Source organism: Myotis myotis, unplaced genomic scaffold, assembly GCF_014108235.1.
Source record: "Myotis myotis isolate mMyoMyo1 unplaced genomic scaffold, mMyoMyo1.p scaffold_m19_p_44, whole genome shotgun sequence".
Lineage (NCBI taxonomy): Eukaryota > Metazoa > Chordata > Mammalia > Chiroptera > Vespertilionidae > Myotis > Myotis myotis.
In genome coordinates, this window is record NW_023416351.1 from 1443580 (window position 1) to 1511470 (window position 67891).

At 61.0% G+C, this 67891-nt stretch overlaps 3 protein-coding genes across 4 annotated transcripts in view; all 3 read right to left on the minus strand.

Moving 5' to 3' along the window:
- Positions 1-4148: 4148 nt before the first annotated feature.
- LHX3 (LIM homeobox 3) lies at positions 4149-12347 on the minus strand. 2 transcript variants are annotated; one of them, XM_036306978.1, is made up of 6 exons: positions 12263-12347; positions 8216-8387; positions 7441-7643; positions 6705-6856; positions 6330-6501; positions 4149-5544 (listed from the first exon to the last, which is right to left on the minus strand). In XM_036306978.1, exons 1-6 carry the CDS (start codon positions 12345-12347, stop codon positions 5120-5122), a joined length of 1209 nt encoding a protein of 402 aa, XP_036162871.1. In that variant the 3' UTR covers positions 4149-5119. The 2 variants fall into 2 exon arrangements, with proteins under 2 accessions (XP_036162871.1, XP_036162870.1); XM_036306977.1 differs by lacking the exon at positions 12263-12347 and adding an exon at positions 10399-10492.
- A 1341-nt stretch (positions 12348-13688) lies between these two features.
- Positions 13689-36872, minus strand: QSOX2 (quiescin sulfhydryl oxidase 2). Its single transcript, XM_036306933.1, has 12 exons — positions 36545-36872; positions 28206-28306; positions 26702-26750; positions 25501-25606; positions 25264-25354; positions 24456-24601; positions 23425-23559; positions 23124-23253; positions 21781-21903; positions 21138-21288; positions 17250-17438; positions 13689-16056 (listed from the first exon to the last, which is right to left on the minus strand). The coding sequence occupies exons 1-12, from the start codon at positions 36870-36872 to the stop codon at positions 15551-15553; spliced, it is 2055 nt and encodes a 684-aa protein (XP_036162826.1). The 3' UTR covers positions 13689-15550.
- A 5366-nt stretch (positions 36873-42238) lies between these two features.
- Positions 42239-67891, minus strand: part of CCDC187 (coiled-coil domain containing 187) — a 31788-nt gene continuing 6135 nt past the window's right edge. The window contains exons 5-22 of the mRNA XM_036306859.1: positions 62743-63734; positions 62403-62497; positions 60578-61185; positions 59999-60086; positions 56682-56794; positions 53587-53669; positions 53115-53228; positions 52338-52502; positions 52170-52254; positions 50688-50773; positions 50022-50122; positions 49196-49280; positions 48174-48320; positions 47276-47439; positions 46237-46325; positions 45472-45587; positions 44998-45159; positions 42239-43975 (exon numbers count right to left, since the gene is read on the minus strand). Of these exons, the coding sequence (XP_036162752.1) occupies positions 42239-43975; positions 44998-45159; positions 45472-45587; positions 46237-46325; positions 47276-47439; positions 48174-48320; positions 49196-49280; positions 50022-50122; positions 50688-50773; positions 52170-52254; positions 52338-52502; positions 53115-53228; positions 53587-53669; positions 56682-56794; positions 59999-60086; positions 60578-61185; positions 62403-62497; positions 62743-63734 (5030 nt within the window). The remainder of the gene's footprint in view (positions 43976-44997; positions 45160-45471; positions 45588-46236; positions 46326-47275; positions 47440-48173; positions 48321-49195; positions 49281-50021; positions 50123-50687; positions 50774-52169; positions 52255-52337; positions 52503-53114; positions 53229-53586; positions 53670-56681; positions 56795-59998; positions 60087-60577; positions 61186-62402; positions 62498-62742; positions 63735-67891) is intronic.

Sequence of the window (67891 nt, forward strand, 5' to 3'; positions counted from 1 at the left end):
GGTCCTCCGTGCTGCTGTGGGTCCGTGAGTCACTCGGTTTTATGGCTGAGTGACCACCTGGGAAGTGGGCGGCCACGTTTTTAATTCAGTTATTTATTGTGGGCATTGGGGCCGTTTCCGCGTTTGGCTCTCGCCCATGGTGCTTCTGTGAACATGGCGTGAGTCTCGCTTGACCTCCTTTGGGTGCACGTCTGGGAGTGGAATTGCCATGCGGTAACTCCGTCGGCATCTACAGCAGTGCACAGGGGTCCGGCGTCCCACACCTCCAGCCCCTGTTCCCGCCTGTGGCTTCTGTTATTATTATTGTAGCCACGGGGGGTGTGGGGGTGAGGGGGCCTTTGCTGTGGCTCTGACTCGGTTTCCCTGATGACTAGAGTGCGTGGGGCCCTCTGGGCTTGTTGACTAGGATGAGGAAACCAGAGATGCTGCCTGACGCCGGCCCCACAGCTGGGGCCTCTGTGTGCCCTCCTGGCCCTCAGGACAGGCCTCCCACAGGTCCCCCTCCTGCTGCTGGTCCCTGCCCGGCCTCTGCTGAACCACCCACCGCGGGGCAGGCACTGGGCAGAGCAGGGCAGAGGGACAGGAGCAGCTTGGACTCGGGCTGGGCTCCCCACCAGGCGCCCGGGTTAGAGGAGACGGCAGAAGCAGCAGCCCCGGGACCTCAGCACCAAGGGGGTTTCCCTACAAGTTAGGAAGGGCACCCTGGGCTCAGCCTGCCTCCCCACCTCAGGGGGCACATCGAGCTCACCTACCCATGGCGGGAGCCGAGGGGCACGTGGGACTCTGTTACAATGGACAGGAGGTGCCCCGTGAGGACCCTCCCCGCCAGCGTAGTTCCCTCGTACCCTTCCCTTGGAGAGTGCACGTGAGTGGCAGCTGTGTGTGCATGCGACGTGTGGGAGTGGTGAGCGTGCACACGTGAGAGCATGTCCTTATGTGCACACGTGCCCGCACTCAGGAAGGTGGCTCAGACGCTGCCCCGGGTTCGACAAGCCCCCCCCTCCCCCGCCCATCTGTGCCTACTCCCCTTTCCCTCCTCGAGCCTCACGGGACCTTGGAAGGAAGGTGTGCTCCCCGTTGGAGTGGGGGAGCGACTGGCCTGGGCCCAGGCTGCAGGGAGCCAAAGCACAGCCCTCAGCTCAGCCAGGTCCTCAGGGACAGACGGCCAGACTCAGCAGGGAGCCCAGGGTGCCCCCCAGCCCTTGTCTCAGGCTCCGGACCCAGCAGCCCAGCCGGGACCATCCGATTCGTCACACTCAGCAACCCGATGAACCCGCTCACCTGGACGGTCTCTCAGGGCACATGGGACGGAGGGGTGAAGGCTGTGTGTGTGCACGGGGCTGTCACCTGCAGGGTGACCTCCAGGCCTGCTGTACACACTCACACAGCCTGGCGCCCACGCCCACTCCCACCGCGTCCCTGACTCTCCCAGGCTTGGCCTTGGGCTCCATCCTTGCGGGGAGGGGGGGCGGGGGGCGGGGCTGGGAGGGGGGCTGATGGCTGCTTCTCACCTCATGTCTGGCCTTGAACACCGGGAGGGGCTCGCTGGTCAGGAGGGAATATTTTTATGGTAAAAAATGAACCTCGCTCCGGGAGGAATGGGTGCCCTTCCCGCTGTGGCCAGGCAGAGTGATGACAATTCTGCATATGAAGTCGCTGCTTCCCCATTAATTAGGGAGGAGGGGGCGCTCCCACTCTGAGCACCTCACCTCGGCCAAAAGCTTGTCAACATCTCCCACGAAGAATGAAAATGTAAATCAGTTTCAGATTCTTCAATGTCACCAGGTATGGAAAAGGCCGGAATGCGGTGCCATTTATCTCGGGGGGGAGGGGGGATTTAAAGAGCCTTTTTTCTATTAAATTTCTTAAAATTAATGCTTTATGTTGCTCAGAGTAATTCGAACAATTATGGGCTTAAAGAATTGATCGTTACAGCCCCTGGGGTTTAGTCTCCAGGCCGATTCCTCTGGAAACCCAGGGACTTAGGTCCTGCTGCTCTACCCCACAAGTCCCGGGCCAGACCCCACCTCCTGTCCTGTGTGGGGGGACAGTCTCCAGACAAGCCCTGCAGTTCTGCGTCAGATGGTGAGGAGGGAGGTGAGGCTGAGGGGAGGAGTGACCCCTGGTCTCAGGAGAGAGGGGGTGTCCCCTGCCATCAGGGAGAGAGCTGTCTCTGATTTGGGAGGGTCCTTTGAGCCTTCACTCGAGTGCAGATTTTATTTAAAAGAAAAAAGGTCTTTGTAGAGTTAAAAGGAAGTGGAAGTCGTTGTTTGTATTATCCAGGCATTGATGTTGATCGTGTGATACAATCTCCAGGGTCAGAAGTTAACAAGCCCTAAGGTCCTGGCCACAGGCCAGAGGTTAACAAGCAGGGGGTCCTGGTCTGTCAGCTGCCCCCCACAGTGCCCCTCTGCTCCCCCTCCCACCTGAACAGCGGGAACAAAAGGCACCACATGCCTCGCCCCCCTGGCCCCGGGCTTTGAGCTGGGTGCTCCCCTCTGCCTGGTTACCTTGGAAGACAGGGTCCTGGGAACCTCGTGTTCTCTGGGACACCACACGTGCCTAGACGCTCCGCCAGCTCATGGGGGAAAGGGTGTTTTCCAGGTGACCCCTCCAGGAAGGGCCAGACGCTGGGCCTTGACCTTCAGGAACCATAGCGCCTGGTCCGAGGTCCTCTCTGCCGGGGTCTGCCTCCTGCCCTGCGTTCAGCCTGTCAGATCCAGGTCACTGGGCTGTGTGGGACCGGGGCTGAGCCTGCGTGTCTGCCCAGGGAGCCACAGCTTCCTGAGATGGGGAACTAAGGCTGGCCATTTGCAGTGGGGTGATCAGTTGGTGGGTGTGGCCCGAGAGCCCCATCTGCAGGTGCTGGGAGTGCGGGGACTGGGCGCAGACGCCCAGATGGGTCAGCCACGTTATTAACCTGCCAGCGCTCACAGGTCCCTGTGGCGGGGGGGGGGGGGGGGGGGGGGTTGGCGGGACACCCTGAGTTATAATCCCCCCCCCCCGGGGCTGCCCCCTGCCGCCTGAACCCTCTACAGCCCGAGTCCTACCCAGGCGCCTCCGATTTCCCCTCAGAGAACAAGGTCACCCCCTCAGGACCAGGCCCAGACCGCTGCTCCCCTCAGCCCTGGACACCTCGCCTCACAATGGGCACCTTTGTCCTCAACGTCCATGCTGTGCCCCGAATGGCCACCAGCACCCTGTCTCCCACCCCCACATCTCCCCCCAACCCCCTCAGGCACCCCATCCCAAGGCTGCCCGGAGCACCCCAGTCCCAGGTTCCAAGGTTCCTCCTGGACTCGGGGGATCTGGTGACATCCCCCTCAGCACTGTGTTCCAGGTCCTGGGGGCAGCTGGCCTGGGGGTGGGTGGGGCTGGGGGCCACTTGACCAGGCGTCCCGCTGGGCTGTCTGGCCCAGGGGACGTCCAGGGAGCACTTGCTCCTCCCAGTATGGGGGCCCAGGCTACCCCTATCCTCTGCTCTGACTTGGCACCTGCTCCCCTCCCTGGACCAGGGGCCTGTTCTCCCAACAACGTCAGTGCCCAGCTTTCTTGGGGGTCTCTGGGGAGCACTCACTGCAGGACGAGGTGGAGCCCCAGGTCACCGGCTCTCCTCTCGTGTCCCCCACTTCCTGGGGCTGCCACCACTGTCTCCATGGGAGGAAAGGGACTCAGAGGGGCCAGGCCACTTGTCCAGGGTCACACAGCAAGTGTGCAAGCAGATGGCGGGGACTGGAATCCAAGTTGGAGAGACCCCCGTGAGCATGTGCCCACATCTCCTGACCAGCTGACCCCTCAATGGTGCCGGCTCCAAGCCATGAGCTGTGCTGTCATCTTCGTATGCCCCAGCCCCTGCCTCTCCCAGGGACCCAGGCCAAGGCTCCAGCCCGTCCCACGGATGGTACAGTCCGTTCCACACCTCCTGACAGCGCTCGGAAAGTTAGCCAAGACCCAGGGGCCAAGGGTCCCAAGTCACCAGGTGCCATCTCTGCAAGGAGCCAGCAGCACTCCAACGTGGGCCCCCCCCCCACCCCTGCTTTCAAAGAACCCCTCCACCTTTGCCCCAGCCTCACTAAGGATGCTGACGTTCCAAGGACGGCAACTGAAAAATTTAATGATGTTTGGAAAAAGCCGATGTTCAGAGAATAAATAAAAGACCAGACTTTCACAGAACCAACGGTAGCAGGACACAGGTTCACAGGTATGACTGGGACTCCCTTGAGGCAGCCCTTGTGTCTGAAGGTGGCAGGAGAAGTTCAGAGGGAGGAGGCAGCGGGGCAGAGCAGCCCCGCCCTCAGCTTCTCCAGCTGATGTCCAGCCCCGGCAGTTAGAGGAAGCTGGGGGAGGGGGGTCAGGGCTGTTTGGCAACGGAAATGGGTGGGCTGGGCGTGGCCGGACGCTGAGGCTGGTTGGCTGGGCTGGGGGCGGGGAGGGAGCTCCCGTGGACAGAGGGCTGGGCCGACCAGGGCCCCCCAGGGAGTTGTCAACTCCAGCGGGGAGTGGAGTCCAGTGAGAACGGAGGAACCCCGAGCCCTGTGCCCTAGGGCAGGGGGTGATGGGCTCCTGGGGAAAGGGGTTTGGTGGCAGGGAGGTCCCCAGAGGGAGCCGAAAGGACACAGAGGTGCCCTCCCCCCACTGCCACCTTCAGCCCGGAAAGGTGAGGCCGGTCCCTGTCCTAATGCGGGCTCAGAGAGATGGGCCTGGGAGTGAAAGCAGGACCAGCAGAATTTTCCAGTTTGGGGAATGAACGCATCTCCCAGCCGGGCTGGGCCAGGGAGAGCCCCGGGAGGGCCTAGTGGGAGCCACCTCATGTCTAGAATCAGCCCCGCCCTCGGTTGGCTGGTCCATAAAGGGAGAAGTCTGCGTACAGAACAGGCTTCTGGGCGCCCACAGTGGGCCAGCCCTGGTCGGAGGAGGAGAGGCAGACAGTCCTGCTTGAGAGTGGGGGTGCGGGCAGGGTGCTCCCTCCGCTGGCTCCTCATCTTCATCCTGTCCCCAGTGGCACCCGTGGCAGCACCCCACGACTCAAGGTCCAGGCTCCGGGAAAGGAGGGCGCAGCGCCAGGACACCCCCCCACCCCTCCTTCAAGTCCAGTGCTCAGTGGAGCTGGGGGCCTCGGTCAGAACTGGGCGTGGTCCACCTCATCCAGCCAGGAGGCGGGGCTGGCGGGGAAGTCTGGGTAGCCCCCACTGCTCCCCGTGGACAGGTCAGAGCTGGGTCCGTTCCCAGCCAGCACTCGCATGGGCGGGGGTCCCCCTGGGGCCCCCGTGGGTACGAGGCCCAGGCCAGCATCGGGGTACACCAGGCTGGAGAGGAGGGGCTGGGGGCCCGGGAGGCTCTGCAGGGCCGCAGGGGAAGGGGGGACACCGTAGGGGCTGCCGGGGCGCAGCTCCCGGAACTGCTCCGGGCCTGGGCCAGCCAGGCCTCTGTGCTCCAGTGGGAAGCTGCCGGGGGCTCCTGAGGGCCGGCCCAAGGCTGGGGTGGGCTCCACCAGGCTGTTGTAGAGGCCGTTGGCGGGGCCCATCTCGGCCATGGCTGGCTCTTCTGCAACGGAAGCAGAGGGCGGTGGTGGGTGCCCGTCTCTTGCACCTCAGGCCCTCCCAGCCCCTCTACCGGGTGACCGGCCGTCTCTTCTGCTCTTATGCCCCCCCTGCACCCCTCCACCCGTCCACCCCTGCTTTTGTTCTGTCAGTCCCGCCTGGTGTCTAAGGAAAGGGGGTTCCCTGGTGGGACGGTGCTGGAAACAGTCCAGTCGGACCCAGGTTCCAGGACGATCCCCATGCTGCCCTGGTGGGGGGGGGGGGCACAGAGACCACCACCCCCACTCGGCAGACAAGTTACTTGAGGCCCAGAGAGGCACGGCCTAGGCTCACAATCAGCCAAAAAGAAAGCGTCTGGACGGACATTGAGGGAGAGTGAGCTCCTGGGTCCCAGGAGGGAGGTGGGCACTCCCCACCAGCAGCGGGGTTTTTCATCACTGACTCCCCACTGTGCTGCCCACTTCCCTAAAAGTCACGGCAGGCCAGGGCCCAGCCCAGAGCGCTGGGCCCTCCCGGCTAGGACCGCCTGCTAGGGACGGGGTCAGGGTGCTCCCCCCAGGGGAGGGCAGTGGTTCTGAGCGGCCAACCCACAGGGCTTGGGGGTGGGGGGCGAAGATCTACGGATAAATGTTTGAAGTTGGGCTAAGAGGCCACTGGCTTGGAAACTCAGGTTTCTAGTCTCCCTGTAACCATCAGCCCCTGGTTCTTCCGACCGGGGCTGCGCTCTCCGGGCTGCGGGAGAGCCGGAGGGAGCCGGGGTGGCCCGCGGGGGTGGCCCCCGGCGCTTACCCGTGAAGGAGACCTCAGCGTCGCTGTCCGGCCCCTCCTCCTGGACGCTGTCCTTGTCCGACTTGGGGGCGCCGCGGGCGCGCTTCATGCTGCGGAAATACTGGCCCCATCGCTGCCGGCCCGCGTCTTTCTTGAGCCTCTTTTCCTTGGCCCGGCGGTTCTGGAACCACACCTGCGGGAGGGCGCGTGAGCGGCCCCGGGCAGGGAGGGCGCGGTGAGTGTCCCGGGCCAGCGGGGAGGGCGCGGTGAGTGCTCCGGGCCGGCGGGGAGGGCGCGGTGAGCGGCCCCGGGCGGGCGGGGAGGGCGCGGTGAGTGCCCCGGGCCGGCGGGGAGGGCACGGTGAGTGGCCTCGGGCGTGGGAGTCGGGGCTCTGACCTGCACGACGCGCATGTCCAGGCCCGTCTCCGACGACAGCTGCTCCCGCACGTGGCGCGCCGGCTTGGGCGACGTGTTGTAGGCGCTCTTGAGCGTCTCCAGCTGCTTGGCCGTGATGGTCGTTCGCGGCCGCTTGGCCGTGGCCTCGGCCTCTGCACCGTGGGGAGCCGTGAGGCCGGGCCTGCTCCTCCCACCGCCCAACGCCCCCACCCCCTCCGCGCGTGAGAACGTCGGGGCCCCTCATGCGCACCCCGCGTGGCTGCGGGGTCCGGGGAGTTTCGGGGGAGAAGGGGGAAATGGGGTGGGGCGTCGCCAGGGCGGAGGGGCGGCTTCGGCCTCTATGAGGGACTCGCAGGCGGCCGCCCACGGGCAACACCCGCTCCCCCCTCCTCTTTGTTCTAAGCGCGCGGGTAGGGCCGGTTTCCAGGTCGAGGATTTGGGAAGATAAATCAGAGGAGGGGTGATCATTCGCAGTCAGATCAGCCCCGCTGCGCTCCGGGCGAGACGGCTGCAGGGAGTCCAGACCCGCTTCCCCAGAGGGTCTGCGACCCGCCCCGTCCGGCCCTGGGTGGGGTGCCCTCGCTACCCAGCCGAAGGGAAGGCGCTCGGATTCGCGCCGGAGAGAGCGCTGCGGCGGTGCGGAGGCGGGGGTCCCTGCGCGCCCCACCGACTGGCCTTCACCCCGTTTGCAGATGAGTAAGGGGCGCCGGGACCCAGCCCGGGTCCTCCCACTGACCTCGCTGCTTGGCTGCCTCGTAGTCCGCCTTGCACACGAGCCGGCTGTCCTCCATGAGGTAGAATTCGTCGCCCGTGGCCAGCTGCCGCTTGCACACCACGCAGGCGAAGCAGTGCAGGTGGTACACGAAGTCCTGGGCGCGGCGCACCACCTGCGTGGGCGGGATGCCCAGCTGGCACGCAGCGCACTTGGTCCCGAAGCGCCTGGGGGATGCACGGGGCGGGTGCGGCTCAGCGCTACTCAGTCGGCGCCTTCGCCCAGAGCGGGAGCGAGAGCCGCATCGCGCCGCGCAGGGCGGTTTCAGTTCCCCGAGGGCGGGCGGCTGGTGGGCCCTCCCGCAGCCCCAGCAGAGCCGCAGGGAGCATTGAGAGGCGACCCCGGGTCCTGGGGAGCACGGCGCCCCAGGATGGTGTCAGGAAGGGGAAGGTGTGTCCCTTGGAGGCCTTGCCTGGAAAGCAACCCTCACCCTCAGTGTTAAGAAAAACAAGACCAAAACTAAGGGAGGAAGCCCAACAGAGTCCTGCAAACGTGGGATTACCTTTTTAACGACTGCTTCCACGTTTACAAAATTACGTAAAAACAAAATGTGTTGAAGTGCTAGCCCTGCCCAGCGGCCCTTGGAGAGGCCTGCGGTGCCCAGGCTGGGTGATGGGGCTCAGGGTTTCCCGGGGTGGTTGTTGCTGGGAGTCCAGTCCCTGGTCCTGGCACCTCAGCCCCCAGCCCCCTCCCCCTCCCCAGCAGCAGCGGGCAGCGGGGCAGCGGGCAGCGGGCTCACTTGAAGAAGTCGTCCTTGCAGTACACGCTCTCCCCGCGGCTGAAGCAGCGCTCAGCCAGTGGTGTGTGGCAGTCGCTGCACTTGAGACACTTGCTGTGCCAGTGGCGGTCCAAGGCCTTGAGGATGAAGCGGTCCAGGATATGCTGGTCACAGCCAGCGCACAGAGGGATCTCTGCAAGGCAGGGGGCGGGTCAGGGGTCAGGAGCGCCCCCAGAATGGGAGGGAGTCGGTCACGCTCCCATCCTGGCCCTAGGACCCAAGACCCCCTTCCCTGCACACTCTCTTACCAGCTGCCCCCGAGGGCAGGGAGCCCACAGCCCAGCCTGCAGTTACAAATTAATGAAACCGAAATAGGTTTAGACGTGTGCCCATGAGCAAGCAGGTGCGCAGGCCAGTCCCTCAGGCAAGAAACTGTTCATTACAAAATGGTCCCCGAGCGAAGGGAGGTGCACACTGAGCTCAAAGGGAAACCTGCCCCAGGAGCACTCAGAGGCAGGGCTGGACAAGAGTCCCCTCACCTGGGGGCCAGGCATGTGTGAGTCCTGGGGCACCTACCACCCAGTCGCGCTCATTATTCTGCACAATTAAGCATCCTGGCAGAGAGAAAGAGACTCCTGTCCTGTGCCGTCAGCCCCAAGGCCCTGCCTGCAGCCACCAAGGCGAAAGCCGATGCCCTTCCATGTCTGGGCAGCTGAGGGTACTCGTGAGTGGACTGGACAAATGGATCTGCTATCCCCATGCTCAAGCTTGGAAGCCTGAGCACACAGTAGGCGGTTTGCCCTCCCTCACAGCCATAGCCACTTCAACAGTAGGTTCCCTGGGACTGCAGCCCCCCAGAAATCAGGCAGGGGAACCCTGGGTCCCCAAGGGACTTTTCAGGGTGCTCATGGGTGAGGGTTCCCTGCTCCTTCAGGAAAGATCTCCGGGAGAGGAGAGAGCCGCGCACAGCAGCTGAACCCACACAAACACTGCATCCCCTCACCACCTTCACCTGGTTGCCCCGACCCCTCCGGCTCCAGGCTGGGGGCAGAGAGGGGGGACAGAGCCTCACTGGGCGCCAGAGCCAAACCAACCTCCCTCCCGCAGTCGCGGAAACCTGCGAAGGACGCGGTCCCGCGTCGGGCAAAACCGCGCCCCAGGTGTGGAGCCCGGGGGACCCGCGGGGCCCGGGCCTCGCTGTGGGCGACGCAGGCAGAGCGAGGACGCGGCGCAGCCCTGGAGGCTGGGCAGACCCTCCGCGCGCGTTTCAGCACCCGCGGCCCGGACAGCGCCGGCCGGACCTTCCCTACGATCCGCGTCCTGTAAAAGCCTCTCCCGCCGCCCCTCGCGCCCCGCAGACTCTCGACCCGGGCCTTACGCTGCATGGCGGCTCCGGTCGGCGGGTCTCCTGCCCTCGGCTCCTGTGGGCCCGGCACCACCTCACGCCCGCCGTCGCCGCTCCCCGCCAGCTCTCCGAGCGGCTCCTGCGCGCCCGCCTCCCCCCTCCCTCTCCCTCCGCCCTCCCGCCCCTTCCTCACAGCCCTGCAGCCAACCCCTCCCAAGATCCGCCGGGAAATAAATAAATAAGTAGGGAGGGATGAGACCCCACAGCCTGGATGTCACCCCCTTTGCCACCGCCCCGTGCGGCCGGTCCCCACCGCCCAGACGGCCTCCGCCTCCATTCCGGTCCTGCCCGCAGAAGCCGGGGAGAAAGGTCCCAACTCCCCGGAGCCAAGCGCTGGGGGCGAGGCTGAGACCCCAGAAAGTTGGGGGCTCTGCTGCAAGAGGATCCAGAGGACCCGCCAGAGCGACCAGCGGAACAGGTGCCTGTGGGTGCAGAAGCCAGACTCCAACGGGGAGCGATCTTCGGCTGGGGTCCCTTGCGCCCTGGCCTGCATCTCTCTGCCCAGGAGAGCGTGGGGGGTCTGGAGGGGGCTGTCTTCTCAGGAACCTCCTGCCCCTGGTTACCGGGACCCCAGGTGGCTCTCCGCACTCTCCCGCCCAGAACCACACGCCCAACAGTCCAGCGCCCAGGCCCGTTGCAAACTTGCTGCTGGGCGCTCAGTGGGTGCTGGGGCCCTCGAACCCACTCCCACCCGGTCCCGTGGGTCCCGTGGCCTGGCCGGAAAGCCGCGAGGACCTCTGGGTCTCCCGGGGGAGGGTCTGCTCTATCCGGCGCGGGCGCTGGACCCCCGAGCACCCACCTCGGCGCAGGTCCTCCCTCCGTGCCAGCAGCGCCAGCAGCAGGTCGCCACCCGCCGACTCCCGGCTGGGGCCCAGCTCCCCGCGCGCCTCCATGGGTCCCGCCGCCCGGCGCCGCCGCAATCCGGCCCCAAACTTCCTCGGGGCCCAGCCAGGCCACGGCCTCAGTGGCCCCGGGCCGGCGTCCGAGCTGCTTCCCGAGCGGCTGGGCGCTGCGCCCGCGGGCCGCCCTGGGGCCCCAGCCTCGGCCCCGGGGAGGGCGGGGCGCTTGGGGGCGGGGCCGCGGGGCGGGGCGGGGCCGGGAGTCGCTGCGACTCCCCGCTCTGCATCCCTTTACGCAGGGACCCGCGCTTACCAGACACCACCCGAGTGCCGGCCGGAGGGCGGGCGGGGACTGGCCCAGAGGAGCCGGGTTAGGGCCGCCAGCTCCCCGCCGCTCCCTCGCCCTGCTCTACGGGCGGGCGCGGGCTGAGGCCTGGACTCCGACCATAGGCCGGGGGCCTGGGAGAAGGGCCAGGGAGGGGCTGGGTCCTGCGGCCGCTGATGCTCGGACTCAGAGCCGGACCTGGAAGGCCTGGCGAGGCCGTCCGGTCGGTACAAACGCCACCCAGACTCAGAGGTTGAGCGTCGCCCAAGGGCCGGAGAACCACCCGGAGCTGGTGCGACCGCAGACCTCCTGGCTCTGCCTCTACCGTTGGAGCTTCTGCTCCCAGTGGGTGCAGGAAGGAGGGTGATTCTCTAGAAGAGAACCCGACGTCGGCCTGGACAGGCAGCCAAGACTCCAGGCCAGGAGGGACGGAGCTGGGGAGCAGGTGTCCACCTTCACTGCTCTCCACCTCAGCGCCCGGCCTGCACAGGACCCGGCCCATGCACCCGATTTTCCAACATCGTGCCCCAGTCCAACAGGTGAGCCTGCAGGGACCCACTCGTCCTGCACGTAGACCCGATCTACCCAGGGCAGCCGCTCCTGCCCAGGGGCACAGCCCCCTGCAGGCACCACAATCCGGACTCAGCAGGGTGGGCCCCTTGCAGGGTGGGGCAGGGAGTGGCCGGGCCCGGAAGTGCTAGGGGACCGGCAGGTTGGTGCCTCCTCCAGACCCTGCACTGGGTCCCCACAGAAGGCCCACATCTCCTGCCCCATCTCCTGCCCCATCTCCTGCCTGTAGTCGGTTTTGGTCAGAGGCCCCTGCAGCCAGCACACAGCCCTTCATCTCACTCTGCACGTGTCACCCTGAGCTCAGGGCAGGGGTGTCAAGCCCTGGATCCCAGGGGGTGGTGAGTGCGGAGTATGGGCTGCTGCGGAGGCTACCGGAGAGGGGCAGTGACTGGGGAAGGGCAGGTGGGCAGCACGTGGAGGAGGCGGCAGCCCCACTCGCTAGGCATCTGGCTGGCCCACCGACAATGCCTTCATTATTCCCAGTGTCTGTGGTGATGGAATGGCCCTTGGGGAGCACGGGTTTCGGGGAAAGACCCATCAGGGGTCCGGTGCTGGGCTGTTGGGCTGGTTAGGGAGGGGCAGCTGGGCACTGTGGGAACTTGGGGGTGGGTCTCTAGAGGAACTTGGCACCTCCGGCCTGCACCACCCCTTGGGCCAGCAGCACCTTCAGGAATGCGCTTCTGCTCTGGGGTGCCTGGACCAAGCCCCCCAAACCACCCATGAGCGATGGCAGAGCTCCAGGCCCTTGACCCTCCCCGCCCCTCCCCTGTGCTCCCATCTCTACTCTACCTCCACTGAGGTCTGGTTTCTCGGACTCTTTTCCTCTGCCCTCCCCACCCGCCCGCCTGCCGCCCAGGTGGCCTCCGCGGGCCTCCCCGCCCCTTGCCCTCCATTCCTCCCTCGAGGCCTTAAGCTCGGGCTTCTCTTACCCCGGGTCCCACCGTAGGTGCAGGCGGCAGCCCCGGTGGCCCCGGGCCTATTTTGGTCGCGCTCAAGCTCCGTCTCCAGGAGCATCGCTGCCACCAGTGGGGCAGGCGGGGCTCAGAGCTCGGCTGGAGGGGCTGTGGTGGCGCTCAGCCTTCTTCCTCTGCGACCCGGGAGCCTCCGGGCCCAGCGCTGTCCGCAGTGCTGAAGGAGGCGCGTGTCACCAACCTCCTGTCCCTCGGCATGCCACCCCTCCCACCCCCGACCCTCTGTTCCCTGCCCGCCTCCTTGCCCCTCCCCGCCCCGCCCACAGGCTTGGGCATTGGTGGCAAGTGGGTGCCCCACTGGCTGCTCCTGCATCAGCCTCCTGAAAGGCGCGTCCAGGCCCTGGCTGGGAGGGCGCCTCTGGCCTCTTGGCCCTGCTTAGGCCCCCACAGGCCGGCTCTGCAGGTTCTGCATCGACCACCTCCCCAGATCTCAGGCCACAGCCCCACCCCGACTGCAGCCCGGAGGAGGGGCATCTGGGGTGTCCCCAACAGAAACTGCTCAGGAATCAAGGGCCTGACCAGGGGTCACTGATGGTGAGCCTGCACCCACATCAGAACCACGGCCCGGGCTGCCATACCCACTAGTCGCCCCTTGCTCTGCCCCAGCTGCACCCCAGGGGCTGCCTGGGTCCTGAGGGAGGGGCCTGGGGAAAGCCAGGGAGGGGCAACCACACAGCCCAGCGGGGGAAACGAAGCCACAGACACTGCAGCCAGCAGGTCTCCCTCCAGCCACACACGTGGTGACTGGGCCTCTTCCCACCAAGCAGAGGAGAGGGCAGGAAAATTTAAAGAGTTCAGAACCTGAGGCAGCAAACTGGTGTCAGGGCAGAGGCCAGGCATGTGGCTCCGTGGCAGAGGGTGGCCTAGGAAGGCCACACCCAGAGCTACGTGGTGGTGGGCAGGGCCTGGGAGGTTCCACAGCACATGCAGTCGGCTGCCCGTCACCCCCACTTCTCCCGGTTCTGTGGAAGGACGGCTGCCGTCTCGTCTCAGGAACTATCTGTAATTTAATGATCTCTCTTTCCTGTTCCACCTGACCCTGGGGCTGTCTTCCAAACCCTCTGGTTCCTAGAAATTCTGGAGCTAAGGTGTGTGGTCCATACACTCTAAAGCAGCTGTGGGCAAACTATGGCCCGCGGGCCGGATCCGGCCCGTTTGAAATGAATAAAACTAAAAAAAAAAAAAAAAGACCGTACCCTTTTATGTAATGTTTACTTTGAATTTATGTTAGTTCACACAAACACTCCATCCATGCTTTTGTTCTGGCCCTCCGGTCCAGTTTAAGAACCCATTGTGGCCCTCGAGTCAAAAAGTTTGCCCACCCCTGGGCTAAAGGCTCTGCACCCCTCCCAGCACCCTCACAGTTGCTGCGCATTTCAGAATACAATTTTTCAAACAGATTTATTTCAAAATGTGCACATTACAGTTTTTAAATACAAAATGTTCACTTTCTTTGCATGTAAGAAATTTCAGAGATTTTCATGTCAATTAGTTTCTTTTTAACCAAATTCTCCCATTAAAAATAAATACATTTAAATTACTGAACCATTATATTCATTGTCTCAATAGTTACAACTTTAGAAAACAGACCTGAAGGTAGCATCCAGTTCTGAGCAGGCCACCACGTGAGGTGTGCAAGGCGGCTCACACTTGCAGGTGAGACCCTTTCCGTGGCCGCATGGAACCGGCGGTCTGCTGGAACCTGGCCCTCTGATGTCACAGATGTGACCTCAAACCGCAATATCACTATGAACCTTAGAAGCCAACATTGCCTGTCAAATGGGTTGATGTAGGACAGTGCCCACTGCTCACAGAAACTTATTTGGGGGAAAAAACGACATTTGACACGAACCTAAGGCAGTTTAATGAAAGAGGCCCAGTATTTCCCGTGGCCTCTGTAAACTGGCCCGTTTTCAAGTTGAAAGGAAACAATATGGTGCCGTCAATCACCAGGCACACAAGCCTCAGGTTTAAACCAGAGGCTTCTAGGGGTTAAACGTGTCACCAACTGGAAACCTCAGCTCAGGGCAGGGCTCCCTGATCCTGGCCACGCCTGCCCCCAGGTGGGCACCGGGCTGGGGGCAGCGTTGCAGGCACCATCCTTGGGCTCCCTGAGCTGGGCTGGGGCAGGACCTGGTGCGAGTCCACACGTGCTTAGCCGCTGCAATGAGGGAGCATGCGGAGACCACAGGCACAGTGGGAAGAACTACTTACCACCATCACGCACACAAGGGGGCACACAGGCACATACACACACACACACACACACACACACACACACAGGCACAGGCACAGACACACACAGACACACACACAGGCACAGACACACAGGCACAGACACACACACACACACACACACACACACACACACACACACACGGGGGCGCACACCGCTGAGCATCTGCATAAGGGTCTCAAAGGAAATGCCCCCAGGAGTTCATTTGTTTACGCATTTACTTTACCTCTGAATGTTCTGGGTTTTAACACATTTAAAATAATGTGTTAAAATCATTAAATGGTAAATAATTAACCACCAAAGCCCAGGGATAGGCCCTGTGCCAGGACCTGTGTAAAACACCTTCAGGCAAATGAAGTTTGGCCTTAGAGATGCCAGCGAGACCCCGTGCACCACCCACTCTGGCTCTGGGCAGTGGCTCAGGAGGGCTGTGGGTGCTGGATGGCAGGGGCCCAGGCGGAAGCTCTGTTCTCGGGCTCACAGTCTCCTGACTGCCAGGGACAGGCAGCCTGGGTGGCCCTCACGCACTGAGCTCTCTCATCACCAGAGTAACAACCAACAGGCCAAGGCACTGTCCCTGAAGAGTAAGATGAACACCACCCTTCCTCCCCACACCAAGTCTACCCCCCATGGCGGGGATGTGGGGGGGCGGGGGTATCCCTGGCTGCATTCAGTCACCCCTTAGCTTCCATGGGGAAGGGCTGGGTTTTTCTCCAAATCTCCAAAGGAGGCCGTGCACAATGGATGTGGAGCCCAGTAAACTTGATGAAAGTGGGTGCAAAACATTCTTTTTGGCCTGGACATCCCACTCCCGTTTTCAGACCTAGAAGAGTAAAAACAGAAGTCGCTTTGCTATGGATTTGTCAGAGGCGTCCACGGACTGTGAAGGCCGGGAACGCACACAGGCCCCAGCTCTGGGACCACAGCTGCCATCAGCGGGGAGCAGGCCCCCTGCCTGTCATCCCTGATCAGAAACGTTACAGCCGCAGGCGCGGGCGGGCTGCTCAGCTCTACACGGACGGATGGCGGTGCCGGACTTTCCACCGCCGGGAGCGCACTCGGAAGAAGAAGAACATCACCATCAGGAACATGGAGGAGGCCACGTAGAGCAGGACGCAGAGGCTCATGTCCAGGCTGGAGAAGCCCATCCCCAGGAAGGGTGCAGCCGCCTCCACCTCCCTGTGGCCCTCAGGCCTGGCTGGTCCCAGGTGTGACCCCTCTGAGGGGCGAGGTGTGGGAGGCAGGGCCCCGGGCGGGTGCAGGCTCTCGGCCCCGTGGTCTCCAGGCCTCTCTGGGTTGGCTCGGCCTCCCTCTGGCCCCTCGGCCTCGCCGGTGCCACCCAGGGCCGTGGCGTACGTGTGCACGAGGTTGTCGCTGCCGTAGTGCCGCTTCAGGAACAGGAGAACCTGGTCTTCGTCCCAGCTGTCCAGGCCCCTCAGCTCCTCGTGGCAGGCAGGGCAGAGGTCCGGAGTGGGCCACGCAACCTTGGGAAACCTGGGGTCCTCGCTCAGGTGGCCTGGGAGCGGGAGGGAGGCAGCTGTGGGGAGGCCTTCGCTCAACTTGCCCACCACCCAGGGCTGCCACGCCACAGGCCTCCTGCCCACGGTCAGGTGCCTGCCTCCCCCACCCTCTTGGTCCACCCACACCCACTGAGACCTCGCCGCGGGGACTAGATGACGCCTGTGCCCCTCACCCCACCTTTCCTGCACAGCTGCCCCTGCTTCCCTAAAGCATCCTCGGGCGGCCCCCATGGCCAGACTACACTGCCACTCACCTGCCCTGCTCCTGTCTGTCCCACTGCTTTGCTAAAGGTGGGCTGGGACTACGGGACTAGGAGACATCCTAGGGCTGCAGAAAGCCCTTTCGGCGGCAGGGTAATGACGGGGGAGGGGGCACGGGCTCTTGGAGCTCAGTGCTGCCAGGGCAACGTCGGACTCACTGGGAGCACAGGTGGCAGGCAGAGGCACGGGGAGGCCTGACACCTGCAGCAGGGCCTCCACGGAGGGGCCTTCACCTGCACCGACAGGAGGGCAAAGCCGGCAAACTGAAGGGGCCAGGGCCACGCCACGTGACCAGAGCCAGCAGGCAGCTCTGGTGCAAAGAGCAACCAATTTTCTTTAGTGCTTGAGTTGTAATATGTTTTTGTAATACAGTGGATTACATAAAAACCAACAGTTTAGTGGGTTTTCTATTCATCTTTATCAAGATTTACTTCTGAGGGGAATTATTTTTAAGCCTAATTTTAATCTGCCACTGATTTAGGAGCAGTTTGAATTACTTAACTCTGAGAAAATGTATGCGCCCTACTTAGGCTTTAAACAAAGCCATTTTGAGGAGTTTGATTTGTCGTCTGAGAGCAGATTTTAATGACACTAAAATTCCTTCCTGAAAATTAATTATGACCCAAGCCTCCCGCTGCGTCTCATTGGGCCTCATGGGCTCCTCAGGGGGTGCATGCTGCCTGTCAGCTTCCACGCGGCTCCAGGGAGAGAACAATCTGGAAAGCAGGCACCCTGGAGCCTGAGAACAGCCCCTGGGGAGGTCCTGAAACTGATGGCGGAGCAGGGCTGGCTCCCGCTGTGAGCCCAGAGCAGGCAGAGCGGCACCGAGGTCAGGTCATCCCCTCGAACAGTGCTGCCGCCCCCCCACCCCCACCCGCTCACAGGACACGCTGACGGGCACGGGCAGGCCACCATGGCTTCTGCTTACCTGCCAGGCGGCTGTTCACGAGGTTATGCTTCTTCCAAAGCCAGAGGATTGCTTGGTCTGGGGTTTTCACGGAATCCATGGACTCTTTAGCCATTTCCTCAAAATGCTCCCCACACTCTTTGCAGCCGAAGAAGGTGAGCAGGTACCTCCGGATGGTCTGCAGCACCGCCTGGGGGTCGTCTTCGAAACCTGCAGGGACCAAGCACTGTGGCACCCCGGAAACAAGGCACAGAACGTGACTGATGGTTCCTACTGGAACCCAGGACTGGGGTGGTGTCGGGAGCCAGGAACAAGCTAAGGCCTGACATGAGTTTGGCAAGCATGTCAAACTCACGGCCCACAACCAATATTGGTGTGCCCAGGCAATATAACGGCACATAGGAAACATTTTAATAAAAATTTCGTAACTTAATTTTTACACTATCCTGTTATACATAATTATTAATAACGAACCACAGCGTTCGCGAATGACTGGTGACCATCATCGTGTTGCACTCATTTCCCTCACACGCCTTAACGCGCAGGCGCACCATTTCTCGCCACTAACACCAGCAGCGAATATTTTAGCAGCCGACGGCCACGTCATTCGTCTTGGACTGACTTGTTTGGTGTGCGCAACAGGAAATATTTCACTTTCGGAGAACAAGAAAACTAGGTGTATTTGCATTAACACTTATTAATTTGTGTAGTTATTCAGTGTCTGGTAAATTAATGTTCAAGAAAAAATATTAATTTTTGTTAAAATGTTCTATTATTTTAGGTTAACGATGACTCATTTATTTCAGCCCTTTGTATTCAGCATGTTTCTATCGAAATAAACGTATGTTTCTAGGAAAATGGAAGCTGTTGTTTATTTTGTGGCCACATAAACTTAAACCTTGTTTATTTGGCCCGTGTTAGCCTTTGAGTTTGACATGCTTGACCCACGGCAACAGGGCTGCTGGCCCCACGGCCTCCGCCGAGCATGCGCCTGTGCAGCCCCCAGAACAAGTACCAGGGGAAGGGCCTCCAGGGGGCGAGCCGTGCCGCGGACCAGATTCCGGCCTCACCCCCAGAGCAGGGCTCTGCCTCGGGTCGGGTGGGCCCTGTGCACGTCCGCCCACCTCACAAGCGGGCCCGAAGGCTGGTGCCGGAGCCACGGCGCACGCCTCTAAGTGCTTGCTTTGCTCCGAAGTCCTTGCACAACACAAGCCCAGGTGTGCACGTGGCCTTAGCTTGTGCCTCTGGGGTGCCACCAGCTTCACACTGACCTTCCCAAGGGTAGCCTGGGGCGAATGGGCAGTGGCCAGGGCGGTCTGGGAACGGCAGGCACCAGGACCTGCCCTCCTAGGAGAGGCTGCACCTCTGGTGGGAGTGCTCCAGCATCCACCCCCAGTGACAGCCCCGCGTGGGGCCCGAGAAAACACACCCTGACGTTTTGGGAGAGCAGCCACAGGCAGGGGGGCAGACAACGTGGCCCTAACAGGGGCCCTGAGAGAACCAGAGGGCAGCCTGGGCTGGGCCTAGCGGGCCTCTCCAGACAGCTAGGATGGGGGTTAAGCATACAAAGGGGACTTTGCCAGCATTAAAAGACAGGCAGCAAGGTAACTGGGTAAACAAGACACACTTCTGAGACCGAATCCGTCAGAACCAACAGCAGGCCCTCGTGGTCTCTGGCTGAAGCTGTCGTGGCTCCACTTCACGGCCACGCCCACCAGCCCTGGAGCCCCAGCGGCCTAATTCCCATGTCCCTTAGTCACTAACTGTGGCGGCCATTCCACTCAGAGTTTGAGCTGAGCCGACTGCTCCCAGGCTGTGTCCAGGGCAGTGAGGCAGTGCCCACAGTGAGATCGCCACGTGCATGCGCTCGGCTGGGCTCTGCCCGTGGCCCCGCGCCGGCAGCCAGCAGCCCTGGGCCGACATCTGCTCCGCTTCACCGTAATCCTCCTTTTCTCTCCCCAGCCAAGCGCTGCTCACGGCGACCCCTAATCTCTAAAGTGCACAAGAACCACAAAGCTCTACCTGAGGGGATTAGGGGACACGCAGGCTTTTAGTCGATGGGCTTACGCGTCCAATAAGGAGAGGAAAACCTTCCAAGACATAATCCGGCATCTCCGTCTGACCCAGTTCTGCAGCACGAGACGTGCTCCTGGTAGAACTGCAATGTATGTGACTCTGCTGCTGGGCGAGACCCCGCGGGATCTGTGTGCTCCGCCGTGTGCCGCCCTCCGACACAAGGCAGAGCTACACCGCTTCGCCGTCTCCAGGGGACGCAGCCCTGGCGGCTACCAGGCTGCCCTCAGCATGTGCTGCTGCCAGGGCAGGGCCCGGAAACGCGAGGCTCCAGCTGTGCGCACGGCTGAGGTGGTCTGATGTTACTTTTGTCCGGGAGCTCCGTGTTGCCCCTGAAAGTCATGCTGCTCTTGTCCTGTGTGATTCTTAAGAGAATCTCAAGTCTCAAAGCCCACCTCTGCCCCATGAGACCCCAGAACTCAGCGCTGCCTGGACGAGAGCTTCGTGGTACAAATGCCCGAGGGCAGCCCTGCCCTCTGCACCCGGCAGGTGAGCCCTATCTGACCGACAGGGTGTGGGGAAGCGATGCCTGTGCCTGCCGAGGCCCTGAGAGCGCCTTCCTGGGTGTGGTGAGAGCTGGCCGGGTGCAGGGCTCGGACCTTCTGAGTCAGACCAACCGCCATGCCTCTGGACGAGCACCCACCGGTCCCACACAAGAGCCACCACATCTGGGTTAGCTTGTTAGGCAGCAAAAGGTAACTATGAATTTTACACTTTTACTGGAAAGAACATTGGACTGTGTGAGTCAAGATGTAACATAAGCATCAGTGGACCTCAACAACTACGAAAATGACAACCAAGCATGGCTGGCGTGGCTCAGTGGTTGAGCATCGACCTATGAACCTGGAGTCACAGCGTGCTTCCCGGTCAGGGCACAGGCCTGGCTGCAGGCTCGCTCCCCAGTAGGGGGTGTGCAGGAGGCAGTCGATTGATGTTCTCTCTCATTAATGTTTTGATCTCTCTCTCTCCTTCCCTCTCCCTTCCTCTCTGAAATAAAAAACATATTTAAAAAAAGGGAAATGACAACTAAGAGACAGCAGCCTGCTGGGGCCAGGCAGTGTCCGCACAACCAAGTCCAAAGGGTAAAATATCCAGCACATTTCGTAGTGTCCACAGAGCATGCAGAACATGACGACTCTGCGTTAGCTGCTTCCGGTGACTGAAGTTAGTCAACCCACTCAAACTTTGGTAGTTTTTCCTCTTACGGCAGGCGGCCCCTGAGATGGCCCCGGGACGCCAGCTCCCGTGAGCAGGCGAGGCCATGGCTGACTTCTAACAACCAGAACACGCACAGCGAGGGGCTCACTCTGACGGAGCCAGTGCTGTGGGAGCTGCTGTGGAGAGGACGCGGGGAGGAACAGCCAGCAGGTGACACCCAGGCCCTCAGGCAGACACGCTGCCCTGGCAGAGGACCTGGCTTGGCCACGTCAGATTCCTGACCCACAGAGACGAGTACACTGTTTCAAGCTGCTGGGTTTTAGGGTAACCTGTCAGGCAACGAGAGATAAAACACGCCCGTTCCTACTGCGTCTCACACCTGTAAAGCACAAGCAGAGGTTCCCACAGCGGGTCCTCTCCCGGGCGGGAACGGGGCGGCTGCAGGGCATCTGCACGTGCTGGGCCCAGGGAGGGAAGAACTCGGCTCCGCACTGGGCGCGTGGGCTCTGTGACCTGGAAAGACGCTCCCTCTGCCTGCTTAGCAGGGCCCCCAGGGCCCCCGATGACACACTGCCTTACAGCCAACGCCCGCTGCTGAGCTTTAGCTTCCGACGGCCCGGCCGGCGCATCCCGTGTGCGTCAGGGGGCAGCCAGCACCTGGCTGTGCAGGGACGTTACCTGTGCCATCCAACACGTCTGGGTGGGTCCCGGCCCGAACAGTCAGCGTGTGGAACAACTTCCAGAGAGAACACGTGTAACCCCTCAACTCCGGGCGGCTTCCTTGACATCCAACCCACGTTATCTGATTAGTGAGGAATATTCCAGAAATCTGAGCAAAGAAAGAATAACAGATATAGAAATAGCTGGTGAGTGTCCTCTGACTGGTGGTAGTTACACACGGGGACACGTATCCAAACTGTGAGCACTTCCAACAGGCTCACGCCAGGTGCGTGCAGACCACGGCCCTGGCACGGCTAGTCTTGGTGAGGATGAGGCTCTCAGTGACCCTCACTACGGGAACCCAGCCTGAGGAGCAGCTCAGCCACACTCTTACTAAACACATCAATTTTAGGTGCACAATTCCGTCCACTCAAAATTTTCTGAACAAGCCCTGGTGCCATCCCGTGAGAAACCACCCCTGCCTGCGCGGCGGCCGTCACCAATGTCCCTGCACTGAGGACTCGGCAGGGAGCGGACAGCACCAGGGACAGAGGAGGAGACGTGCAGTCGTCATGGGGACAGGAACAGAAGCCACCGCAGAGGGGCCTGAGGAGGGGCCGCGGGGATGCCCGTGCGTGGGCAGGAGCCGGGAGGTGCGCACCCGCATCTTGTTGTTGACCAGGTCCAGGATGGCATTGTAGGGCACCCGGTCCAGGGGGAGGCTGGCCAGCCACTCCTGCAGCATCTCCAGCAGCTTCCTGACGGGCGGGCGGCCGGGGAACAGCTGAGGGGGAAGCACCACACTCAGACCCCTGGGAAGGCAGGCAGCCCCTCAGGTTTCCAGGCGCAAGTGTGACCAGCTGGTCAGCGTGTGGCACTCACCCGGCGACCCCTGCACCCAAGCACAGCGAGACGTGCAGAGTGGCGCTGCCGAGAGGGCCCCTCACACCTGACCTAACTTATGAGATGACGTCGATATGGAAGAACAGCAGCCACAGCACAGTCAGCCCCGGAAACTCTTTTCCGACAGGTCGCCCAGGACCACCACCAATTACGAGCATGAATTTCAAGTCTGAGTCAGCTGCAGGAAGACGGCTAAGATATGCACGGCCACCTGGCCTTGGAGCTGGGCCCGCTGCTTGCTGAGCCGGTGCCGACAGCGGAGGCTGAGCAGCCAACCGCTGAGCAGCCGACGGCCCGTGAGCAGGAGGACATTCTGGAGATTCCAGAATTCTGAACCCACAACAGGATCAGAGCCTGTCCAAGCAGCTTTCCTTTATTCGTGGGAAACGCACTAGGCGCCTCCTAGTTATTCCTTTAAACGTAAATCACGTCGCAGTGCTGTGACTGGGGCCCTAGGTCTCTGCTGGGCCCTAGGACCCTGGCTAGGCTACCCCAGGAGTCAGAGAGCAGAGGGGCCACAGCCAGGCCCAGACAGGGCTGCAGGGGCAAGAGAACCAGGGCTCAGACCTGCCCCAGGAACCTGAGGGGGGGAGGCCTCCCGCCTCCCAGAATGATCTGGGCCAGAAAACAACAGCCGGCCAAGGCAAGAACTAAACTTCCATGAACACTGCGCTACCTCCTACTAAAGGAGGAGGGTGGCGCCCACAGCACTGGTCCCGGCCCCCTCAGCAGACTCCAGAGGATGAGGATAGCGGCCGCGCTGCACCCTCCGTGACGGTGCTGTCCGCCTGCTCCTGTTGTCCCCATCCCCCATGTCATGGGGCTGCTGGCATCAGCCACACACCGAGTCAGTCCCACAGTTCCCACCACACTCACCACCCACCTGGGTAAGTGCCCCTGGAGATTTCCCTCCTGCCCATGCGCCCCCCCCCCAGGCCCCCTGCTCAGTGCCCCTTCAGGCCTGGCATCCGCATGAGCCATGCCCCCAGTGCCAAAAGCAGGCTGGGCACCGCTGGCCAGCAGAGTGCACATCCAGCTCAGGTCGGCCTCGTTCCGCAGGGTCATGAACCGAGCGCCCAGCCCAGAGCAGACCCCACACACCTTGGCAACGATAGTAATAAAGTCCTTGAGTGTTTTCAGCTCGGCCCCAGCCAGTGTCCTGTGGGTGGCCAGCTCCACCCTCAGGAGGTAGTGCAGCCCCGACTCCAGGTCCGCCGTGTACAGTTTTGACCTGAGATTAGATATCACAGAGCCAGGTATTAATGCCTTCTCTCCAGTGAGCCGCCTCCCGTCCCCCGACTCCCAGGAGGCCTGAGCCTTCAGCGAGCTGAGCCCACAGCTTCCTGTCCACCTGGGCCTCCCAGTGCTCACCTCCCACACCTCCTGTCCAAAGAGCACTTGCCTGTCAAACTCTCTCCACACCACAACTTCAGAATTTTGTTCTTTGCTTGGCTTTTCAGGCAATGCAAGCGATTTTTTCCTCACATCTGGCAACGACTTCAAATAAGAGGAAAAAAATGACCGAAGAGGCTTCATGCTGCGAGAAAGGGGTGGGTGGGTGTGGACTGAGCCGGAGCCCGAACCTGGCCGAGCTGCCCAGGCCCCTTAGTGAGGGAGGGAAGCTGTACTCCCCTCCCGCCCTTCACTGCAGGTGCCATGGGTGTGGCCTCGGAGCTGGCCCCACCCCCCTCTCCCCAGGACATGAGACAGACCCACACTACCCTGAGCCTCAGCTGCTCAGGGACACCCGTGGGCTGTGGAGCCGGCTGAGCACCCGCAGCATCAGCTCTCTGATGTGTGGAGGTCTCGGCCTCGGTCCTCCCCTGAGCCTGCTGCTCAACGGGCCCTCGAGCTACCGGGCGTGTGAAGGCTGACTGAGACCTTCCAGTAGCTCAAGGTCATGTAAAGTGCACCTCTCTGTTACATCGCACAGATGACAGCTCCACATAAACGGTCCTTGGTCTTTGAGGCGAACGGCAGTGCTCAGGGAGCTAGGGGAGGGCAGTGGCTGAGCCTGGCCTGGTGTTCAGTCCTCACGAGCTCAGCCGCAGGTGGTACAGACGCCCAGCTCACCAAAGCCCAAGGTCCCCAGGCCAGCGGGCGGCGTGAGAACCACTCAGCAGGGCGGAGAGGTGGGGACCCGGCAGGCAGCACAGGTTTTGGACGTGACCTAACCCTTCCGCCCACAACCTTTTCCAATTCAGGATTCTCTCAGGGGCCCCAGTAGAGGACAACTGTGCTCTCAGGAAGGAGAGTGGACTGAGGGGATGGAGTCCAGAGCCCACCCTGCCCACCGCTCGCTGGGGAAAGGGGGTGCACCCCCCCCCCCCCGACACAGACGCAGACCAGACCACATCTGGCTTGGTGTGAGCTCCCACCCAGATGGTTCCGGGATGCCACCACCAAACAGTCCTTCAGCCAAACTACGCTTACATGTTAATTAACCCGTGGGACCCATTTGGGTAAACCAGGTAACAGGAAGGAACAGAAGAGATGCCAAGCTTCTCCAGAAAGGCCGGGTCGCTGTCCAGTGCTCTCTTCACCGCGATGTTCTCATAAGGACTCAGGTCCAGGATCACCTGCATCAGGAGGGAAGGTTACCCTCGGCCCAGGCGGGTCCACAGGGCGCAGCGCACAGAGGGAGCCCTGCACCCGTCTTCTCCACACCCAGACGGTCACATTTAAGGCAACTGAGCCACGGACATCCCGGCAGAAACCAGACGGTCTGAGGGGACCTGACAGTGGCCCTGTGCGGTACTGTCCCAGCCAGCACATCCCCCATGAAACTGACCATCAAGTGCCCCCCGCCCCCGGGGCCACAGCCCCAGCATCCCCGGACAGCAACAGGGCCCTGGCCTCTGCCTTGTGCCTAGGCGGGGGCAGGGGGAAGAGGATTCGGCTCTGAGCAGAGCTGAGGAGCTGCTGCCTCCACCCTGGCAACCATCTGGCTAAAAAGTTGGGAGCCCAGAATACAGCAAACAAACTGGACTCCAGAGCATAGGAGCAAAGCAGCACCACCAGGCCCAGGTCCCCGCCCCCTGAGCCCTACGCCCACGTGGGGACAAGGCCAGCCTGTGCCCTACTCTTCTCCTGCCCTCAGAGACGCTCCCCCACTGTCTTCTCCACAAACCGGATGATTCACCGAGTAACACGACTACCCTAGTTCTCACCCCCAGAATCTAGGCCCAGGCCCCGTGCTGAACCCATCACGCCGGGACCCGACAGGATACAGACATGGTACCTCACGTCCAACATACGAGCTGTTGCTCTCAAACAGAATAGCCACGTAGCAGCCCTCATGGTTGTCAATGAGAGAAAGAACGTCACTGGGCCTTTTAAGAGGAAAAAAAGGCTTTCAGTGTTTTTGCGAACAGTGAGCTGGCCACCAGGTACAGGGCCCATCCCACTTAGTGCACATCTGAGTTTGCAGAATTAATTCGACGCCTAATGTGCCATTTTCTCTTACAGAACCACGCACCGAATAGGGTCCAAAGCCGGGCAGGCGGGAGGCCTGTTTTCGTCCGTGTGGTTCTGTAGGAAGTCAATCATGGCTTGTCTCACCGTCTGCAGCTCTCGGTCAGGCCCTGGGGAAGCAACCACCATCACCTCGGTGACCTTACCACATGCTCCCCCCCACCCCTGAGTCCCCAGCGTGGTGCCTCGCCACCGAGAGCTTGGTACAGACAGCGGTGAGTCCAACAGGAGACCGCACGGTGAGGTGACAGGGACGTATTGCACACAGGCGTGCAGACACAGGCCGGGCACGCTGACTCCACCCACACCTGGTTCATACCAGGTAGGACGGCCTCTGATTAGAATGCAGTCACCATGGGCTGACTGGTCACCGTCTGGGGCCTGATCTGGGTGCCAGCTACCTGGTGGGCCCATTCATAAAAATTCACCAGGTGTGCACTTCTCCAATATTTTTTTCAATTACAAAGTTTACCTTTTAAAAAAATAAAAACTTTATCACACCCTAGCCGGTCTGGCTCAGTGGATCGAGCGTTGGCCTGAGGACTGAGGGCCTGGGTTTGATTCTGGTCAAAGGGCACATGCCTGGGTTGCGGGCTCGATCCCCAGTGTGGGGCATATAAGAGACAGCCAATCAATGATTCTCTTTCATCACTGATGTTTCTATCTCTCTCCCTCTCCCTTCCTCTCTGAAATCAATAATATATATATATATATATATATTTTAAACAAACAAACAAACAAACAACTTTGTCACCACTTTGTTTGCCAAAAGAAGGCAGAGCACAAAATAAAAACTTCCTGCTGAAACCTGGCTGGTGTTGGTCAGTGGTCAGAGTGTCAGTCTATGGATCTAAGGGTCTCAGGCTTGATTCCTAGTCAAGGGCACGTGCCTCGGTTGCAGGTTTGATCCACAGCCCTGGTTGGAATGTTTGCAGGAGGCAACCAATCGATGTGGCTCTCTCACATCCCTGTCTCTCTCTCTCACCCTCCCTCTCTTCCACTCTGAAAATCTCCTGGGTGAGGAGTAACAAAAGCCAAACAAACAAAGCCTCCTGCTGAGACTCGCCTGCCTGAGTGCTTAAAGGAGGTGGGCAGGAGGCTGGTGGCAGGGCGTGAGCTGGGGCTGCGACAGGCTCCTGAACCATTTGTCCGTGATGGGTACCTGAGGCAAATCTACAGTAAAGGCACAGGGCTTATGTCCTTACCTTTAAAGTTTTCGCCAGTTGTAAAGTCCTTTGTAAATGCTCTGAAATACTAAGAGGAAAAACATAGGACAAATGAGACACAGCCTTGCCTGGGGTCTTGTCGATGTATGATCTTTAGCCAGCCAATGAGCATTCAGGTACCCCAAAGTCACCTCCCCCGAGAAAGTCTGCTCGAAGCCCTTAGGCCCCAGAGGAGCCAGAGGTTGTATCTGTGGATCTGAGGCCTCCTGCCAGGTGTGCGGGGTGACTCGCACCCATCAGCACCGTTACTTACACGCTCTGACCCAACAGGGCAGAGCCACAGACAGCACCTTCCCCGACCCTAAGGGTCTCACTCTAATGTCACAAAGGCTTCCGGGGAGGATGACAGGCACAAATGAGTAATTCTGAGCAGAAGAAAGCATTTTCTATTGAAAAGACACGTTGAAGACAGTTACGGACGGGAGCAGTATTGCCACACTCACAGCTGAGCCTCTCGAAGGACAAGGGGCTCTGGAAACGAGTGGGAAACAGACACACGACCCAAAAGGAAGTGGGCAAACCCACGCGCAGACAGACAGGTCACAGTGGGGTGTTCCGAGGACCACAACCAGACCGGCTTGTGGCCCCTGGTGCAGCCCCCGCCCAGCAACACACTGCCAGGCCTGTGCCCAGAAGGCTCTCGCCCACATAAGGGGACACGTGCAAGTGTTGTCACAGCAGCTGGAGCAGAACAGCCAGGTGGCAGCAATGGAGGGACGGTGGAGTGTGCTTCGATAATGGGGTGACTGTCAGCAACGTCCTCTCAAGTAAGAGACTCGAAGTTTCCAGGCAGCACTGGGCCACGTACGCAGCAAACAAACCCAAATGGGAGAACGCCGGGAGGGTCAGACTCGGCCGAGAGCCAGGGGATGGGCCGCAGGGCTGGGCCAGGCACGGCCTGTGCGAGGCTCGTGAACATGTGGGGAAGGACGCGCTCTGGCACAAGCTTTAGGGCTAAGGGGAGCGGGCACGAAGCTCCCTCAGCGTGTGCTTCCCATTGTGATGTGCTCTCGCTCGTGTGCAGGCGTGTGACTGTGCATGTGTGCACACGCACCCCATGTACATGGTTCTCTGCCTTCCAGTTAACCCTCTGCCCCTAGTGGGAGATGGGAACACATCTGTCTGGGGCCCACGTGGCGTGCTCAGGGTGGCCAGGCTGGGCGCCGTAGCAGGGGGTCCTGCAGGCACCCAGAGAAATGAGCACAGTGCACGAGGCGTCAGCTCACGTGGGCCACACGTGGGTGGGGAAGTGCGGAGGCCCCAGACCAGACTCTAGCAGCAGTCCCGACCACCCCACCCTCACCACACAGACCCCACAGCAATGTGCCCAACCCCAAGGGGGGACCAAAAAGGGACCCTCTGCAAGCAGACACTCCCACTGCATCTACAGAAGCGCCCCCTATGCTGGAGACGGAGGGGCTGCCTTCGGTGAACCCAGTGCAGACAGAAGGTAAGCAGAGCCGCGAGGCAGGAGGGTGCTCACCCGGAAGCTGGGGTAGAAGTGGATGTCGTAGGTCTGGCACACCTCGTGGTTACTTTTGTCCGCACAGTCCAAGGCAGCGACGCGGATGGCGGCGGCCCAGTCTGAAAAGCAGAGCGAGACCTTCAATGTGAGAGAGAAGCATGGACTGACTGCCTCCCGTACGTGCCCGACGGGGGCTGAACCGGCCACCTGTTGCTGTACAGGACGACGCTCCAAAGAACTGTGCCACCCGGCCAGGCTGATATTTTTATTAAGGAAAACTCCCAACACCTGAATGAAATAGAGAGAACAATGCAGCCACGTGTGCCCCTGTCAGTGCCAACGATGATCAGCTGCTGGAACCTTGTCCACCCAAAGGCCCCCCACTTCCAGAACTGTACCCGCCAGCTGCACTTCTAAAGGACAGGGCTCTGCACCCCCATCTGCCACTGCGTCATCATGGCGAGTCGTCACACGCTCCCCCAGCAGCAAGCACCCAGCGATGCACAGCTCCTAACCGTCTCGTCTTTACTTAAACTGTTTGTTTGAACTGGGTCCAAACGAGGATGTTGGTTGGGACTGCGGACGTGTGCTGTTTCCTGTCCCCACTTGTCCTGCTTGTGGGAGGACGTGGGTCCTCTGCTTGCAGCCTCCCGCCAACTGGCCCCCTACCTCCCACTGTGTCCGACTGCGTCCAAGCTCCCACAGCACAAAATGACCCTGGCGGCCTCCCTTTGAACTGACCACCTGCATGCATGAATTCCCAAGGCTGCAGCCAGGTGGGCACCCCAGTCCTCCTGCCTCCCTTGCAGGTGGAAGCTTCCGTGCAGTGGACACTGTTCACAGCGCCCTGAGGCCAGTTTCAAAAGAACGGTCTCCACATCCTCCAAAGGCTACTCGTGAGGTGTTCCCTGTACGGGGTCGTTCCCTGCTTCTTGGACGTTAAGATTGATCGCACCGCCCATGACCCTTCCTGAACCTCCCTGGCTCCCTGCCTGCGGACGCCCGAGGAAGCAGGGCCAGAGCCAGGCGGCCTCTGCAGAGACAAGTGCAGGGCACGCCGTGGGGGCCAGGTAAGTCCTGCCGCCTTCTCCCGCAGCTGTGACTTCTGTGCAGGTCTCACAACTGCCTGTCGCCGAGAGGCAGACGCTGCCCTGTGTGCACCGTCTCCCAGGAATGTGGTTAAAAGCAGGTGAGTTCCCTGAGCTCTGATATGACCTAAAACTGCAGAGGTTACATGAGAAACACACCTAGGAGAGAAAACACTGACCATCCCTAGATCCTGCACAATATGAAGGCCTGCATATAATACCAGTTAGTGACTGCTATTTTCACCCAATCTACCCCTTTGCTTAAACAGGCATGCTTTTTTCTTCTGTAATTATAAAAAGTTAACCACCATTAATAAAACACAATGGGTCAAGTAACAGCAATATCTAAGCTGTGTTTTCCACAACCAATGACTGAGCATTCGAGCCTCAGAAACAATTCCTGTCTTGAGGCCACGGGTGGGAGAGATGTGCCGGCCCCCCCCGAACCGCAGGCCACCCCTCCAGGGGCTCAGGTCACCGGCCAGAGGAGGTGATGCTCACGCAGACGGCAGAGATGGCTGTGCTGAGCAAGGCCGCGCCTCCTCTCCTCGCGGATGCTGCCTGCCCAGGCCTGCCCTCCCACTCGGTCACAAAGCATCCACGAGGTCCCAGCTCACAACACAGGGCCTCACTGTTGGTTGGGGATTTCCATGACACACTCACCGCTGCCCAGAGAGCGTTAAGGAAAGGAAAGCGGCCAACACTGCACACGCAAGTCACAGGAAATGTCAGGCAGCCCAGCAGCAGAGAGATGGCGGACACTCGGCGCCCGCAGTGGGACTGGCCCTGCCTTCTCAGGTATTTCTTGGTGTTACTTAAGAAAGGGATGTGAAACCTGCTCCCGCAGGGTGCGTGTGGGGACCACAGCCCAGGCCTGTGTGCATTTGCCCACTACGTTCTCGTTTCTGACCTCACAGCGTTCCCAGAGCAGAGACTCCACGTGCACAAGTGTCCCAAGGCTGCGGGGAACACTGCCCGACGAACTCTGAACACGGCCGGCCAGGTGGTGACGGTGCCGCAGGAACGCTCCTGAGGCTGACGGCCGTCAGCCCTGCGTTCAACTTCATCCCCTGAATGCAGAAGAGCCGGGTCCAGAACGGGAGGCTCCAGCACAGGCCTAGGCAGCACCCCCCCCACTTCCCCCCCGGCTCTGGGCACAGAACATCCTACGCGTGCACCCACACTTGTTCCCTAACATGAACACTGTACCCACCTCTGGCCTTGGAGATCCTGGAGGACCTGGGCAGGATCATCGCAGAGCAGAGACCTCCCTCATCAAGTCCCAAGTCCCAGGAGTCAGGGCGCTGGAGGGTGGGTGACCCTGGCATTGGAACTCCTGCCCTCTCCCCCTATGCCCCACCTACTTGCCATCTCCATCGCTGTCCCAGGCATCCCTCCCAAAATGCAGCCCAGAGACTCCTGATCCTCCCTCTGCACCCTGTGCCCATCCTGCCCCCAGAAGTGGGAACCCAGCTCCCCTCCCAGGGGCACCAGCCCAGAGGGCCCAGGTGCCTTCTCCTGGTGGGGGGAGCAGGCTCCGGGGGCAGCAGAGGCCCCTCTGCAGGGAAGGTGGGAGCCACGCAGACCACAGACACCAGCCCGGTTTCCGGCCTCCAGCTCCTCAGCCTCCCAGCGTGCAGGAGGCAGACCCCCCTCTGAAGCAGGCCCTGGGCTGGAGGCTTAAAAATGGAAACCTCGTTTTCCACAGGAATGTAACCAAGTGCTCATTCCCGCCTCCACAGCTCTCCCTCAGGAAGCAGCAGGAAACCTCCACTCGCACACCTGACACGTGCAATCCTGGGTTCCACAGAGCCCGTCCCACACCCGCGTCAGGGCACGGTGTCTGAAAGCAAAGACCTGAGTGCAGGGGGCACGCGGGCACGGTCGTGAATGACCGCAGAGCAGACATCGAGCTCACTGGAGCTCGCAGGAGCACGCCAGCAGGGACAGGACGGTGGGGGGCCGTGGCCCGCCTGGCTTCTAGGACCCCTGAGAATCCACAAGTCTGTCTGTAACCGCCACTCCACATACACACGTCCCCTGGAGCCGGCTGCTGTCCGGTGGAGGGGCACGCCGACCCTCACAGGCCTTTGTCTGTCTTTGAAAGAAGGCCGTCTGTGGGAGGCCACCAAACACAGACAGGGAGGGCTTCCGTTACTGTCCCTGCAAGTCTGCGGGCAGATGGGCGGCATTCAGGGAACACAAAAGAGACACTCTCTGTTCCCAAATAAAATGCAAGCCATTTCAAAGGTTTGCTTCAGTGTATCTGCCCCATTCAACTGGGCTCCTCCCCTCCTCCTGCCCACCTGCCTGTCTGGGTCCCACACACAACGGAGACACCACTGTGACCCGAAAGGACAGCGCCTGGTGTCAGCTTCCCCAGCAACACGCGCCGGCGGAGGCTCCGAGGCTGCCACCAGGGGCACCACCAGCAGTAGCCACAGCCTTCTTTTAGGACCATGGGCTTAAAAACATGCGTGTGAAACAATTACGCCTCCAGATACGGTAGACTAAAATTCATTTCACCTTTACATGTCAAATAACCATATGGCTTAACCCAGTGGTCGGCAAACTCATTAGTCAACAGAGCCAAATACCAACAGTACAACGACTGAAATTTCTTTTGAGAGCCAAATTTTTTAAACTTAAACTATATAGGTAGGTACATTGTTAACTTAATTAGGGTGCTCCTAAGGCTTAGGAAGAGCCACACTCAAGGGGCCAAAAAGCTGCATGTGGCTCGTGAGCCGCAGTTTGCCGGCCATGGGCTTAACCTACCAGGATTAAACCTTTTACTATTAGTTGTCAAGTTCTAATAGAAAATGTCTGCGGAAGTCTATTCCAGTCGCGCATTAGTTGGTCTGGATCAGCGGTTGGCAAACTGCGGCCCCTTGAGTGTGGCTCTTCCACAAAATACCACGTGTGGGCGCGCATGTACAATGCGACTGAACTTCGTGGCCACACTCAAGGGGCCAAAGAGCCGCATGTGGCTCGCGAGCCGCAGTTTGCCGACCACTGGTCTGGATGATGACAGGACAGCGTGGGAGCCTCCAGGTTTAAAGGAACGCACGGGACGTGTTTCCAAGGCACAGCACCCCGTCTGGCTTCTCCACCCTCGTGCCGTCTCCACCCTCGAGCGGTGTGGGGTTCCCAACCCCACGGTCCAGCCACAGGGAGGCAATTCTCCCACCTGGTACAGGGCCCTTCCTGGCTGAGCAAAGGTCTTTTCGGATAAACTCCAAGTTCAAACCACACACGGACAGGTGGGAATTCAGCCCCCACCCCAAGGAGCAGAGCAGCCCAGGTTATCCAGAAGCTGTGTGTGCAGAGCCCAGGCATGTCTCCGAGTCTCACCGGAGCCGAGGGCCCAGCGAGGTTAAACTCAGGCTGTACGGGGTTCCAGCCAGCGGGCACTCCGGGGCTGAAGCATCACAACGTGGGAGACAGGAAAGGCTTCGAGAACAATCCCGCGCGTCTTCAGAGCCGAGGCGGGACCAGCAGCACTTAGGACCTGGCTTCCTCCAGGTGCAGCTGGGATGAAGCTGCGTCTCACAGGCGCACCTGGGCCCACAACAGGAGGAGGCCCCCACTGCCTGCCTCTAGCCTCCCTTGCAGCCTCTGAGACCATCCACGTCCAGGGGAGCTCCCACAGCCCTCCTGGGCTCTACACCCACCACTCCTGCAGGTGATTACCGCTGCCACCGGCACCCCATCCTCCCAGGCCCCTTCCTTCTTCCAGTGAACAGACACTGGTGCCCCAGCTCATCACCAAGAAGGCTGCAGCCTCGCCACACAGAAGCCAAGTCCAGACCAGGTGATGGAGAGCTCAGAGAGGGCAGGGCTCAGGGCCCCCCTCTGGCCTCCGTCCACTGCAGACCCAGGGAGTGAGCCATTCGGCTCTGGAGTGGCAGAGCCTGTCACCCAGCTGTGCGACCACTAGTGGGCGACTCAGTCTCATGATGGGACAGGGAAGACAAGGTGTGTAGTGGGTCCAGCCCCCTCCTGTCTCCTCCACAATTCCAGGGCCAGTTACAGGAAACCTACCCCAGCTTCCCTGAGGCGAGAACAGACACCAAGGACGCCGTGCCCAGTCTCCAGAGACATTTCAGAGGCACCTGGGTGTGGGCTGCCCCAGGCACAGGAGTCTCACTCGTTGGAGGAGCAGACAAGCGGGGCCCAACCACAGCTCCAGGCTAAAGGGTTTTCAGGAACAGGGCACTTTGTTCAGCGAGTCCTTAGAAGTGACAGCCTGAGCCAGATCTACACAACTGCCTAGTGACACTGGCTACTCCCAACAGTAGACCTTTTGCTTGTCAAGTCACCTTTCTTTCTGAGAACATTAACTGAAGCAGGGGACAGTGAAAGAACGAAGTGCTTAGGAGAGAAACTGGGAAGTCAGAGAAAAGGGGCCTTGGGGACAGGGTCAGGGGGTCAGCGGGAATGCGCTGCCACTGCCCACTGCTCCCCTGGCTACAAGTCCCATGGGGTCCCTTAGACCTTAGGAGGGAAAGGCGTGGGCGTGCTCCCGGGAGGAAGAGCTCAAGCCACCTTCTCAGAGGGAAAAACATTTATTTTCAAAATCTTGAAAATGTCAGTGAAGAGCTCAAGTTCAATGCAAATCTAGGAAAATGAAGGTCCTATGCTGGGCCCAGAGGCTCTGCCCAGCTGGGAGGAGCCTGTGGGGCATTGTGCTCCTCTAAGCAAATGAGGGGCCAGTTAGGAGGCGATGGTGGGAGGACAGCAGGGGAGCAGACACTCATCTAGCTCAGTGCCCACCTGCCACCCCAGGGCACTCAACCAGGGAGCAGAGCCTATACCACAACCACCACTTTCTAGGAGCCACTCAGGTGCAGACACTAGGAGGAGGGCGTCGGGTGGGGAAAGCTGCTGGACACTTGAGTCCAAGGTGTGGGTGCCCTGGGAGGCTGGCCGGACAGCCCGATCCAGTGACTGATTGGGACCAGCGTGGTGACAACTGCGTGACTCCACTTAGACTCGCTAAATAGAAAACCACAGACATACGTAATACTTTCAACAGTAAATATTTAAAAGAGAGAGAAAACCACAGGCCCCAGGCGGCTCACTTGTGCTGGAAGCCCAGGGCACCAAACCCTTACATCCAACAGCACAGCGCAGCCCTCGTAGGGTGCAGCTTTAATGGTCTGCCCCTCCTGGTCCACACCAGGGGGTCATCTGCCCGACAGGCCCCCGCCTTCCCCTAGGGAAGGTGTCCTTGCCTGAAATGATCCACTCTTCACTTCTGCCTGTGAAACCTTCATTCTAGATACGCCTCGGAGAGAGACCTTCTAGTTCCCAAATGGGGTGCTCCCGGTCCATGAGGCACTTACTAAAGCCAATCAGATCTTCACATTTACTGTGTGGAATGGTGTCTGTTAACAGACTGGACGGAGGGGCGCCAGGGAGCACAGCGCGGAGCAGAGGGTGAGGGCCCTTCTTCCCAACGCATCCCCAAGGCTGAAATAAGGCACAAAGGCCTGCGGTTGGTCAGTCGCACAGGGACACAGGGTTAGAGTTAGCGGACTCCTTTGCTGAGGAATTGGAGGGTGGGGTCATCCACGAGGGGGAGCCACTGCCAGGTTCCCGGTCTCCTTGGCCACAGGCCCTTTCTGGCCGGACGTCCCTGGAAACAGTGACCCTCCGACTTGGGCTGGTGCTGACAGATGCTGGGCCTCACGCTGAGCTTCTGACCCATGGGTCTTGGCTGGGCTGACAACGTGCATCCCTATCAAGTCCCCAGGGGACACTCCGTCAGAGCTGGCAGCTTGGCTCTTGGGACTCTCTGCCTAGGTCCCCACAGACCCCCCTTCTCGCCCTGCCCGTGCCTCCCGTGGCCTGTGGGTCACAGCTGTCTTTAACTTTTAGCCGTACCTGCCTCCCGTCTCAGGCCTCGTTTTTCCGGCCTGGACTTGGACAGTGTCCAGCCCCTTTAAGATAACCTTATTTGGCTAATAGTTAAGTTAATCACGCCACTAGGTACAGATGTGATGTTTCACTTTCAGAAGTAACCCTTCTTACCTGCTGGTTCAACGAAGGAACAGTTTGCAATATTTTAATCATAGTTTACGATTTTTGTATTCCGGAAACTAAACTGAACAAAAATAAAAATATGCAAAAATAGGTGATCAATGTCTTACCAGAGCTACCTGCATTTTAATTGACATATCTGTTTCTGTAACCAAATAGCAAGTGAGAACTTAAAAACTCTATTATTGAAATGCCTGTTTGTTCTCAAAGAAAAGACTTAAAAACAAACCCTGTTCAGGAGTTCTCTGCCTCAGCTGTGACCAGTGCAGAACACGAGGGACTTAAAACATCAGATCAGAGAACAAACCCTTTAGAATTAAAAGGTCCCAACGCCGAGTGGAGATGAGAATGCACCTGAAAGATAATCATTCACAATTACGCACAAAAACCCGATTGAGGCTTCTTTCAGGTTTCTTTGTGAATCGGTTTAGATCTGAGAGCATGACAACAGGGTCGGGTATGAGACCCAACGGCAAAGGCAGGAGGGAAGCACAGCACTTTGCCCCCGTCTTGCCCCTGGAACATAAGCACAGGTGAGCTCACACCTGCTGGGGCCCGGCCCCACCCGAGCACTTCCCACTCCTTTCAAAGCGGGACGGAGGCTGCACCCCGCCGGCCACCACCGCGCGCACCGGGCAGACGAGGAACTCAGACGAGGAACTCGGGGCAGCAAGATCCCAGAGCGGAACCTCAACCACAAGACCCGGGGCGGTGCCGGGTCCCTGGGCGGGTGGGCGGCAGGTACCCGGCTGCGTGTCTGTGACCGAGGAACCACCGCGGAAGGCCGGGAAGGTCTTTTCCTGCGTCCACAGAGGCAGCTCCAGGGTTCGGGCGCCCACGCTGGGGGCTCTGAGGATCCCTGTGGGCAGCCCCCAAACCAGGATCCTCGGCCGAGAGGCGGCGCCTGAGCGGTCTGAGTCGGGAAACACTCGGGCCAAGGCCGGGGGCGAGGAGGCTCTTGGACCCCCAGCCCGGGGCGCGGAGCCGGGGGCACCGGAGGCCGCCGTCCCCACCTGCGGGGCGAGGGCGGGGAGAAGGCCCCGTCTTCCTCGCCGGGAAGGTCCTACGGGGCGCCCTGGGGACCCGCGCGCCGGCCCGCGGGGGCCACGGAAGCGGGTGCTCCTGCCGGGCGGGGAGGGCTGGCGCGGCCACCGCGAGCCCGGGGCGAGGACCCCGGACGCAGGGCCAGGCCGGCCGGGGTCGGGCCGTCCGGACGCGCCTCACCTCGCACGTCCCCGGCCAGGGCCCGCCAGGTGGGCGCGTAGCCGATGCAGTGGCCGCACCACGACGAGTAGAACTGCACCAGCCACGCGGCCGAGCTGTTGGCCGTGGCGGCGCGCACGCTGCCGCTGTCCAGCACCCACACGGCGTCCTCGCCCGCGCGGTACAGCGCCGCGCCGCCCGTGCCCGGCCTCGCCGCCGCCGCCGCCAGCAGGACGAGCAGCGGGGGCAGCCGCGCGGGCCGCCCCGAAGGCGGGCGCCGGGCTCGGGCCGCCGTCCCCGCCGGGGCTCCCGGGCTGCGCGCCGCAGCCGCCGCCCCGGACGCCGCCATGTTGGAAGTGCCGCGGCGCCTGACCTTTCACCCTGGCAACCGCCGTCACGTGAGCAAGGCCCGCCTCCGAACACCAGGCCCCGCCTTAAGCCCCGCCCCAGCCGCCCGCCCCGCCTCCAGGAGCCCCTCCAGGCCACGCCCCCACCACCCTGGCCTCCTCCGCAGGGATAGAGCCGCCAGATTTGGCAAATGAAAATTCAGCTCGCCCAGTTTTGTGAATTTTTAAAAAATATATTTATTTTTAAAAATATTTTTTATTTTTAAAAATATATTCTTATTGATTTCAGACGGGGAGCTAGAAACATCAATGATGAGAATCATTGATCTGCTGCCTCCTGCATGCCCCCTACTGGGAATTGAGCCCACACCCTGGCATGTGCCTTGATGGAGAATAGAACAGTGACCTCCTGGTTCATAGTGTTAACATAAAAGCGTTCAAACCTGTAAAGAGGGGTTTTTTTTTTGTTGTTTTTTAAAATATATTTTATTGATTCTTTTTTTTTACAGAGAGGAAGGGAGAGAGACAGAGAGCTAGAAACATCGATGAGAGAGAAACATCGATCAGCTGCCTCCCGCACATCTCCCACTGGTGATGTGCCCGAAACCCAGGCACATGCCCTTGACCGGAATCAAACCTGGGACCCTTCAGTCCGCAGGTTGACGCTCCATCCCCCGAGCCAAACCGGTTTCGGCTGTAAAGAGTGTTTGTGAGTTTATTTGAGCCAAACTGTTGGCAATTGCGGGGAAGCAGAATCTCAATGTTTTGGGATAATGCTCCAGAGAATGGCGGTTTTTCACCCTGTTTTATACATTACAATCAAAGGAGGCACCAAAAGTGGGTTACATGAAATCCCTTGGTGATAGATTAGGGAGGCGGGAAAAAGCAAAGTGGGGGGAAAACTCTGGGACTGGATAAAAGTAAAATGATAGGCCCTGGTGGGTACAGGATAGTTTACAGTCAACAGTTAACATGATAATAACAATGAGGGGATTTGTGGTCTCTGTCCTGGCACCAGGGCACATTTGGTTTTGCCCTGAGGGGTCCGGAAAAAGGGAAGTTACAAGTTACCCTGACATTTCACAGGCATGTTATCTTAGGTACAAAAAAACAATAGGCTCAGTTATGATCAAGATTGACCTTTGTCAGGGAAGATAGCAACCTAGGAGGTGACTACACACGATAAACTGCTTCTAGTTAAAGTTTTAATTTCAGACCATCCTTGTGGTGACTTTAGGTGTTTGAGTTTGCAAAACTGCCATGCAGGCCTTCCCTGAGCTAGTCAGGTTAGCATGTGGCTAACAATAGGTTGACACTCAACCACTGAGCCACACGAGCCAGGTCAGTTATTTGGATTTTAGATAAACAGCGCATCACTTCAAGTCACAGGTAACTGGGCATCCTGTGTTTTATCTGGTGGCCCTACCTGGGCTTTAGGGGGTCTGCCACCCTGACCTTGACATTTAAATAGAGAATCTAACTCTTAGAATGCCTTTCTTCACTCACATTTCCTGGGCTTCTGCTCCCTGCTGAGCCCTGGAGACAAAGTAGAGCCACTCGGTGGGTGTGCATTCCAGGTGAGATGGAGATAAGGGCTATAAAAAGCAGTAAAGCAGGCCAGTGGGTGGGGAGGCCTCTCAGAGGAGGTAAGAAAAGAGGCCAGCAGCCCAGGCAGAGGAACTGTATGTGCAAAGGCCCTGAGGTAGGAACATCAGAAGAGTAGCAAGGAGGCCAGTATGGCTGGAGCAGAGGGAGCCAGCGGGAGGAGATAGAATTGGGGAAGCAGGGCCACCCCGAAGCTCCCTAGCCAGATGTTGGATTAGGGCCTTGACTCTGAATGTGATGGTGCCCATGGGAGGGTTTTGAGCTGGAATGTAGTTCTGGCTGCAGGGTGAGAAGCAGGAGGAGCATCAGGAGACCTGTGAGGGCCACCACAGCTCTCCAAGAGGTGGTGGGTGCTGTGCTGGCGAGGAGGGTCAGACTTTGGGGATGTTTGGAAGGTAGGACAGGTGGTGAATCAAGTCAGGATTGTGAGACAAAGGGTCACATCTGCCTGCAGGACTTTTGGCCGGTTGGTCTTGGCTGAGATGAAAGATGGTGGGGGAGGGGAGGGTGGGAGAGCAAATTTGGGGGTCAGAGTGGAAATCAAGAGTTTGTTTTGGATCGCTAAATTTGTGAGACCTTTTTAACATCTGAGGGAGGTGCCAGGCCACAGGTTGGCTGTGAGTCTGGAGATCAGAGGGTACCAATAAGTTGGGCTGGTTGAGGTCCCCACACACAGAGAGCCTGGGGCAGGGCCAGGTTGCCAGGCGTGTGAGAGAGAGAGAGGAGAGAGAGAGAGAGAGAGAGAGAGAGAGAGAGAGAGAGAGAGAGAGAATATCTTGTCCTATTCCCAAGCCTGCAGTCAAGTTTTGCAAATACCACTGGCCTTTTCCCAGCTGTGCTCATGGGGCATTAGGAAGGGGCCTTTGCTTGGGGCAAAGCACTTATGCCAAGGAGTTTGGTGTTTGGTGGTGCAGTGCGGGCGGGTAGGACCGAGGGCCACGTGGACAGATGTGGGGCTCGCGGGCATTGTTCTGGGAGCCAGTGTGGACCAGGACAGACTAGTTTGGCCTGGTTTTGTCTGGGCACCTGCCAGACAGCCTGTCCCCTGCTGCTGTGGGACCTGCCCCACAGGGACCCGGCTCCCTCTGGGAGGCCAGCACACGCAGGGAGCCAGACCCCTGGACACAGGAAGTCACCAGTTAAATGGATACCAAGTGTGAGTGGCACACCCCTCTGGAAGCGGCCCCGTGGCCTTCACTGGGGTTTATGCGAGAGGCTGTGATGGCCGAGCAGAGTGAGAAATGAAAGCGCTGCATAAGCTGGTCAGATGACCTGGGACTTCGAGCCCTGAAGGTATTTCATGGAGGAGGGACCGTTACGGGGAGAAGCTGAAAGAGACAGATGACAGGAAAATTAAATGTAGGGTTTAATGGAGAAATAATCATTTTCTATGAAAGATAATGAGTTCTCTGGAGGCAGGTATCAAGATTTATTGGCCCAAGAGGTTCCTGGGGAGCATAGCCAGGCGAGCACGCTGAGGCCGAGACAGGAGTAATCCTGAGAGTGAAGGGTCCATACATCTGGACGCCGCGCCCTCTGCCCATGTATCACAGGGGCCGGGATTAAACCATCTCCCACTTCAGGGAATACAGTCCTCCAGCCAGTCAAGTTACAGCCGCCTCCCCGGAGCCCACTGTCCTTGGAGGGGGGCCAGGGTTCTCACGAGTCCCCTCGAGCAGCCTCCCTTCAAGGGCCCGGACCACAGGCCGAGAGATGACCGCAGGGCTGCTGGCCACACAGGGAGGTCACCACAGGAGGCCCTGGTTCCAGCGGTGAGCACAGCCATGGCCATGACAGCGCCCACCCCACGGCCACCAGACGGGAGACTGTGGGGCTGGAGGCAGACCTGCAGGGCTTCCATGTGGGAGATTTATTGCTGTGCCAAATGCATGTGTGTAAATACATAATTCCTCTCACACGGCCTCATAAATCCAAAAGGGTCAGCCATACATAGAAAAAAATTAAAAATTACAAACTAATTTGTTCAGAAAACTAGAAGGGAATCAATACAAAAACTGTAGCTCAAAATTTGGTTTGAAATTGTGTGCGTAGAGAATGAACACATTTCCCCCTGAATCCAAATGTCTCCTTTGTGGTGGCTCCAAAGTGGGCCTGGGACAGCCGGTGCCATGTCAACATGAATTGTCTTAGCTGGTGCCTTCGTTTGTAGAATGGCACAGGACCAAGGTCAGCCTGGGCCTGAGCAGCCACCCCAGAGGCCTGAGGAAGGGCCCTGCAGTGTTCTCAGGGGTCTCGGGACCCCTCACCAGACCTGCAGGTGGGGGGCACAGGCAGCACCTCGGGTTTTGCCAGGGCAGCTATGGATGGATGGATGGATGATGGATGGGTGATAGATAACACATAGATGACTGATAGGTGGATAAATGACAGATAATAGATGATAAATGATGGATGGTACAGATGAATTTGGTGAATTCCCTGGAGCACTAGCTTAGAGGGAATACAGGCCAGCATTCTGGCTGTACTGGGGAAGATGGGGCTCAGGCCCCCTGTGGCCCAGATGCAAGATTCTGGGACAGGCAGACAGGACATAAGTGTCTGCTGTCATCCAAATTGGCGCGAGGGTCCAGTGGCTTCCCCAGGACAGGGGCTGTGGCAAGAGCACTGCTCTGGGTGAGGGGCGGGTGGCAGGGTCTCTTGTGTGGTGGCTCCTATGGGGAGGGGTCGCTGCTGCGGTGGCCTGTCCTGCAGGTCCGTGAAGGCAGAGGCTCTGGGGCTGTTCCTGTGTCCACTGCTGAGACCCGTCCCCGAGGCCTCCGCCTGGCAGGTCTCGATCCTCCTCCCAGTGCATCTCCTCTGACTTCCTTCCCCACGGAACCCTCTGTGTGGTAGTCAGCACGGGTTTCCTACGCAGAACTGCCGACACCTTTGACAAGGGTCCAGGTCCACACGGGGCCATGGAGAGCACACTTGGTAATGGACACCACCAGGAAATGGGCTCTCGTTCCTTCCAGGAGGAGTCTGGAAACATTTAGGGAAGCCTTGACCCCTGCTCCCCCCAGGGGTTGTCGGGTCGCAGTGAAGGGATCTTCGACCCTCGAGTGGCCAGGTCCTCTAATCTGCAACGCACACAGGAGATGCGCATGCCAGTCATCCAGCCACAAGTGACTGGCTGGACGGGGTGCAGGCCCTGGCAGGAGCTGGGCCCCTGCAGGTGTCAGGCAGCCCTGGCCCCGCTGTCAGCAGCGTCGGCAGCCCCACAGCCACAGGAGCCCTTGGCCTCAGAAGTCTCACTGGCACAAACTCTCCACTGATTTCCTGACCAAGCTGGAGGCCTCAGCCCCTTGCTTCCCCCAAAGCCGCTCTTCTTCTCTTGACCTTCGCTGATGGCGCAGTCCTGGCCCGAGGCCATCTCAGCCAGGCGATGCGTTTGTGCCCAGGACCTGCTCCCCCCAGCTCCTGAGGATGGTTCTCCCCCGAGTCCAGGACTTTTCTCGGCTGGCCTGACACCCCACAACCTTCTAGCTCCTGTCTCTCCATCTCTGTGGTCTGGGCCGTCTTTGAGAGCCAATGGAAGCGCTGGGCCTGGCGCCCAAAAAGTGCACACGAGCCACATTACAGCTGGTATCAAACAGCCAACGTCCAGTCTTAGGCCCACGTCCGATGACCATCCACATGCCAGCCTATGCCAGGGAAGTCCAGGCTTCCCGAGGCCTCTAGCACACCCACACACACATGCAAGCACAGGCACACATGATCACACACAATCACACAATGATTCACGGATGTCTCTGTAGGCTGCCTACTCTTTTCTGAGGCCTGTCTTTCCAGGACTGCCCGGTGGCTGCCCTGTGAGGCCTGGGACACGGCCGGCACCTGCCAGCTCTCCCGTCCCCAGGCTGCTCAGTGGGGCCAGCTCCGAGAGCACAGCCAGCGTGTCGCACAGGATCCTTCTGCTGAGCTGGGTGGAAACCAGATCCACCACCTCTGCCCTGTCCCCACTGGGGCCCACGCAGGGGCCCCCGTCCAAAGCGGGAACTGGGTCCCCCTGCCAGGGGCCAGCCAGCCCTGTGTGGCCAGCCGTCAACAGTGCTGGCAGGCCCTCTCCAGTCACACAGGCCTCTCCAGACAGTGTTAGGGGCTGCACGGACTGCCCTGGGGGCCCGGCCAGGGCATTGCCCACCCCCCCACACCAGGGGGACCTGAGCCAGTCGACAGGTTCAGACCACTGGCCCCCCAAAACCTTGTTCCTCCCAATAGAATGTGATTCACCCAATTGGTCCCCAAGGCTCCTGCCCTGTGCACCTGCCGCCAGGCAGAGGCTGGCCTCCTGGGGCCCCAGGGACAGTGCCTCGGACAAGGAGGGCAACTCCCAGGTGTTGGTGGAGGCATCTTCGGGTGGGGAAGGGAAGTCCTCGGAGGGGTGGCTGGGGGTGGCCCTGCTGCCTGCTGGGAGGGCGGGAGGCGGAGGAGCATCCCTGTGTGTAGAGGACGGGAGGTCGGCACTGCCGTAGGACAGCACCTCGTCCACCGGAGACAGGATCTCAGGCAGGACACTGCCATCCAGAGAGAGGCTGGCTTCCTCTGGGGCAGCAGGGACTCCACTGCCCGCATGCCCAGGTGCCCGGCTCTCCGCCCTCAGGGCTGCCAGCACCCTGGGTGTTGCAGGAGGTGCCCGTGGGGGATTCCTGTCAGCCTCCTGGGGCCGCTCTGGGCAGTCGGTGGAGGCCTGCAGAGGCCCCGTCTCTCCTCCTTGGCTGAAACTGGCCCCTTTGAACACCGAGGACCCCGAGGGAAAGGGAAGGGACAGGGCTGAGTTGCTGCAGGAATGGGCACTGGGGAGGAATGCAGTGCAGGCAGCCTCAGGGCATGGCCAGCTGGCCTTTCCTGCATCTACTTCACTGGTCAGATGCCCACCAGTTCCAGAAGCTTTCTGGCCCCCACCAGGGCCTGGGGAGAGAAGTGCCATGCTGGGTGACCCTCCATCTTCCAGGTCAGAGGAGCCTCCAGCAGGGGAGTGCCACCCTGCAGCTGGCTGGGCACCCATGCCAGGCTCCAGTGGGCTCTCCTCATCCCAGACCTCGCTGGATGCCTCTGACAGCTCTGATCCTGACCCAGGCGAGGGGACGTTGGGGAGAGGCCATGGCTGGCCCGCCTGCAGGAGGCCTGGCCCTGATGCAGTAGGGGAGCCCCGCAAAGGACGAGCTCCACAGGCTGCCTGCCCTCCACCCCCGTGCAGCCCCCTGGAGGCTCCAACAGAGGACGCCCTGGATGAGTCCAGGTCTGCGTCTGGGGTGTGCCCGGCCTCCCAGTCTGACAGGGAGGCAGAACTATCCGAGAGCTGGACCAGAAAGGCGGACACTTTCTGGAACTCCTGGAGGGAGGGACAGGACAGGCCACTCACGGAGGAGGGGGTATGGGATCCCATTGATGACCCCGAGCAGGTCCCAGGGACAGACGCTGGCGGGGAGTCCAGGGCCGAGGGGGCGGGGAGCTGGGGTGGGGGGCTGCCCTGGCACTGGGTGGGGGGCCTTGCCTCCTCAGCAGGAGCTATGGAGAGAAGAGAGGGTGGGGATGTCACCCACAGTCTCCACTCTGCCTCCCCTGCCACGCCCCCAGCACCAGGAGCAGCAGCAGCACACACCCCACTGGGTGGGAGTCAGTGCCAGTGGGTCAGAACCGGAAAGCCCCGATGGAGGCAGAAGAAGTGTCCGGTGGTGCCTGTGGGTGGGCCCTATGATCCTAGTGGTTAGGTCAGCTTCACCCACCCCACAGGAAGTGAGTCCCCGCTGTGTGGACTTTCCTCAGGGGCTCAGAACCACAGCTGTCGTTAGAGACAGACTGGCTGCCTCTGCCTTGTCTTGCTGTTTGAAAGTGGATGTTCCAACAGGGAGTCCACTTCTTGTCTTTTACCTGCCAATTGGGACTGCGATGGGAGGGGGAGGGGGTGGCCCCCAAGCCCGGCGGTGGCGGGAGAGGCTGGCTGTGACTTAGAAGTAGCCTTGGGTGACCCTAAGTGGGAACTCGGTGGTCCTGGTGCAAAGGCGGGGGCCCCGGAGGGGGGGCAGGCATCACCTGGACAGGTGGTCAGCTGGGTGGCTTCCTGCCAGGAGTGGGGGTCGTGGGGGTCCTCCTGCCAACAGGTCTCTGTTCTGCAAACACATGGTAGGCAAGTCTCCCAGCACCCCCCCAGCCTCCTCGGGGCGCAGGGTCTCTGCAGGGGGCCTTCAGCTACCCCAACGGGAGGCAGGGAGGTTGCCCCCAGAGCACAAGGCTCCCTGTCTTCAGGTGGTTCTGGCCTCAGTCCCCACTGCATCAGGGAGCTGGGGGGGACATGGCTCAGAGGCACGTGCTCCCTGGAGGGGCCCCTCCTGCTGCCCCCACCACTGGCTCTGGGGCTGATTCACTGGGTGGTATCCTTGTTTCAGACTCGGGAGGGCATGGGGTGGGCTGGGGGTGCCCAGCAGCCAGGCCAGTGAGCGGGCACCAGGGGTGAGTGAGGATCCCCCAGCGAGAGCCCCGGGAGCAATGGCTTAACCACCTCCACGCCTCAGGTCCCACCCCTGCCCGAGGGTCCCCTGGGCCCAGGTAGCCCCCACAGGCCCCACACCTCTGCTCCTCTGACCACTGGCCTTCCACTTCAGGGGCCTCCCTGCCAGGGCTGCTGGCAAAGTCCAGCTCCAGCTCTGCCCCCACTCCGCTTGCGCTGCCTTCAACCACCTGCTGGAAACCCGTTGGAGAAACGCCACATTCAGGGTGTGGCACCTCCACCCGCACTGGTCCCGTCCCTCAGCTGTGGGGAGAGCACCTGTGCTCTGGTGGCCACGGGAAGGAACAAGGGCTACCTGCCCACCCAGGGCCCTAGAGACCCCACACACCAGGCACCCCCCTCCCAGTGGGCTCCAATGGCCCCCGACAGACGGGCCACCCAGGCAAAGACTGTCCTGTCGACTCCTTCACCAGACGAATGAGGTTATCTCCCCAAAAGCCACATGGCTGGGTCGACAAAGCAAGGCCAGGCCCCCACTCACTCACACTGGCTTCCCGGGGGCTGCAGGGCCCCCCTTGGTCCCAGGAGCTACGTGCATGGCTTTCCATCAGAGCCCAGGTCTCCACTGTGGACGAGGGGCTGGGGTTGGGCTGGGGGTCTCCTGTGAGGCAAAGAGACCGTCAGTGCTGACTGCAGGAGCACAGGACAGAAGACACGGTGTCCAGGGACTCTGAGGCCACATGAAAAACATCTTAAAATGCAAAATAGCTACAGCACTTGCTTATTTGGGCTCCAGTGAGGACATAGCACACATGGCTGCCTGCTCCTGAAAGTGTGGCTGTGGGAGAGCTGCTGATATGAGTTCCAGAAAAGGTTTGAGAAGAAGGCGGGGCAGGGGCAGGCCTTGGCCATGCCCAGGTCAGCAGAGCGGGGACAGTGGGGACACGGGGGCCCACAGGAGGGACTCACATCTGTCCATCACCACCTTCCTAACCTTCCTTCCATCCTGGCCTGGCGATTGTGGGTCACCAAGGTACGGAGGTCCTAGGCCACCAGCCTTAGGGACGGGAGCTATTTGGCTAAAGCCCAGGTCTTGGAACCTCTGCCAACGTGATTATTGCCCTGTGGTCACGGCCCCTGGTGAAGGCCGAGGCATCGTGGGCCACACAGAAAAACCCAGGGCTACCATGACTGATGGGCGACACCCAGGCACAGTGTCTTGAGCAGAGACCAGCCGGCACTGGCCAGAGTGACTGTCTGTCCTCTGACTACTGCTATCCCTCTCCCCTCGCCCCCCGCCCCGCAGTTACCTTGGCCCATTTGGCTGCCGCTCTCCACCAGCCCTTCCTGGGCGTCCACCCAGCCATCGGCCATGGACGTCTCCTCTCCCCAGGCTGGCCTTAGGGGCCACAGGTGGACGTCCGAAGCTGAAGTTTCTCTGGGGGGTGTCCTATCCTGCTTAGGGACAGGGCTGCAAAGCAGTGCAGAGGGTGTGACTGCCTGCCCAGGCCTCGCCCTCTGCAGTGCCCAGCCTGGCCACAACTCTCCACATGCGGAACTCGCAGCACATCCAGGGGCAGCTGTGATTGGTGGCCAAGTGGCCAGTGCACAGGCAAGGAAAGACAGGCCCTGGCCCCTCCCCACCCAACACCCCCATGCACAGAGCATTGCCCCCAATGGGGCCACTGCTGAGGGGTGACAGGGCACGGGGCACAGTGCTGGGTGTGGTGGGGGGAGATGTCCATCTATCCCCTGGCCCAGAGCCGTGCTCTATCAAGACTCCTGTGTGGAGACTGACCGCTGGCACGGGGTGTGGCCCTGTGTGCACTAGCTGGGCCCACTGAGCTCTGGGAGGCACCATGGGTTGGAGGCCTGGACGCCACACAGGCTGCCATGCCCTTGGCACACTGATGCCAGCACAAAGTGGCCCCCATCGCAGCCGCAAGGAGGTGGCTGTTGTCCTGACTCCTGGTTTAGGGCAATGCCTGCAGGCAGGCCAGCTTCAGACATTCTGCCATTCTCTGCGGGCAGCTTGGGGTTACTTACGCTCCCTGTCTTCCAGGCACCTGCTACAGCTGCTCCTCCTCCAGGTCCCCCTGAGCATCTCCCAGGATCACACTCACATCGGGGTGTGGACAGGGCTGGGGTCCGTGGGCCATCTTCTGCCCACCCAGCCCTACAAGCAAGCCCATGGCCCATGAGGGTAGTCAGCCCAGGGATTTCCAGGACCCAGGACTGGAGTGTGATGGTGACGTGAGTTTAGATCAGTCCTAGTGAGGTTTATTTGGAAAGAGCTCCCGGAGAGAGGAGAGGGCGAGCACAGGGCCAGGGCTGCCCATGACGACTCACAGGGGAACTCCCGGGCTCTCAGGGCTCCTCCAGGGGCCGTGGCTGGAGGGGCTGCAGGGCCTGAGTGGTGTTGGGGAGCATGATGAGCCCTGCGCAGGCCCCTCTGGCTGCTGGCTTTTCTCAGAGCCCCACTCCCAGGGGACCTTGGCTTCAGGGCTGGAACCCTGGGAGAAACAGCAGAGGGTGAGCCGGCGAGGACACCCCTGGTCCATCTCCTCTTCGGAAAGTGTGGACGGAGTGCTCACCTGAGTAGGCACCTGGCTGAAACCGTGCGCACACCCTCACAGGAGCCTGAGCCCCAGTGCTAATGGTGCAGACACCAGGCCAGAGCATGACTAGCTGGGCCCACACCCTCGTCTGTGTCAGCTGTCCTGGGTGCCCTTCCTACGGGCTGGCCGCGGTCAGGCAGCACACCTGCCTGGTGACCGTCCCACCATGCACCTGCTAACCCTCACCAGATGCATCATGGAGCCCAGCTCATTCCATCCCCCTGCAGCATTCCCAGCTTACAGAGAACAGCCACCCACCCACCCACCCAGGTCCGCAGCCTCCTGCATGAGACAGCAGCCAGGTTCAGGCTGCTGGGCCAGGGGTGCCCTGTTGCTCAGGGTCCCCCACGGGCCTGGCCTCTCCAAGGAGCTCCAGACCACGTGCTTCTTCTGGCCTCAGGTCCTCTCCCATGACCGTCTCCTCCTCCAGGGCCTGGCCAGGGCCACCTTGCCCAGGAGACCACCTTGGGGCCCCGAGTCAGCAGCCACCCCCCTGCCCTCCATCTGTACCCCCCAGAGTTCCTGTCCTCCCCGGATGTTTTTACAAGGGACTTGCTCATCCCACGAAGCCCTGGTGACAAGCATCTCCTGCCCACAACTGAGCCTCCAGCCCAGGTGCGAGCGCCCACCTGTAGCAGCTGGGCCGTGGCCAGGAGCTCCTGCTGCAGACGGGTCACGGCCCTCTGCACCGAGAGGATGTGTCGGTGGTGCCGCAGGAGCAGTGTCCTCTCCTGGCACGAGAGCAGGCGACTGTTGTCCGGGAATCGGGTTTCCCTCTGAACAGGCAGAGGAGGAGAAGTCAGCCGTACCCGACCCGGCACAAAGGCGCACGTGGAAAAGGAGCCGCCGATGAACCGACTCGGGCACTGGTGGGGGGCTCCCTTCGCCTCTCCTGACGCCCTGCCTTCTCCTCCCCGTGCACTGGCTCCCCTTGGCTTTGCCAACAGTAGGCTCCAGCAGGAAGCAGGAGGGAAGAGGGGGTGCTCGTCCCCGTGTCACCCAAGGCTGGCTGCACCCCTGTCCTTCCTGTGCAGCTCTTCCACTAGGTCTGGGCATGGCACCCACCACTAAATTCGTCCTTTGGTTACATGGTCCCCACTGACCTCGGACCCCGCTGTCTCTGAGAGCACACACCTCAGCAGAGCGGCCTTGCCCAGGCTCGGACCCTGGGAGGTGGCATCCCAGGCCCCAGGGGTCATGACCCCTGCCTCCACACCCCCCTCCCCCGGTCTCCACCTGCAGCACAGGATTCCTGGTGTGGGAGTGGCCCCGGGCCCTCCAGCCAGGCTGCCTCTCAGGTGGGAGACTGCAGCCAGCCCTTGGCAAGGCCTGTTCCGTGGGCCCCCTCATTGCCATGTGATACCTGGACCCTCTAAGCCCTCTTCACGGTTCCCGGGCCGAGCCGTGCCTACAGATAGTGTGTCTTGCATTTTTCTGCCCGGGTCTCTTCCTGTCCCCCCCTCCCCCGCCCCCGGAATTGCCTCATACCTGCCCTCCACCTCCCCAGTCCAGACAGGCCATCGAGGGCAGAGATGAGAAGGTGGGCAGCCTGGGGTGTGGCGAGGGCTCGGGAATTCAGGAATTCTCCAGCTGTGGTCACATGACCACTTTGTGTTCACCACCTGCCCACGCCCAGGTCAGGCGGCCTTACCTGCCCCTGCTCAAGGCTGCTAAGGCCGTGCGGCTGCTTCTCGGCCAAGACCAGCGCGGCCTCACTGCCCTGGCTGCCTGGACACCTGGGTGGTGGCAAGAGGGACACCCTCAAGCTTGGCACATGAATGTGAAAACCAGGCACGGCCAGCCCTGGCCAGCCAGGTGCACCTGGCCCCGCCCCCCGCCCCGCCTGCCTCCCCCCCATCCTCCCCACAGCAGGGCACAAGCAGGAGGAGCCATGGGTGGGCTGCTGGGGAGCCTGGGGGTGGCCCCAGCCAAACTCACTGTTCCCACACCCCCTCACAACCCCTTTTGTGCCTGAGATGAAGCACCTGGGGCCCAGCCCAGCCCAGGGCTTGTGGGGAAGGGGTGGGTGTGGCCTAGGACGCCCACAGCCCGGACCCTCTTGCACGGAAGTGAGGTTCTCAGCTGGGAAACCTCTTTGGGGACCAATGTGGCAACATCGAGAAGCTGAAAAAGTGCGTTCCCACTGCTAGGATTCACTGTAAGGAAGTTATGTCCTGGGTGAGCACTTCCTGTCGGAAGGCCCTGCTGTGGGGCTGGTGAAGGAACCGGTTAGCTCTCTGTGCTGGGCGCCCTGGACGTGGAGCAGTTACGAAGGGACACGGACAAGTGTCCTGACTTTTAAGTGAACACTCAGGCCACAGTCTGTGCTGCTGACGCTGATGCTGCTTAAGCAGCCACGTGCTCATGTCTCTCAGCAACAGCCGGGAAGACAGACGGGAAAGTAGGCAGAGGTCACCTCAGAGAGTGAGCTGGGGTGGTTTTGACGCTGGAGCCGGGGGGGCTAAGCGCAGGCTCACCTCTGACACTCTAGCCAGGCTGGCTCGCAGCGCAGCTTCCCCTGCACGGCCTCCTCGTCCAGGTGCAGCAGCTCTTCCTCCCACGGGCTCTGCCCCGGCACCTGGAGCAGGAAGCAGCGAGAGCTCCGGGCCTGGCTCCCCTGGGGTGGGGCAGACTGAGCAGGAGGCCTCATCGCTGCCTGTCTAGCTTCCTGGCTGCTCCCTGACCGGCCTCTCCCAACAGGAATGGAGCTCAGACCAGGGGAGCAGGCCAACAGCTCCAGGAAGCCCTCCTGGACTGTCCCCCAAACTGTGAACTCTGAGGGCAGCTGGGGTCTTATCACCTGCCCAGTCCTGACCCAGTCCAGGTCCCTGTTTGTGCTCCAGAGGGTCTGAGAGCCCGGCCACCGACTCTGCAGTGTGCAGCCTGGGCAGTGGGGCCAGCCCTGCCCAAGGTGCCTGCTCTCACCCCCACCCCGGGTGGGAGGAAGGGGCCTGGGCGATGTCAGCTGGAAGGGTGGGGGATGCCATGGCAGGGAGAGCCTCCTCCAAGCAAGGGCCCCCGTGGAGAACCCTGTGTGCAGGCCCCAGAGAGGCAGCTGAGGGAGGATTGGAGTCTACCATTGGCCGCCAGTGCCTCCCCTGCACCCCACTCCTATGCTCTTCCCCTGGGGTGTCTCCCTGTACCTGGTGAACAGGGTGGTCCCAAGGGTAGAGCCTGGCCAGGGGCAACGGGGATGGGGCGTGTCCTGGCTCCGGCTCCTGCAGGGACGCTGAGGGCAGAGAGAAAGCGGCAGGGCTGGGCCACGGAGGGGCTCCGGGGCTGCTCCTACAGGACGGCCCGAGAGGTGGGATGTCGGCAGCAACGTGATGCCCCCCGTACACACAGCTGCCCACCAACCACGAGGCCAAAGGAATCGCTGTCACTGCCTGACATGAAGTTCTGGTGTGTGAACCCACTGACCCTGCAGAAACCCAGACCCAGGTAGAGGGGCTTGGGGTGCTTGGGCCCAGATGCTCCACTTCCACAGATGGGGAGAAGGAGGCCCAGAGAGAAAGAATGGCCCTTTTGAGATACAGCACCAGCAGGTGGGGTGACAGCAGAGCCCACACTCCCGGCTGAGGCAGGTCTGGCCACTGACGCCGCTGGCCGCCTTCGGTGCTGGGTGTGATGGAAAACGGACCCTGTGCTTCTAAGAAGATCATACGAGGACCCGGCCTCTGCCAGGAGAGGGCCAAGGGGATTGGAGTGTGGATTTAATGTTCCACTGAGAAAAAACTTAACAAATAAACAAAAAAGTATGCATGCAGATGCATACAGACAGACACACGTTCCCAGACACGTTTACATGTTCATACACACACATATGAAAGAACATTTTCCAGACATATCAGCAACACTGTATGGTCATCCCTGAGACAAAAAGCCAGGCAGGTGAGACCTCTGGTTGTCACAGCTGCCTGCCCAAGAGGCTCTTGCTGCAGCGCGGGGAGGGAAACTGAGGCAGAGCCCCGGACACCTGGGAGAGGAGTGGAGCTGCGAGTCTGGAGAGACCGATGCAGCCAGGCCTGGTGGGCTGAGGGTCTGGGAGGGGAGAGGCCTGGAGGCTGTTGCCTGTCCCCTCGTCTCGAAGCCATTGCTGGTGCCCGCGGGAAACCCTGGTGCCGGGAATGAAGCACCAGAGGACCAGACGCTGAGGAGCACGTCCGTCCCCACCTGCCAGGCTCAGAACCTCACAATCTGGGTCAGAGCACACAGAGGCTAAAAGATAGGGTCCCCAGCGAACAGCGCCCCCGAAATGGTAAAGGTGGTCCTTCAAGCAGCAGGAACATGATGCCAGAGAGGAAGTCAGCTCTAGAGCGAGGGACAGAGAGACATGGATAACGGTGCCCCCCGAGCCCGCCTGCTGGCTTCTGCCAGTCACACCAAGCCCCAGGGGTGTCGAGCTTGCGCCCACAAGCAGGAGCAGTGGTGCCCGGGCCCAATCGTGGTTCTGGCATCAGATGAACTAAGGTTTAAATCCCGGCTCCATCCTTCCTGTGTGGCCTCAGGCAAGTCACTCCATCTCTCTGGGCCTCTCCAGTGTGTGCCTGACTCTGTTTCCCCTCGGGTCCACACAGGGAGCATGGGCAAGCACGTGGAGAGTGGCTGGTTTTGAGGACTCTCACCTGCATAGGCTGACTGGCCGGCCGGCCTCTCCTGTCCTTCCTCAGGGCCCCGGGAGGGCGCAGCAGCGTCTCTGCCCAGGGACGGCTGGGACCTGCCAGGTGAGGAGGCGCTGGGGACTCCCTCCAGCAGCACCAGTACCTCGCCTGCCCAAGACCCCCCCACCTCACCTTCCACATTGGGCGGGCGCCACCATCCCGGCCTTGGACGCACCTGGATCTGGCCGTCACAGCGCTCCAGGAGGTCTTCGGATCCGGGCCCGCCCACAGCCGCAGCCCCTCCAGCTCTGGTGCTGCTCCTGGCCTGGCCTGGGTCTCGCGCTTCTCCATCCGCCTCTGTGAGGACAGGTGTGTGTGGAGGATTAAGGGCAACCTCACAGCCAATGGGCCTGGCCAGGTGCCTGGAAGGGGGCTGGATGGGGGAAGGGTGGCAGGTTTCCAGCAGACACAGTCAGGTGGGGGATGGGCCTCCCACAGTGTGGGGGGTGGACAGCCAGGGTGGCTTTGGAAGGCTCCCAGGGAACGGCAGTCACCCAGCAGGTGCGATGCCAGAAGCAGGAAGAGGGGGAGAGAGAAAGGGAAATGGGCCAGGTGTGTGTGTGCTTGTAGGTCTGAGGGCATGTGCGTGAGTGCGTGTGCGTGCACACAGACACATGTACACACAGACACGTGCGCACAGACACACCTGGCTGCTCTCTTGGGAATGCCTCCCTAAATGTCTGCATAAGAACATCCACCAACAGTCCCCAGACACGGAGAAGAGCCACTTCTGAGAGGGCTCGTCCCGTCCGACCAGATCATGACATCACCCTCCTGGTCCTCACCCTGGTCCTCACCCTGCCGACCCTGGGGGTGCTCTCTGCACCACCTTGACCACCAGCGCTGCCTGTCTGCTGGGGCTGAACATGCAGGCTCAGAGGGGCAGGCATGGGGCAGGGCCAGGCTCACCGCCAGCCGGTGTTTGGAGAGCAGCTCGTCTAGGGCCTTCTGGGTCTCCCAGACCTCCAGTTCCGCCCGCTGCCGCAGAAGGGCCAGGGCCTGCTCCTGCTTCTGCTGGTCCAGCTGCAGGGAGGGCCCAGCCTCAGGTCCCTGGCCCCAGCCTGCGGCCCCCCCTCCTCCGCCCCCTGCTCTTTGGCGAGAGGACAGGGGGTGCCACCTCTGGGAATAGGAGGGGCCCCCAAAGGACCCCAGTCTTGGCAGGGATCCTTCCCCCAGGTCCCCGTGCCCTGGGTGTCCTGGGCCAGTCTGACTGTCGGCCTCTCCTTCCTCCCTCCCAGCCTCCCCGCCCGGAGGCTGCCGCTGTGATTCCTGCAGTTCCCGCTCCAGGGCCTCTTCTGCTCAGCTTTTGGGGGGCAAAGGCTGCGCCCCGCTCACTTCAAACAGAAAAGGCCTAAAGGGACACAGCGGGGGTGGGACACACCTTCAGTGCCTGGAGAAAGCTCAGGGACTTCTGCTGGAGGTCTGAGAAGTGCCCCGCACGTGGCCTGCCAGGCTCCTGCTGACCTGCAAGCACAGGGGGAACAGCTGAGCGCCTGGGCCTCTCGTCCAGCTCAGCATCCGGCTCAGCCTCTCGCTCCGATTTGCAGGGAAGAGTCCAGTCCCTTCCCCCCACGTCCAGGGAGGGTGGGAGAGGCCGCAGCCAGAGGAGGGGACAGACGCTGCTGCCTCCCCTCGATGCCCAGGGGCTCGTTGGCCTGACCCGGCCATGCTCTCCCACCCCCACCCCCAGCCACGACCCTGCAGAGGGGACAGGCATGGTGCCACCAGGCAGGCCTCACTTGTCATGTGTTTGCGGGTGGCCTGGACCAAACCACCAGCCCCTCAGAGCCTCCATGGGGAGCGGAGTTTCCTGCTGCCTGTGGGGGAGGGGTAATGCAGGCTCAGCTGTGGTGGCTGCTGTCACAGTGCAGGGTGGCCATGGCCGGGCGCCCAGGTCGGGTCGCTGGGCTTCCTCTGGAGCATGAGCGTGGAAACTGCCGCCTCCCCCGGGTGAGGGAGTCCCCGAGGCAGTGGAGGCTGCTCTTTCCTCGGTGGCTTCCGGGTCCAGCCCCAGCCCTGCCTGCTCCTACTCCCCCCAGCCCTGCGGACCCGGCCCCTGGGGGCAGCCTGTGTGCTGCTTCCTCCCCCAGCCCCTGTCTCCTGTCCTGGGCCCTGGGGAGAGCTGGCAGGGGCTACGGAGGACTCGGCTTCCCGTGGGGCTTGGGCCCTGGTCTGAGGACAGCAGAGCCTTCCTGGGACTCTCCGTCGAGCTCCTCAGTCATCGCTGGCGCCTGTGCCGAGAGGAGAGCATCCTTGCCCACCCTCTCCTTCCCTGACGGAGCGGCTCTGCTCTCCTCGGTTAGAGCAAGTGGTCGGAGAGCTGTGAACGAGAGCTGATCCAGTTCCAGGTGTTTCCATGGCAGCTGAGAAACTGAGGCACCAGCCTGGACTGGAAGCCGGGGCTCTGGCCCCCTGGCGTGCGTGGAGCACGTGGGGCGATGCTCGGGCCCCCCCTCCTACTTCGTGTGAACCAATCTCCTTGGGAACGAAGACACTTTCAGGAACTGGCTGGAAGTGTGTCCTGAGCCAAGTCCCTCGTGAGGAAAATCCCCTGCTCTGCTGTGTCCCTGAGCGGCTGAGTGAGAGGAGGCGCCGGTCCCTCACCCTGGCTGCTGCCCAGGCTCCCGCGGGCTCTCCTCAGGTCCTGGCCCCGCAGCCCGAGGAGGGGAGTTCCTGGTCACGTCTGGTCCCCAGGGAGCTCGGGGCTGTGATCTGGGAGAAAGCAAGCTATCCCTGGCCTGGCCTGGCCTGGCCCTGGGTGGCCAAGCAGATGGCAGCCCCCGAGACTTTCAGAGTCACCCCACTGAGCAGAGGATGACCCTGCCTCGCTCCCCAAGTCCTCTGGAGACGATTGGTGAGGAGCTGCCCTAGAGCACCTGGAAGCGAGGATCCAGTGGGAGGGTCAGTAAGTGCCGTTAGGATCGCTGGTGAGGATGGTGATGGTGACGAGGATGACGGTGCTCTCACTGACGGAGTTGGCCCCCAACCAGTGCAGCTGACGCCGTTCCTGTCTGTCTGGGGGAGCCCTGTGTCTGAAGTCAGGGCTGTGCTGTCCCTCATGGCGGCCGCGGCTGCAGCCACCATGCTGATCTGTGTGCAAAATTCTTTAATGGCTACAGAGCCACAGGTGGCTGGTGGCTGCCGGCTGCCCTATTGAAGAGCCCACCATTTAGACCATTTCCCTCATTCCAGAAGGTTCTGTTGGATGATGTCGTTAGAAAGTAAGTTCTGTTGGGCAGCGCTGGCCGAGGCCTGTGAGTCCAGAAGGTTCTGTTGGATGGCACTGCTTCCATTGGTAAAAACGGGAGCTGGCCGACTTGAAGCTGGGTCTGAACCCCACGCGGCCATGGAGGTGGTGGGAGATGAGCCATGCAGACAGGCGCACAAGCAGGAGTTTGATGCCCACAGAGCAGGCGACGGCGGGTGAGTGACCCAAGTGTTATCTGAAAGGCTCCCTGGAGGAGGTGTCTGACGGGAGCCCAGTGCAGGCCTCTGGGTTGTGTTCACTGCTGGTTCTGGCTACCTGAGCCCTGCCCTCAGCCACTCAGGCAGGAGCCACCCTGATTTCAAATGACTCCTGGGCTGCCTGTGGCCCCAGGATAGAGACTCTGCCAGAGAATTGTAGGAGAGACGGGTAAGACCACGGCCCAACCTGCTCCCACCTCTGGAGAGGCAGGGCAGGGAGCAGTGCTGGTTGTTCTAGAAGCCCTGGCAACCTGGCTGCCTAGGGTCAGCCTGTGGATGCTGCCAGGCCCCGGCGACAGCTCAGCCCCGACAGACCTCAGAGGCCTAGGAGGTCGTTTTCAGGTAGGTGGGCAGCTCTGCCCTGTCCTTTCCCTGGAAGCCCAGCAGGTGTGGGTGGGGCCCTGAGGCCCCCGTGGGCTGGGGAGGGGCAGCCTTCACCCAGGTCTCTCCTTCCTCGGGAGGTCTGCGACCCACCCTCTGTGGGCACCTGTGGAGGGGCAGCTCTGCAGAAAGGGCTGGCCACACCCGCTCTGCCTGTCCTTGTCCTGACACCCACGCCACCCATCGAATATTCCTTCAGGGAATGAGTCAGTGCAAAGGCTCGCACCTTCCAGACCCGATTTGCGGTCCACAGTTCAGGTGTTTTGTCCTTTCAGTGACTGACGGCCCTCCCTGTGGGGTGTTGGGAGGCCCCTCTCTGCTCCTGGCTCTGGTCTCACACCCTCACCAGGCGGCACTGCCCACCCAGACACCACCCCACGTCCCGCCCCCACCACGTGTGGCTGATACAAGTCCCTCGAAGCCAGGATCAGTCACAACAGAGCACAGAGGCCGCTGGGTCCCAAAAGCCTCCAAACACTTTAATACTGAACATGGATGCTCTCCACTTAGAAAAGGGTCTCTACACACGCAGGACCTCGCCGGAGCGGCAGGCCGTGGAGGGGGTCCCCGAAGGACCTCCCCGGCCACCCAACCAGCCAGCCCAGGGCCTGTCCGGAGGCTCGCCCTTACCGCAGCTCTGCAGGGCCCAGGGCGTGACCAAGCCTGCCCCTCTGGCTGACGGCATCTCCTCCAGCCACAGGGAGCCACCGGTGGGGTCCGGAGGGGCTGGCACCTCGAGTGAGCTGGGGACATGCAAACACGCATGTGAGTAGGTGGGATAGGTAGGAGGCAGCTGGCAGGGCTGGGCGGGTGGGGGGGGGGGGGTGTCGGGTTCCCGATGCCAGCAGAGCTCTCAGACTCATGCCGTGTCCAGGACAGGCCTGTGACCACAGGGCCAGGAGGGCGGAGTGAGCGGGTGGGCCTGTAGGTGCTGACACTCTCTGCTTGGTGGGGTCTCCTCTGAGAAGCAGTAACTAGGGCTCCGCTCTCAGCCCCAGGGGCCCAGCACCCCGCAGGAGTGCAGGCCTCTACGTCACTGTGGGCACTGGGCTGGGGTCCAAGTGCCCTTGGCCGCAGGCCACCACTGCCCTGGGTGCTGAGCCTGTGCCTCCATGAGGGACCTGTACTTCCTGGCACATGTCCACCAGGCAGTGGCTGAAGATGCTGGCTACACCCACCTGTGGCCATGGGGACAGGTGGGGCTTGGCCCTCTCTATCAGCCCTCAGGGCCCGAGGCACAGGTGTTTGTATGCACCTGCTGTGTGGCAGCTGCTGTCAGTGTGACCTGTGCCCCATCCCACCCATGGACGTGCAGGGGAGGTGACATGGAAGAGTGTTCCAGAAAGAGCAAGCAGCCCTGGGGCTGAGCCCAGATGCTGAGGAGGCAACGGATGGGCCCAGTGACTGATTCCCGGGTGACCTGGGGCTGCTGGAGGGGGCACTCTGGGGGCGCAGGGCCATGAACGGGGGGTGGGGGGGGGAGATAGGGCATTGCAGGGTCCTCTCCAGGCTCCCTCTCACTCCCTCCTTCCCATTCTAAACTTAGGGTGCTGGCTCCCGAGAGGACCCTCCTGACGGTGGCAGGAAGGAGCCAGCCCCGCAGAGGCTCAACTCCTGGGAGGCCCGAATGGCCAGCGGCGATGCAGCCAGGGCCTCCCTCACGCTCCAGGGCAGGGCAGCAGGCACTCCCCGTAGAGGAGTGAACGGCGTTCGCTCTGCGGCCACACAGGCCCCATCTCTGTGGGAGGACTCAGCCCTGCCCTGGAGCGTGAAAGCAGCCCTCTGATTGCCATGTGCCAATAAAACTTTCGTTACAAGCACAGGAGTGGGCCGGGGGGCTGTGGCTTGCTGACCCCTGGGATAGACCCTGGGATGGACTCGGCACGAGTCTGAGAGCTCTGCTGGCATCGGGAACCCGGACAGTGGTCCTCGAATTCAGTGGCACCAGAGTCCCCGGAGGACTTGCAAGAACACCGCCTACTGAGGGTCAGATTCGGGAGGCCCGTGGGCTAGAGAATGGGCTCCTGAGGCCAAGCCCTGCTCTGAATCTTGGCTTGCCCTCCCATGAGCCATGTGATCTGGGCAAATCCCTCTCTCTGAGCCTCAGTTTTCCCATCTGTAAAATGGAGGTTGTCTCCTGTGACCCAGGGGCCCCAACGGTCCAGAAACTGGCCTCAGGGGAAGCGGTGACCTTCAGCCCTGGATGTGGGCAGCAGGAGAGGTGACGGGGCCTGGCCATGGAAGCTGCAGCCTGGAGGCTGGCTTAGAGGGGACAGCCGGCACCAGTCCTGAATGCCCTCGGGCTGGCAAGCCCTGGACTGTGATCCCAGCTGGATGGGAGGTGGGGCAGGCATGGGCCACTGGGCAGACTAGTGGATGACTCACTTCTGCCTGTGGGACCTGGTTGGGGGAGGGGGGGGCACATGCTCAGGTGGGAAGGCTGTGGGCCGGGGACAAGCCCACGGCCTTGCTGGCCGTCTGCCTTGATGTGCAGATGCAGGTGGCCTCCTTGGAGCCAGGCTCCCACACTGACCTCTCAGGATCCCCCGCCCCCACCCCCTTCTGAAGGACAAGAGGGGAGCAGGTGTGTGCTGGGAAGACAGACGTCCAGCCCAATGCTGCCCCCTTCTGGTAGGAATTCCAATTCCACTGACCAGGCTGAGGCTGGGCTTGGGTAGGTAGGGAAGGGGGCAAGACTCACCCCAAAGGACCAAACAGCCCCCCACTGGCGAAGCTAAGGGGGCTTTAGGAAGGCAGGGTGGGTGGGGATTCCTGGGGGTGATAGGCAGGGGAGGTGCACTAGCAGGGAATATCCATAGAGGGGAGGGGAGGGGAGGGGAGGGGAAGGGACAGGAGGGGAAGGGGAGGCTGGAGACCACTGCCCAGGGCACTTCAGTCTCAGGACAGAGGGTGAGGGGGCGGGAGATGCCCAAGAACCTCCAGGCCATGCAGTGTGCCAGGAAGGAGGACTGGGCAGGGTTGGGGATCAGGAGGGCACTGCTGGTCCCTGAGAAGGATGTAGGGGGCCCGCACCCACTTTGGTGTCAGGAAATGCTGGGTAGGTTGGGGGGGGGGGGCGATGGGCTAAAGGAATAGCTCTTGGAGCTGCACAGGGAGTCCTTGAGGGGGCTGAGCATGTGCCTGAACCCCAGACGATGAGAGGCCACAGTGCCCGGAAAGGTTACATTGTCAAGGAAGCAGCTGCCCCAAAGATGCTCGGGCAGAGGGGGGGCGGCAGGAAGGACACCCCTCCTGGTGTGGGGGAGTTGGGGCTGAGAGGGCTGGGGGCACACAGAGCAGGGACAGGGCTACTGGGGGAGGATGGCCCAGGTTCAGGGGGTGGTCCTGGGGTGAGGGTGGGGACTGCAGGAGGTCCCCAAAACTAGGCCCAGGCTGGACTGGCTGGATGGCAGGTGGGGCAGGCAGGGGCCCTCAGTACCCCAGCCTAGGCCAGTCTCTTCTGCTACTGGACCCAGGGTCCCCTATAAGGGACCTGCATGAAGTGGCCGCCAGAGAAGGCTGAGACACTGCTGGGGGTGGAAGGTACTAGAGGTGCAGGGACTGTGGCCGGCTGGTCGTGAGGACTCAGACGTGGATGTGGAACCTGGATGCAGGTGCCCCTGCCTCAGTGTCCCCTGGACAATCAGCCTGCCAACCATACCAGGGACACAGGAGAGTGTGGCTGACTGTCCCCTGGGCCGGGAACCATGCGGGGAGCATGGGGGAGGGGGATGTGCATCGGGGCTGGTCCTCACTGCAGGCCCTGGGTCAGGCCACAGAGGTGGCAGGACCACTGCCCGGCCAGCCTCAGAGCTGCAGGTGTGTCAGGGGCTGTGTGGCCACCCTGCCAGGCCTTGGCCAGCGGGGGCCCTGCCCCGGGGGCGTGAGAGGCAGAGGCAGCCCATGGCTCACAGCACGGCCGGACTCGAGGCTGATCATGGGCTTACCTCCCTGCCAAGGGGCCAAGGGCCTGGGCGGAAGCCATGTCTCTAGCCAGCCTCCGGTCCAGCTTCAAACATCCATCCTCCATGGATCCTTTGGAGACATGGGCACCAGGATGTCACTTTCCAGGTGTGGGCACCAGGGGAGGAGGGGAGCGAGGTCGGTGGGGAGGGAGGGAGGCGGGAATGGGGAAGGAGGGGGAGAGGGGAGAGGGGAGAGGGGAGGGCGCCCGCCCACGGCAGGAGGCAGCAGCCTGTCTCCAGTGCCCCCTTCTCTTTCTGGCCTGGCTTTGGCTTAGGGAACAGGGCAGGGAGGTGACAGACACACAAGCCTCAGGACCAGGCCTCACCCCTCCTCCAGCCAGAGCCACTGCAACAGTGCAGCTGACGGGAAACTATATGCCAATCCCATTGCCAGGACGTCACCTACACCACCTTCTCGGTGACAGCAGCTGTGCTATTGCCAACATATCCCCACTTCGGGAGAAACTGAGGGCAGGGAAAGAGGGGGCTCCCTCGGCCGCCGCCAGGGCTGTGGTCAGCATGGCCTGCGTGCGGGTCTTAGCTGGGGGCACGTGGGCTTACCTGGTGGCGAGTAGGCCAGGTGGCCCCCGGGGCTCACGCTCCTCCGCTGCTCCCAGCCAGGACTCCACAGCAGCGTCTCTCCGTCAGGCAAGCAGGAGGGAGAGAGAAGCAGCCTGGCCCGCACGTCTGCCCAGCCCCAGGGAGACCCTCTGCCTGCATCGGGCACCAAGGCTTGGGGACAGGCTGGCACCACGGGCTTGGGGGTGCCAAGGCTCAGGGGCAGGCTGGCACTGTGGGTGCTGGGGCGCGAGGATGGTGGGTTCGAGGGCAGGTCCTCCAGAGTGTCCGCTGCATCGGCCCCAAGCAGATTGGCAGTCAGGAGGTCGATGCGCTGCTTCAGGACGTTGGCCATGGTCTCCAGGGCCTGCAACCGGGCATGCTTGTACCGGAAGTGCAGGGGGCCCCGCGTGCCCAGGCGCTCGGCCTCCTCGGGGCCCAGGTAGATGCACAGCCCCGGGCGTGGGGGGTGGGCAGTTAGGTCCTGGAGTTTTCGGGGACCCGCAGGGGAGCCAGCGGATGTCGGCAGGGGAGCACCCGCCCAGCCTTCCTGGGGGCCTCCTGTCTCCAGAGGCTCATGGTTCAAGGCTCTGTCCAGACACAGGCAGAAGCTGTGGGGACAGAGGGTGCGAGGGTCAGGGAGGCCCAGCACGGCCTTCCTCTGCTGCCTGTACATGTCCAGTGGTGAGTGTGAAACATATGTGTGTGAAACACGTGTGTGCAGGTGCTGAATGTGGTGGTGCTTCTGGGGCAGACCCAGGGGGTGCTCACAGGGTCCATGTTTGCTGGGGGCTGGTATGGAGCAGCCACATGCCCGCCCGCCACCGTTAGAGCGAGGACAGCCAGCGGCGGTTTCTTAGATATGCCGCCAAAAACACAGACAAGAGACAGATAAATTGGCTGCTTCGAAGTGAAAAGCCTCCACGCATCAAAGGACACAACCAACAGAGAGACAGAAGCAGCGAGGGCACGAGCGGGGACTTAGAGGCCATGCCGCCACAGGGTTAGGACCAGACTGCAGAGAGAGCTCCTGCAGCTCAGCCAGAAACCCAAATAGCCCCACCAAAACGCAGGCCAAGGACAGAGCGGTCCCTCCTCTGAAGACAGAAGCGACCGACGAGCACATGAGAAGATGCTCAGTGCCCAGGTCACCGGGAAATGCAAAGGAAAGCACGTGAGGTCCCACCTCACCCCCAGGACCGCTGCTGTGAACAAAACAAGGAAAAGCAGCCGCGAGGACGTGGAGACGGGAACCCTGGGTGCTGCTGGCGGACTGACCGGGCGGAACAGATGGGCGCGGCCGCTGTGGAGAACGTGGCAGTTCCTCAGAAGGCCAGTGTGGGGCGACCCGGTGGCCCAGCAGCCCCACTCTGGGTCCACACACAGGCCTGAGAGCCGGGTCCGAGACGCACACCATGTTCCCAGTCCAGTTTCCACAGCAGCCAGAGGTGGACACACCCCAGTGTCCACTGATGGGAAACCAAACCTGGTCCACCTCCCAGTGGAACAGTATGAAGCCTTGAAAAGGCAGGCAGTCCTGACCACGATATGGCAGGGACAGACCTAGAGAATGTGCTCTTCGAGAGAAGCCTGAACAAAGGCTCATGTCCAGAACATGTGAACGCGCAGGAGGGAGAGATGGGGTGCAGGGGAGGGTGGGCTGATGGGGTGGGGTTTCTCCTGGGTGATGGAAGGGTTTGGAAGTAACAGGTTCTGGTTGCACAGTGAAAGCGCTAAATGCACTGGTGTGGTATGAGCTCACCTCAGTGAGATGGCCAGGCTGTGTGGCCCGGGGCCCAGGAGGTGCAGCCCCCCACCTGATACCCACCTGCCCGGGGCCTCCTGGTCCCCCAGCACCATGCCAGAGGTCACCTTGCTCCACCGCAGCGCGGGCGACCCCACGCTCCCAGGTGCGTCCTGGCCCTGGAACAGAGACGGATGCAGTCAGAGTCTCACCCAGACCCTGACACCCTGGCTTGGCTCGGAACTGGCCCCGGCCCCCAGGGGTCTCAGGCTGGACCCCTCGGTCTATCCTCTTTAGGGGCTGGTACAGTCAACGGGATCCCTCCAGAGCCTGGTCACACCGAGGGGGCAGACAGGCCCCGGGGCCCTGGGGGTGGAGGCCGTGGCTGAGCTGGTCCACGCCCCCTCCGCACCCCGGTGCCTACCCTGGACGGTGCTGAGTGTGGGACGAAGGTCACGATGCTGGGGGTCGTCTGGGAGACCAGGGGGAAGGCCTTGGTGGGGCCGGCCCTGCCCCGCACGGCCTCTCTCTGCTGCCTGTACACACCCTGCAGCCGCTGGCTCCGCAGCTCCCGTGCCTGCACGGCCGAGGCCTTCTCCTCCAGGACCTGCTGCTGGCGCGCCAGGGCCTTCTGGCGCATTAACTCCCGCAAGGACGCGGGGCTGTATGGGTGGCCCAGGAACCCCCGGGGCTTTGGGCAGGGTGGCGGCAGCCGAGCCTCATTCTCCTGCCCAGGTGCCAGCTGAGAGGTGCTCTGGGTGGGCCTGGGCCAGGGGTGGGCTCTGCACTGGACCGGGGCGCCAGCCTTTTTCACGAAGGAGGCGCTCCAGGGCCGCTGGGTGGTAGGGCTTGGCCTTTCCAGTAGGCTCCAGCGTCCTCGGGGAGAGGCCTCCCAGTCTTTGCAGGGGGCCCCAGCCCTCTGCCCGGCCGAGGCACTCCAGGGCCTCTCAGGGGGGCTCCCAGGCCTCTGGAAGGTGGGGTTCCGTCCTTGGGGGGACCAGGTCCTCTGTGGATAGGACTCCCACCTGGCCGAGGCACCCCAGTGCTGCCCAGCGGAGAGGCTCCCGGCCCACTCTGAGGAGGAGCGGTGCACCCCCTTGGCCGGGCCTTGAGAACTCTTGCTGAGGGAGACCCGCACGTCCGGGGCACTCCAGTGGCCCTTGGGCCTCCTCCCTGCCAGCTGCCGGCGCTCCTGCCCTCCCCTGCGGTGATGGTCCTGGGCCAGATCCAGCCCCGCCTGGATTTGCTGGCGGAGGTCCTGCAGGATGGCCATGGCAGAGTGGATGCTCCCGGCCTCGTCACAGGACGCCAGGTTGGGCATGTGGGTGGGCACCCATGGGTCGCTGCGGACGGTGCCTGGGCGGGGTGTCCGGGGGCCAACAGGGGAGCTCTCAGCAGCTCTGTCCTCCATGTCTCCTGCAAAGACAGGCAGTCACTAGGGGTGGACCCACAGAGCTCAGAGGCACCCCACCCCCGCCCCAGGGAGCCTCCTGTCTCTGTGGTCATCCCTAACTCACATTAGACCCGAGGGGCAGGTGCTGTGAGGCTGTGCCTGGCACCTGGTGAACACTGAGCACAGGTTGGGGGACGGGTGTCTGGGAGGACCCCATCGGCACTCGCCCTGCTCCCCTAAGTCGGGAAAGCCGAGACAGCCATGCCCAGCCTTCCGGAGCCAAAGGGGTGCCCTTCAGGGACAGAAACCCTGACCTCCAGGTTCTAAATAGAACGGTTTCCCAAAGTCCCCTTCTGGTGGCGAGTTCACAGGGCACTGACACGTCACTGGGAGGCGCTGCTCAGGCACCAATGCCACCTCTTCCCGGCGGCATGGGGCCCATGCCCACCCATCTTCGGCAGAAGAGCAGGGGGAGCCCGCGTGCGCACACATGCAGGCGGAGGCACAAGGTACCTAATTCCATGGTGGGGGCCGGCGCTCCTGAGGGGGCCTTGCTCTGGAGCCTGGGGAGGGCGGGAGGGGGCCCGAGCAGCCCTCTCACCAGGGCTTGTCCTTTCCTCCAGGCGTAAACACCAACCAACTCAGAATCTTAAACAGAGAAAACACACAGAGGCTCCGAATGCTGGCCCCAGTGGGAAGGGCGGTGGCTCCGTGCAGCCTGGGAGACCAGTTCACGTGACAGCAGGGGCGGGGACAGCAGTGGGGAGGGGAAGTCCTGCCTCCAGGAAGGGGCTGTTTCAACTCTTGCTGCCTGGATTGGGGAAGGGGAGGGCCACTGGTCCTGGGAGGAGCAAAACGGAGCAAGTGTGTATGTGCGAGTGTGCAGGGGAGGTGGGAACAGGACCCTGGCCTCCTGGCTCAGTCCGACCTTCCTCTGCTGGCTCTCTCCCCTCACCCGCCCTGATACAGGCCCACTGCCACCTGGAGCCACACACTCCAGCCCTCCCTCTGGGGGCCTTGATGGTACTCAAGTGTCCCCCTCAGGACCTTGCTTGGCCACCTTGCTTGACATCTGGTCTCCCCACCACAGAGGAGGGACCAGGTGAAGACAGAGGATGGGCTAGGTAAGGAAGGAGGAGGGGTCCTGTGAGGATGGAGGAGGGACCACATGAACACGGGAGTGTGGACCTGGGGTGTGGTCATGTGGCCATGGGTGTGATCGTATGATCATGGGTTGCAGTTGTGGATGAAAAAAGGCCACATGCTAACCTGACAAGCTCAGGGAAGGCTGGTATGATGGTTTTGCAAACTCTAAGACCTAAATTAACCACAAAGGATGGTCTGAAATTAAACTTTTTAAGCAGCCTTAGCCTGTTTGACTCGGTGGATAGAGCATCAGCCTGCGGACTGAAGGGTCCCTGGTTCGATTCTGGTCAAGGGCACATGCCTGGGTTGCGGGCTTGATCCCCAGTGGGGGGCTTACAGGAGGCAGCCAATCAATGATTCTCTCTCATCATTGATGTTTCTCTCTCCCTCTCCCTTCCTTTCTGAAATCAATAAAAAAAATAATAAAAAGCGGTCTATGGTGGGTAGTTCTTAACTGAACCTATTGTCTTTTTGCATCTGAGATAACATACCTGTGAAATGTCAGGTAACTTGTAACTTCCCCTTCTCTGAACCACTCAGGGTACAACCAATGGTCCAGGGCCCAGAGTCAAGACCTTAAATTCCCTCATTGTTCTTGTTATCATGTTAATTGTTGGCTGTTAACTATCCTGCACCCACCTAAGTAAATGAAGCATGTGTCTATCATTTTACTTTTTATCCAATCCCAGAGGTTTCCCCTCTTTGCTTTCTCCCACCTCCCTAATCTACCAGCAATGGATTTCACGTGACCCACGTACGTCTCCTCCTTTGATGGTAATTTATAAAACAAGGTGAAAAACGACCATTCTCTGTAGCATTATCCCAATCCTAGAGGCCTGAGGCACAAAATTCGTGCAAGGGTAGGCCTTCGCAGCCTCGGCTGCTGGTGCCCTTGTGGCCCCACCCCCCACCCACACCCGCCTTGGCTTGGCACTGCCCACGCCTGCTGCCACACAACCCTAGTTCCCCGGTTCTGTGGAGGTTCCCCCCCCCCCGCATCCATTGCCCTGCAGAGGGTGGCCTCCCTCTTTGGGGTGATCGCAGAGTCCCCCCGATTGATTGCCCCCTGGCCCGTGGCCTGGGCCTCCCTCTGTGGGGCGATCATGGAGCCCTCCCCCAATCGATCGCCCCCCTGGCCAGTAGGTATCCTAGGCCTTTCTGCGGGGCAATCTCAGAGCCCCCCGATTGATCACCCTGCTGGCTGGTGGACTGGGCCTCCCTCTGCAGGGCAATTGTGGGGCGATGGCAGGCCCCTGACCAATTGCATTGCACCCACCTTGGCTGGCCTGGTGCCAATGCATGTCATAGCATGGTCGTCAGGATGGTCGTTCTGCTATTTGGCCATTCAGTCAATTTGCATATTATGCTTTTATTATTATAGATATTGAGATCCTGCTTCCCAGCAATTGTTGAGAGTTTGGCTCAAATAAACTCACAAAAATTCGTTACAGGTTAGAATGTTTTTTTACATTAACACGGTCACGTGAACATGAGGTGTGGCTGTGCCAGCAGGAGGGAGTGGTCATGTGAATGGGGGGCATGGCCACCTGAAGAAGGGGAGTGGTCATGTGAACAGAGGGGGGTCTCATGATCACATGGGGCGGGGCCACATGAACACGTGAGAGTAGGTGTGTGTACAGGGGTGGGGTCCGTGATCAACCGGAAGTGGGCACGTGAATGAGGGGGCGGGCCCACGTGAAGATTGAAAGGATGTGGCCAGGAGCCCCCAGAAGCTGAAGAGGCAGGAAGGACCCTCTCCTGGAGCCCTCGGAGGGAGCACAGCCCCGACACCCTGATTTCAGATTCTGGCCCCAGAACGGGAAGAGCACATGTTCTTCCTATGGCTCTGTCTGTAAAACCTCAACACAGGCCCAGAAGCGCACGCAGCACAGTAAGTGCCAACCGATAATCATCACAACGGTGATGCTAACAAGCCACCAGCCCACACAGGGCAGGCGGGAGGGTAACGTCACAGCTGGTCACTGGGACTGAGCTGAAGGCAATTCATCTCTTTGTGAGCTGGTGACACTCAGAGACAACAGGGGTGGGGGGACCCCTGAAGACACCCAGGATGGCAGGATGAGGGGCCAAGAGAGCGTGTCCCCAATGCAGACATGCTTGTCACATAATAAACATCATTTATCAAGGTTTTACTTCATAATCCAGGTTACACACACCAAATGCCAATAGCATCCCCACCATCATTACAAACCCATCCACCAGGGCCCTGGCAGAGGCAGGAGCAGCAGCCTGCCTTTAACTTGCACACACAGGCACACACACATATGCATGTGCACACAACAGACACATTCACACAGACACATACTCATGCACACACAGAGACACCCTTGCATGTACACATGCACACAGAGATGCGCACACACACACATGCACACAGAGATGCACACACACATGCACACAGACACACACATGCACACACACAGATGCACAGAGACACACAAACACACTCAGCGATGCACATAGATATACACATGCACACACAGAGACACCCTTGCATGTACACATGCACACACAGAGATGCACACAGACACACATGCACACAGAGATGCACACACAGAGATGCACACAGACACACATGCACACAGAGATGCACACACAGAGATGCACACAGACACACATGCACACAGAGATGCACACAGACACACATGCACACAGAGATGCACACACAGAGATGCACACAGACACACATGCATACAGAGATGCACACAGACACACACATGCACACACAGAGACACCCTTGTATGTATACAGAGATGCACACACACACACACACACATAGATGCATGCACAAACATGCACACACAGATATGCACACAGACACACACAGACACCCAAGGCACTCACTGCCCCTCCCCTGGCAGCAAACGAAGGGGAAACAAGACCGCCCAGCTAAAAGTTGTCCTGCCCCCCATGAAAGGGCTTCCTGCCAACCAGGGAGCCTCACAGCAGAGACCATCCAGAGGTCAGCCTGCCCGGGACAGGTGGCCAGGCAGGGTCAGGCCTTGCCAGCACA

Excerpts from the sequence above, each read along its gene's own strand:
- LHX3 (XM_036306977.1), bottom strand. The coding sequence starts at position 10,492 with ATGGAGGCGCGCGGGGAGCTGGGCCCCAGCCGGGAGTCGGCGGGTGGC. Across the intron at positions 6,857-7,440 it reads CGAGGCAGCCAAGCAGCGAG|AGGCCGAGGCCACGGCCAAG; the intron begins GTCAGTGGGAGG and ends CCCACGGTGCAG. Across the intron at positions 5,545-6,329 it reads CGCTGAGGTCTCCTTCACGG|AAGAGCCAGCCATGGCCGAG; the intron begins GTAAGCGCCGGG and ends CTTCCGTTGCAG.
- QSOX2 (XM_036306933.1), bottom strand. The coding sequence starts at position 36,872 with ATGGCGGCGTCCGGGGCGGCGGCTGCGGCGCGCAGCCCGGGAGCCCCG. Across the intron at positions 24,602-25,263 it reads GCTCGTATGTTGGACGTGAG|GTGATCCTGGACCTGAGTCC; the intron begins GTACCATGTCTG and ends CTCCTGATGCAG. Across the intron at positions 21,289-21,780 it reads TGGTCAACAACAAGATGCGG|ATTTCTGGAATATTCCTCAC; the intron begins GTGCGCACCTCC and ends TTCTTTGCTCAG.